Consider the following 72,089-nt stretch of genomic DNA (forward strand, 5'->3'; position numbering starts at 1 on the left):
GTTTGCAAAGGAAAACTGCTTTGAAAGTGTCGGCCTGCTGCAATCGGAAATTTCATAACCGGAAAGATCCTGGCTTGCTTCTGGAAACAGGAAGCATTTCTTTCTTCACTTTCAACAGGACATTCAGAGTCAGATGAAGTTGCATTTCCTCGCAGTGCGTGTTGTGGTGCGTACGGCCTATATTTCCTTCCAAGATATGTTCCAGCCGTGCGCATCCGTTGTGATGCAAGACGATAATGAAGCGTGACAATATGACGTAGTCAATAAATTTTACTTACAAAAATATTTCGCAGAGCGGTTTTAGGAGATCGTTTTACAATTCAAAATAAGGGGCGTCAAAAAAAAACAATTTCATTAGTCACAAACTCGAGCGTACGACGCCTAAAAGTCGCCTAATTTTTTTTTTCATTTTATTCTACAGCGCCTAATTCTTGTTACAGTCGTCCGATTCATTTATTTCGCTTCCATTCGCCACGAGAAAATGCTGGCACTCTCTCGAATGAAGCGGCGGTAACGCGACCACTCGCCGGCTCGCCGGCACGAAAATACCAAAATAAAAGCTCCGCCGCTCAGCTTTCACTGAAGTTTCGAGTTCTTTCGAGGGGGTGAGGGCAGCTTTGCCAGTGCTAAGGCGGGCCGATGATTCTAGAAGGGAGAAAGAGGGAAAGTTGTCCGCTCGTCGGTGGCGGGGAGCGTTGCGGGTGGTGCCCTCTCTCTCCGCGCCGGCGCAGTTATAGAAGGAGAATCCGCGCCACCGCACGTTGGCCACGTTTGGACTTCGTGATATGACAATGGCTTCTGCCAGTGTGTGCACCACACCATCGGCGACCCGCGCCCTGGATCACTCCAACGTACCTCGGGTGCTCGAATCACCGTGTTCGTCTCGGACGGCCGAGGCTACGACGAACCCACGCTTCACAGGTAGCCGAATCGCCTCCGACAGCGGTGCATCGTCCGGCCCGGTCGGTGAATATTGTGGGACTCTGTCTCTCTTATGCATCGAAATGTCTTTCTATTAATTAACTTCTCAACCTTGTAATATTCGTTGTTAAAGCTACTCACTGTCCACTTTGTATTTTAACTGTTTGTCCCATTGGTATTCATTCTAAGTTACATCTCGTTTACGTTACATGTCTTCGTGCTGGTGAAGTGTTTTGCCTGTGTAAATATAAGTCTTTGTGTTTCTTTCGTTCAAGGCTCTGACTCAATCTTACCGCTCTGGTCGGCGAAAGCCGCACATCAGACGTCCACCCCCTTCGTCACTTGTGCCCTGTAGGTTCGGTGGGGTTGTTGGGGCTCTTGAGTCGACTCCCCATATCTTCTCACACGCACCCAGTTAAGGAAACTTTGACAATTTCTGGCGTCCGCGAAAGAACATCTGATCTGAGCGGTAAGGAGGAGAAATCGCCTGGAACTTTTACGGCATAGGTTGCTACAGGCTTTATAAGTTGGCGCTCTCGTTTACTTTCTCTTAGTAGATATACCTAGCAGAGGCTAGAGTATTGTGACTAGATTGCGATACATTTACAATCATGGATTTGGAGAAAATTGTAGCGTTGGGCTCCCACCTGGGCCTGACAGGGGCCGAACTACGAAAGTGGGTCGCGCAGAAAGAAAAAGACGAAAATGAGAATGCTGAGAACGATCGTGAAGAAGCTGAGAAAGCAAGACAGGCAGCACGAGAAGAAGCTGAGAGGGTTGAAAGAGAAAGGGCGAAAGAAGTTCAGAGACAACTTCAGTTAGAGCGAGAGAAAGCGAAAGCCCGCCAGGCACAGGCCGAAAGGGAGCGAGAGAAAGCGGAGCGGGAAGATAATGCCCGTCAGGCGCAGGCCAAAAGCGACCGAGCGAAAGCGGAGTGAAAGGGGAACGAAAGGAGAAATCACTCAAAGCTGAACTCGAGATTCTGAAAAGGCGACTCGAGATATAATGGTTGAAGGTGGAATCATCATCAGATGAGGAAAATGCGAAAGAAGAGAATAAGGGCCAAAGTACTAACCGTGCGAATGCAAAAAAAGGCCGGTATAGGTCCGGAAACGAAGAGGCGTGTTTATCACGATCCGCAAGGAGGAAACGCCTTCAGATATGTGCGAAAGCGAACCAGTTCGGACCTGGAAGGACGATGATCAAACAAGTGATGCGGAGCTTGGGGACGCAATAACATTCCGGTTGTGGATGCCATCACGACGTCGGGGCCGGGCCCCCTAGACGAAGGGGTACCCGATATTGCGGGGAGAGTGCCCGAGGAAACCGTTGTCTATCCGAAATACAGGGATGGAAACACACGCATTGTGCAGCAAGACCCAGTTCAAGAAAGCGAACTCACTGGGAAGACTAGCCCCGTGTGCGTAGCTGACAGCTGGAGGAGAAAAACACCGACAGTGCGGTCCAGGTCGACGTCCCTGTTCAAAGCGGGGCCGCACTCCACATAGAGAGCTCGCCGTACGCCAGTGTCGGTCGTGATTCAGTGACTCCAGCGGTGGAAGAGAAACCACCGACCGTTTCGAAATAAGAGTCAGTTATCGAGGAACCCCGATTTGATGCCTCGCATAGGCGCCGCAGAGCGCCCAGAGGGCGACACGGAGCCCGCGACACCCAGCACCCCCATTCGGCAGATGTGCGCAACACTGGGTCGGTCCCCGCAAACCGGTACGCTGCTGGCTCGGGGGCGCTCTTCTTTTTGTCTTGCGGATGAAGCATATTAGTCGCCCCATTTGGGCTTAAAACGAAGTAAGAGATTGTAAAGTAATCCTGCCACATAGTGCATGTGAATGAAGAAGGATTTATTCGGTTGAACTCGCATATAGGAAGGCATATAAAAGTGGCATAGGGGTGATGCCCAGAAGAGAAAAGCTTGTACAGCCTACCTGTGGGGCAAACCTTTCTCGAGATCAGCATGTTTCGTTTCAAAAGGAAACGTAATTTATATTGTTCAGTCCACAAAAGAGGAAGTTTTTTCTGCAAATATATCAGACGTTGCACGATGTTTCCGCGCGATGTATTCCATCCATGTGAGTGCACTTGCATGCGACTGCAGAACTACTAACTAGATCACATGGAAGTTACATATAGGTCTTTGATCCGAATGTGGTGCTCCATGCACGTAACAGTATGAAATTCACGTTTGTTTGGGTATAGCGACAGTGTGGATGTAATAATTGCCCGCTTCGCCGATAAACTTCTGGGGTTCCAGATGTGGCCCAGTACGCTAGTTGCATACATGTAAACACGCCGTGAAAAAAGAAGGTCATCACGAGAAGGCTATCACAAGAAATTCCTTTGGGAAGGGATGGGGTTGGGGGGGGGGGGGGGGTGGTAAGCTGAACATCTAATAGGCGTATCAAAATAAATTACAGAATATTCATATTCGGGTATTTTTTTCTCTCCACGCCAACGGGTTCGGCAGGAGACATTCGTTAGGAAGGAATAGTAGCGCTTTTATTACCGTCAACACATTTCAAACAAAAGTCACAGGAGAAAAATTTTCTTTCCCTGAGTACAACACTCACTGCTCCACAGTGACGGCAATCACAACGGATGTGATAAATAAAGATTGTCCTCTTCGGTCTCCTTCGGCGTCAACGCAAATATTTTTTTCCCGTGTGCATATTGTTCCGACTTTTATTGCGGCACGTCTCAGCTCTATTTTTATTTGCTTTTCAGTGGCTTAGACAACAATTTCATTGTTTCTTTTGCAAGAGGATGCGCTGATTTCATGCTAGCCAAAGCTCGCGAAACATTTGGGGCCGTTAACGCTTATAAGTGTCCGCGCCCCATATGTGTGTTATATGCATTTAATACGGAAGTATAAGAACGTCGAATATTAGATGAAGCAGAGTAGAACCGATTTGTGATAAAACTACAATGCTATAGCTGTGCTTGGGGGCCCTCTTTGTTACCAAATTTAAAGCGCACTTATGTGTAATGTGCGCCTGCTAACCAGCCTACTAACAAGCTGATCGTACACCACGGCAGCATGTAATACGCTCGCTTAACGTGGGCCTTTCAAGATTCAGTAACCATTCGTGGTATCTGCGAAAAAAAAACAGAGAAGAAGAATCCGCAGTAGAATGCAAAGCCTTGAACACATGCTTCACAGTTGTGTTAGCCTACGGCTCGTCAGCGAGGCGACAGGATTTTGTCAGCGCCCCATTTTATTTGGAGGCTCCCCTCGACTATATAGCATTTTCCATTACTTTGTTTCACTATGTATTACATATACCCGCAAATCACGTTATAACACACGTTTTTTGCAAAGTTGCGTTCAAGCAACGCTAAAAGTGATCGGTGCGGCGGGACCGACCCAGAGTTGCGCGTGTCAGTCACGGCTGGCGCTGCGCTCGCGCGGCAAACTTCGCTGTTCGGAGACTATACACCATTTTCCATAAGCAGCCGGGAAAGGAGGAAAATACTCTCAAACCAGTTCTCTCGGCGGCCGACCAGTGTTGCCTGTGCGCGCTGGGCTGTTAACATCGCTCGGCGCGGTATGCTCCGCTGCGTATACAGGGGGTATTTCGCACCGCGTGCTTAGTTTTTGCGGAACTTTCAACTGTTTTAGCCAATGCTGCGATGCCGTTCAAGGCGCAAACGTCACTTGGTCAGCACTGCGCGGTGGTGGGTTATTGAACAACCAGAGAAAGCGAGAAACAGTCGCTGACAGCACGCATGTGCACGACACTGCCTGGAGAAAATGCAGTGCGGTTGCGGCGTGTTTTTGCTGCATCGCTTCCCAACACACACCGAGTTGAGATATTGGTGGATGCCGCTGATAAATCGCAACGACTTTGTACCAACGACCAACTCCAGGGTTTGTTGGGTGCACTTGGACGGCAAGCAGACGGAGCAAAATCCATTTATCACACGCAAAGCTGCGACAGGGAACGGAACCCCCTGAAATGTTAGAAGCAACTTTATCGTTTACCATACAGCATTGATTGATTGATTGATTGATTAATTGATTCATTATGGTGTTTAACGCCCCGACGCTTCTGGGTGATGAGGCGCGCCGTAGTGGAGGGCTCCGGGTTAATTTTGACCACCTGGGGATCTTTCACGAGCGCCGATACAATACAACATTACAATAACTTCTGGTTCCTTGTAGTCAATTTAAAATACCATATATTGTTTGGTCATTACAGCCGATTGGCATTAAACAATACCCTTTTCATCAGATTCATCTAATCTAACCTTTAAAATCACGGCGTTTTGTTTACTTTTTTTTTTTTTTTTTGCGGCCAACGCATTACACTGCCAAACGATATGAAAGGATAACTTTCTCCATCGCACACTGCTGGTCGATAGCAGGATAAGCAGGCAGCCAAATGTGGAAACGCAGCTCGAGATACGCGTGAACGCTGCATTTGGAAAATAGCTCAACCTGTTCACAACGCGGTCAAAGGAAAAGCTTCTAATCCTTTTGCGTTGCCACGGAATCTAAAGTATTACAATTACAAAACAGTTAATGCTGGTCGCGTAAAGCATTCGCGGTGCAAGCAGCGGTTTCACAAAGGTGGGCTCCGAGCGACAGGCCACATGCGCTGCGCAGAGTTAGGTCAATCATGATCACGATCATGATCAACCAATATTAACTCGCCCGAACGTCAACCCTTTTGCTCAACCTTCGAATACTAATTTGACTGGTTGTGCGGTCGTGTTATTTTTCCGCCCAGGTATAATTTCGTTTCGTCAGTAACTGTCATAAGTCTAGTTAAGAAAGATTATATTGCATTGCAATGTCAACAGCGTAACAATTGCCTCGTCGAAAGTCCATCGCGAGCACGGATCACCGTGACCCACATATGCTGTGCGCGCTCCGAATTCGACGTCCGCGCTTCCGTAAACATGACTAATCGGTGAACATAACAAGCACGGTGGCATTGAAAACACGTATTTACTCCCCGATATCGATTTCTATGTCAGTCGGTGCCATACCGGTACGTTTGCATCGCGGAACTGCGGAGCACCACCGGCACCACCACCACACTGCTACTGCTGCTCGCATCAGCCGGGGTCGGAATTCCCGCTCTGGCAGCAAATTAGGACCTAAAATCCGCCCGCATATGATGAAAACAAAACAGAACACACACACACAAGCACTGCAACCGCTAACTTAAAGCCAAACCACTACGGTTCACTTGGTAATGCACGGGTACCGAGCAGACGCACGGAAAGAACGGAGCACTTAACAGCCCAGCGCGGAAGTTTCGGCGGGCGCTTCATAGACGGCGCTGGCGTCCGGTCAGAAAAAGCAAATGGCGGCGCCCATCTCTAGCAAGGAAAATGGTGTATAGAGGCGAAGCCATGCCCGTCGCAACACGAGCACCAGAAAAAGCGAAGCCGGCACATGTCCGGCGATTAGAAACTGCTGCCCTTACGACGGAGCCGCCTAGGAGGGGAAGGAGGTTCGAAGGGCACGGAAAGAACAAGCATTTGAAAACCGGTCTTACAAAACTTTGCAAGCAAAGGAGCTACCAGAAGAAGGAGTGTAGGTTTGGGTTGAAGAGTAATAGAAAACATCTCTACTGCCATTTGTCCCTACCGGCAGGTGAGAAGAAGCGCCAAGTCGTTACTAGCCACTTCGTCGTTCGCCAGACGAAGGCCCATACAATGAAGCATTTTCGCGGGCCCGGTATCACAGTGGACACGACAGAGTTATCGCTTCGCGCAACCTGTGGAAAGGAACGACCTGTGGAAAGGAACCTGAGGAAAGGCGCAGTTACGCGAGCGCCCGATAGACACGGGCTAAACATGAAGAATGCGAAATCAAGTATACATGAGTTGTAGGAGTAGAATATAATGACCGAGTTGAATCTTGACGTCATGAACTGTATACTTGAATACTGTATTCATTGTTTCTCTGTCGTACTGTACACGAAGCTTGTACTAGTTGCTTTTGAGTGAACCTTGCTTTCAAGATTGTACAGTACATTTGCGGTGTATTATTGACATTAACTACTTGTGGCATTCGTGAACTTTGCGGTCGCATCTTATTGTACTCTTCATAATGTTTGTGAACTGCTTATTAGGTATGGTTCATTATGAGTTTTTTTGTACCAGTGCATTATATGTGTTTCTGGATATTAAATCACAATCTCGTATTTGAGCCTACTAGACTTCTGCACTGGAGCGCTCCCGGCTTTTTTATGAGTTTCGCACTTGTAATAACTACTGCCGAGACATTTATTAAGGACACTAGCGTATTTAGAGAAGAGAGCGTCGTCTTCAGCTAAGGAAACAAAGTGCTAGAACAAGTAAAGAATACAACTGCCTACGGCAGGTGGTTTTACGCTGACCCCTACCACGAAAGAGAAATCCGGCACAGTACAGGTATGGGTTGGGGAGCAGTCGACAAGCATTCCCAAATAAGAAAACGTAAGCTGTCTGTCATTCAAAAGAAAACTCTACAACCAATTCTTCCAATTCTTTTTTTTTGTCCCCTCCCTCCCAAAAATAAAAAGAATAACATGGGGAAGAACACCCGCTCCAGCAACGCTATGGCAGGTTTGCAGCCAATGAAAAATCAATGAACAGCGGTTATAATTCAAACATACTTTTTGTAGTAAAAGCCAATTTGTAGAATGCAAAATTAAATACACCAACATAGGGGTACACTTTCGGCTAGTTCAAAGCAGTTCGGCCAATTCGTACCCGCACGGCCACGCATGTCCAGTGGCCCGTCCACACGCGTACGAAACGTGAGCGTACACCACACTAAAACATCTTAAGACATGCCACTAGGATACGAGCGGGTCACAAATCCTGCCGTGCCCATCCGAATGCACGGGAACACCGCTGTCAAATCGCGAACGGCACGCACTGTTTTAACACACGGCAGCAGGAGCACAGCACGAAGGAGCAGCGTCCGGAAGAATTACCCAGCGGATGACTGTACAGACACAGTTGACTCCACGAAAGTCCCAGAAGCTGTAGAACTTGAGTTCCGTCTTCTTCACAGTCTTTGCCTCCAGGCTTCGCCAAAAAGGTCGTACGGGGAAGGCAGACGTCATGTGCAGAACAAACAGGTATCGGCTACTAGATGCCAGATTCACTGTCGCGAAATGTCCGGCATGCTGTTACCGACGAATTCCACTAGTCTTATTAAAATTTTCACATCTTCAGCGTTGTCCAGTGCCTGACGCAAATAAGGAGGTTCCAGTAAGAGGCGAACGAGGCGTCTTAATCTGGACACAAAGGGCAGTGTTTTTGCACAATCCAGGAGATAGTGGCTGACGGAAGGAGCACTGAGTCCGCAGAAGCACGTGTTGTTATGCAGCAGATCAACCCGGTGGAAGTAAGGGAAAAACCGTACTTGTCCGGTGAAAAGTTTGGCTAGTCTTCGGGGTGGAGGAAAGAATGGCGGTATGGCCTGAACACTTGGTACCCATCGAAACAACTTAGTGTCTGTGTTGCCAGAGCTCCACCTACGTTGCCACTCCAGCCAACCTACCTTCAAGAGCCGTGCTCTTACAATTCGCTTCGAAGTACGCCCCTCCACTTCTGCACCCATAGTTACCACACAACTAGGGGTGCAGAAGTGGAGGGAGTGCAGAAGTGGGACTGTGTGTCATTCAAAAGGAAACTCTACAACCAGTTCATACTGCTGGATATGACGTATGGAGCTGAAACTTGGCAGCTCACTAAACAATTACAAAGCAAACTTAGGTGGGCTCAACGGGCCATGGAACGAATAATGTTAGGAGCTACCAACAAAGGAGTTACCTGGATCAAAGAAGAAATTTGAGTAGGAGATATCATAGTTGAAATGAACAGGAAGAAATGGAATTTGGCTTTTAATGCAGTGAGGTGAACCGACAACCTGGGGAAGATTAGGATTACAGAGTGGATAGCAAGAAATGGGTCTAGAAGTAGGGCAATGGTAGCAATCCATTGCAGGGATGAAGCAAGAAAATTCGCCGGTAAACTGTGAACCCGAGTAGCGCAGTACAGGAGCAGTTGGAGGTCAACTGAGAGGCCTTGATTCGGCAGAGGACAAGACAAGGCTGCTGCTGATGATAATAAGAAGAATACAAATATTACAAAAACAATATTAATAATACTAACTTTAATATTCATAAAAAATATGAATAATAATGTTACCACGGAAGCAAACGGAATCAGTGACTACTCAGCAAATACTTTCCGGTTAATTACGAATAGTTGGATGGCACATGTTACAACGAAGGAAAGGTTTACATAAACGAGAGCTATCAATGTGGATTCTCTGCTCATAATTGAGCATAATACCTTGCTTAGTCCTGAAATTGGAAATAAAACCACACGGGTAAAAGAAGCGCAGACAGAATGCATTAGGCAAGCAGAATATTCCAAAATATCCGGCCCTAAAACTAAAGAGCCGATTGAACAAATAAGCGCGAAGAATTTTTTTTTTCACAAAGTGGCTAGGTACCTGGACAAAACTTGGTGTTTCTCTCGGAAGGTTCAACTTATTGGCCTCAGGCATACCCAAAGTAATTTTATCGAAACTGCTCTATTTGTAATGCTTTTGCCGATCCCGTGTTTTTATGTTTATATTAGCAGACGGTTTAGTAGGCCCAAAGACAACCGCAACCATGTACGTAAAGCACTGTCGCCTATGCTAGTTGGCTATTCATTCCGTTTCCTTGTGAACTAATAACCCAAATGAAGCTCCAGTGTTCTGACAAGTCCAGATAAGGCACTGGATTAGAGAATAGGGTCCCATATTACAACTAAAATAATATGCACTGGTCCAGCTTCCTTCTCTAAACAAACGACAACCGGAATATACTGCTATGTCATACACTCACTACGCTGGAGCGACGGCCTCGGTGACAGCGCCGTGTACGATGCAAGAAAATTTCGCTTGCCTGGAGGAGAAACGACATTTACTTTTTATTTCCATTTGCTTTACTTGGTGACCGTCTAGTTATGCGAACAGTTTTGACCAGAGTGAATCCATTGTTGAGGGAGCATTATGTGCCAAATATGTCGACGAAGTCGGCTGTTTGAGCCGAGGTGGCCGCTAATTCCTTTCTTCTTGATTCACCGTTTTTTTCGTTTGTCAGCGGCACCCCTCTTCCGTTCTGGGCTTCCCTTTCTTTTCCTGCCCGCTATCTACAACATACAAGGCACCGGATCAATTTGTTTCCCGGATATCGCATTCTCGGAAGCTTGCACGATAGAGCACTGAAAAACTGCCAGAACGACCGAAAACGTCGCTTTGACGCAGCTCACCGAGATGTCTCCTTCAAACCTGGAGAAGAATTGTTGCGTTCGACGCCTCTCCGTGCTCCAGGCCTGTGCGAAACGTTTATGCCCCGCTTAATTGGCCCTAAATAGCTACCACAACGGGTGCAACAGCGTTGAGATTGTGCACGTGTCACGTAGAAGCCGTTCGTCGACCGTACTCTGTCCCCTTGACTTTCGACCATGTTGGCCGTCTCGCTTACCAGGGGAAACAGTGTGTGCACAGTCTTTCAGTCCTACAGGATACAATGTCCTAAACTGGTCAATAGCACCATAACGTGCACCAGCCAGGAACACTCCCATTACTTGTTCCGTCTTTATTCACGCATCGCCCACCATCTACAACTCGCCCACGGGCGCGTTCCTTTTTAGTCTTTGTTTCGGCTGTGCTCACACCAAGGTCGGTCGCGCTGTTGATCTGCAATAAACGATTCACCACGGCTCCTGGTCTGTGTGCTCCTCGTCTGTGTCCACGGGTTTGTGTAGCCAATTTCAAAGTATAAATCAAGCAGAACTACAATTTTTCCAAGCTTTTAAAATATTTGGTTTGCATGCTGGCATTGGGTGTGACGGATGTGTCTGAGAGGATTGGTGTTACCAACAATGCTTTGCAGTGTAAATAAATGGGCAGAGTGTCATGTCACAAATCCGTTACACAAAATAACTTGTCCTTCCATTATCCATTATCCATTGTGCGTTATCCATTTGGGGTGATGTTTTGGGGTGACAGAGCCATTCCTCTCCACTGACTTATAAGTGTGTGGTCTGGACTCCAACACCATGGAGGGACGAAGAATTGGCGAACATGTTACCCCGTTCCTCAGAAAACTTTATGACCGGTAAAAAACGCTGAACCTACCTTCCATTTGTTATAACTACACCCATACCCCTTCAAGTATTTCAAAAAGCAGTACCAGTAAGGATTAAATTTTTCTCTTGACTCATTTACATAGAAGAGTTAGGTTGTATAACTTTGGAACTCCTCAGAAATATTTGTTGGGTCTAACTAAACGCCGCGAGGTAATATATCGGTCCACTAAGCATGGTGAAAGTGGTCACGGTGCTCGTGTTGCCACTGGATATGTGAATGGTTTATTTAAATACCCTTTGGAAAGAAAAAGATAGTTTTGGTTTTCAACCAGCATAGAAACGCGAACGCAAACAAACAACCGGTGTTTTCGGAGAATTTTTCACTGGTGTGGCTAATCTGAAAGAAGGGACGTGCTAAATCAATACCTGTACGTAAAATCGTACGCAGATTTTGACAGTAACTTTTTCTTGGGCTTTGAATATGCGGCGTGTAATATTTTGTACTTTCCAGAGTAAACAAAACAAGATGTAATCCGGCAGTTTAGTTTGTGTTTACAGCAGCCGTCATTTTCTTTCTATTCTTGTTGTTGCCAGCAAGTACGCTCACTTGTAAAGTTTGTTGAGACGTAAGACGCCTTCTCCTGACAAATATGAGGAATTTTTTGGGGAATCCGTAAAAATCTGTGTCCTTAAAAAATACTAAGAGAAACATACTTTTACGCCCCTCAAATGTAGGCGAAAATTGACTGCTCTGGTTGCCAGCAGTCCCCCAGGTTAGCCATCCACATCGTATTTTGGCAACACGTTAGATGCTTTAATTCCCCGCTATCATTGTGTGTTCGTTTGATTGAATAAATATTAGACTGACTGACTGATTGATTGATTGATTGATTGATTGATTGATTGATTGATTGATTGATTGATTGATTGATTGATTGATTGATTGCATTGGTATCCCCTTTCGAACGGGGTGATAACCTGTGTCATTGCAGCAAGTGTTCTAATACTACAAAATTCTACTTTTTGTAAATTATATCCCAGCAGCCAAGAGCAAGATCAAAAATTGACTTTGTTTAGTAGAGGTGGTATGTCTGCTTAGTTTTGTTATGATGCCTGCTCTTCCTCGCCTGCAATTCGAGATCCTTTACTTACTTCTGCCACTCTGAAGATTGCAATCTATGCTCTAACTTCGCATCATAGATCATCCGCGCAGTGAAGGTTTCTTCGCGTATATTTAGATCTGCGTAACTATTTTCCACACATTATACGGATTCGTTTCAGTATACTTTTCCTAGCCGTCTCTGCGAAACGCTGCCAAGCATGTAGCCCAATAACTGGTCGTTATATTGTGTACGCATGGCGGATGTATTTACAGTTTAATTTGATGATGATTTCAGTTTAATGGTGCAAAGCAGACAAGGCCGAGACCGCTAACGACGAAGTTATTTGATGAGCAGAGATGTGCAATTAAATGCTAAGTTTTCCGAGTAAAAACAAAAGTGAAGCGAATGCATGAAGATGGCTGGTGTATAGCGCCAGTGTGATTATGCATGATATGAAAGAAGCTGTAAAAACTTGGCGTCTGGTCAAAACTGAAAAACAGGCTTGCTAGAAAACATTGGGCTGTCGGCCAAGAACTGTGATGGGTTGCAGTGGGCTCGCGTCAACCATTCGCATTGCTGTTTTAGTCGCCAACCCATTCACCCCACTGCCATAGCACAAACGAGACCCAACCAAAGCAGTATAGAGGCGTAACAGGAGTTCTTTGTCGGAACCATATACGATTGCTGTGAAAGGACCTTAATGATACTCACCCAAAAATTGTGCTCCTTGTTCGCAGGAATGGACATACCATTAACACCAATGTTTGGTTCGGCATGGATCTCACGCTTCCTGGAGAGTACAACGCAAGTGGTTTTTCCAGGGTCAAGTCTAAAACCGTACTTGTTTGCCCAGCCGGCAAGTTTCTTAATGCCCATCTGGATTTGACATTCGCAGATATATATAATACATGATTTAGAGGAAATCTGGTCATGATCTACTTACATCGAATAAGATAATGTACGTGGCAGTGCCTCCGCAAGAGAGTTCATCCTAATTATGAAAAGATTGCAGCTCAACACGCCACCTTGCAGCACGCCATTTTCTTTCACGTGAACCTTCCCAGGCAGACCAGGACTGTTCGGCCGAACTCAAGCCGGTGTACTTTCGCCGGTGATTTTCTGTACGGCCTTTTTCCGGCAGCCATGTTCGGCCCGTGTCCAAGTGTGGGCCTTTTGGCTGTATACCGCCGAACTCCCATTGCTGTCCAACGGCCAGTGTCCGTCGACCAGTCGACCGGCTTGCGTTTATATGGCCAGATTTGAGCCGTAGGGCACCGGTCACTCTAGAGCCACTCGTAAGCGGCCGAAGTACGACCACAGGAGGACAGCCGAGATGCGGTCGTCGGACCCCAGCCGGAGTAAAGCTGCCGGAAGTTCGGCCATGTTACACGCATTGGAGTTCAGCCACAGTACGTTAATCGTACAGAGGCCGGTAGACGACCACTGCATGCAGCGGAAGCAGATGACTGAGTCGTGGTTGGCAGCATCACAAACCCACCATTTTGGGTCCACTGCATCCACATCAAAGTGAGCCCGCGCGCCAACACCAGCCGCCCAGCCTTCACCTCAGCCTTGCTTAATTATCAGCGTCAGTTGATAGCAAAATTCATTTATTAAACAGTGCTCAGAATGGCCGTTCCATTAATTACTGTGCCTTTTTTACTGTCGCATACAAAAATGTTCATTTCTTTGCAGAGCTTAAATACATTTATCGTCCGGGTCCTGATATCTTCCCTGGAGCCGCTTACCTGTAATAAACGGGCAAGGAGGAGGGGGGGCGGGTGGAAGGCGCATAATTTAGTGGGTTGAATTTCACGAATATGAAAGTGCCGATTTTAGCCCATTTCTCTTCAGAAAATCTTCCTGAACACTTTCATGCTCTGACTAAACCAACTATTTTTACAACAGTTGCTTGACCACTTTTGTTGTATATAAAACCAGCGCTAATGCATTGCGAAGCGTTTTGGTACACCACAAAACACTCGGGAGCATTCATTATAATTTATTTCCCACAAAAAGTAGGTACAGGTTTCGCTCATTTTTCTTGCAAAGAAATTTTCTACTCGATCAACATTTCTGATGATCTTTCACAGAGCTGATCCTAGGAGAGATCGAACAAGTACTTTCATTTTAAATGTATTTGTCATGTTGTTGTCATGGTTTATGTGCACACCGCTTAATAGTCCAAAAGAACTTAATTTTCGTATAATGTCGTACTACGTTAAAAAAGACTAGAGACGTAGCGAATGACCCCTGCTTCAGGTGGCTGCAGTTGTATCCCTCTGGCGTAAAGGCGTAAGACTAGAATTTAATAATTGGTTTCAAACTAATAACATAGCAATGGTACTATTAATACAGCAAACCTTGCATACTCCAACGAATAAAACAATAAATATTTCATTAGTGGAGTTTGAATGTGTAAGGTTCTCAACCTGTCGGAGGCGAACTTGTGGCTCCGCAAGTTTATTTAGTTATTTATATAGTTAGTTATTTTTATTTATTTATTTATTTGTGTATTTATTTATTTATTTTTGTAATATTTTTTACCTGCTTCGCCTTTGCATACATTACAGCTGCGAGATGATACTAGACACTAAGCATCAATTTTGAGACCAAAAACAAAATAAATCTACAAAGCGGGGTGAAAACTGTCATTTTAAACCGTTGATACAATCATACGTGGAAGATACTTACTCTCTTGTACGGCGCAAGAGTGTAAGTCTCCTTTAAAGAAACGTTAATAATTGGCTTTAAGCTAGCGGTCCCACTTTGGGATATGTAGAATTGCGCTTCGATAAACTTCTCATCATTTATTCCAGTTTTCGAATGATCGATATTACGAAAACATTTCAACCTCAGGTTTCGTCTGTGATCTTTCTCGTCTTAACATTAAAGTTCACTTTTATTTTTCCTCATGCTAAGTTGACAGTGCCAATTACCTTTTGCGAATCGCACTGCCCTATTCTGTATGTTTTCGAGCGTATAAACCAGCTCTTTGGTGTACAGATCCGAGAAAAAGCATGCGTAGTCCAATATTGAGCGCACATGAGTGAAATACAGTTTTTCTTTCAAGTTAGATGGAGGTTCGCTGAAATTTGTCCCAGAAAGCCAGATACACGTGCAACGGTAACTTTTATGTTGTCAACGTGCCTATTTAACTTCTAACCACTAGTTAAATAAACTTCTAGTTATATATGTTCCCAGGCCGTTCTTAAAGCAGCGTAATTTACGGCATACGTAATCAATTGGAATGAAGGCTTTCTTGTAAAGGTGACGTTAACACACTTTTTAACATTCAATGACTTTTCTGAATCAGCACACCAGGACGTTATAAAATTAGAATCATGCTACAGGTATTGGGAATCACATTCATTCGCTATAGTCCTGTAAACTACAGAGTCATTCGCTAACATTTTGAACAATGATTTGAGGCCAATAGTAATAACATTTATATATAACAGAAAAAAAACAGGACCCGCAACTGAGCCTTGGGCAATACCTGAGGTCACGGGAACATGTCCGAACGAACAACCATTGAGGGTGGCCGACTGCTGTTTAGATAGAGATACTGGGCTGCCCATGCAATAACCAATTTATTAAGTTTATAGCCGGCAATGTATTAACAAGAAAGTGGTAAGAAACACCATCAAATGCTTTTTTGCAGTCCAAGAAAGTACAGGCAACTACTTTAAGCTTATCTGTTGCTAGAGCCAAATCGTGCGTGAACTCAACAAGCTGCGTTGAACAAGAAAACCTCACGAAATCCGTGTTTGCCATAATACTGGCCATTATGTTTAAGCAACTGAGTCATATCCCAAGAGTAGGTAAGCTCACCTTCAAACACCGCAACTAAATTAGCATCCAGGCTTCATCATTGCCGAGACCCTCTTGTTATCGCAAATTAAAAATAACAATTGTTTCTAAATAGGCAGTCATAAAATCCCATTAAGTAACAGTGCATGCAGGGTATGAAGTTGAGCCTACCAATGCACGAGCTTAGCCTCTTCTACGTTTATCACCATCAGAAGGGTGCAACATTGTTTTTCGCAGCATTATTGTAAGAAAAATAGCCGCAAAGTTGCGCTTTTGCGTGCCCTTGCCTTTCTTTGGTGGCGAGTCCTTGACATGGCACCGGTTGAGCTCCTGCGTGGTGGCCGCTTTCTCGACGCCCTTTAAGGCTGGCTATTTTGGTGAACCACCGCCATCTAGGGTCGGACATCTCTGCCCGGTCAATGTCTCCAATACTCTCCATTTCTTGAGGGGGCGAATAGGCTCGAGCTGATGCGCCGACGAAGCCGGCGGGCGAGGCGTGGTAGCGGCTATGATCGGCTAGGCTTAGCTCATCCGTCGGTGTGGCGCAGTCTTCTTGTGGCAATAACTGGCATTCCGATGGCCTAAAATGTTTCCTGGTAATGTCCAGTGAGTCCTTGCACCTTGCCCGTTCACCTAGAACACTTATTACTGCTTGACAAACGAAGTGCGTAATTTAAAACGCAAAAACACCGAGCGTATTCAAAACGCGTCTGTGTCGTTCGGCTCCCTAACGGCTTCTTCTTCACCCAGGGAGAAACTGGGCCTGCACAGGCTGGTCTCCTTCCAAACACATCTGTGCATGAATTCTCGTCGCCCAGACGCGTGCCATTGTTCGGCTGTACAACGCATTCCGAAAGAATGACGTATAACCTGAGACCTTACGTAGGCTGGTCGCCTCTTGAACACTGGTTGTCAAATATCCTGCGGCCGTTCGCTTGCCGTAATTCGGCCGAGGACCGCTAACCAAATGAAAAATGTACATTCTGGGGCCGTACTTCGGCTGGTCTCTTGTATAACAACGGTTGCCCGAGAAAACGAATATTCGGTGCAGACGCGTGGCTCACCGTTGAAAGAGCGAATGCAAGGCAGCCGCGCTCCGGCCGGTCTCCTTTCGAACACCAACTGCCACAAGAATATGAATATTCTGTGGCCGGTCGCTTGCCGTGCTTCGGCTGAACACCGCTTCCCGAAGGAAAACAGGATGCCCTGAGGCCGTAAATCAACCGTTCGCTTTCACAACATCGCCTGCCGAAAGTGAACTGAATATCTGGCAGCCGGGTAGCTGCCGTTGTGCGTCTGAACACGGGCGGCCGGAAAAATACCGAAGCACTAGTTGCCGAATGTTGGCCGTTCAACGTACCATCAGGGGATGCCAGAACCTGGATGCTGGCTGGACAAGCCAGAAAGCGGCCAAAGACGGGCCGGTATTGGGAAACAATTTCCGTGCCGCCTGGGTTTCAGAGTGCACTACCGACTCTCATTTGGAACGGTCTCTTCGACAAGTAACTAATAAGCGTTTTAGTATGTTACCCGAAACACCGAATGACTTGAGGTCACTAAGTATGCCGTTACACGAAGCGGTGCCATAGGCCTGCTAGGATGTAGAAAAGCACTGTAACACAGAACTGTTTGTGAACGAAGGCATGGTTTATATATCAATCCAACGCAACCAATTGATCACTGGTGGATCTCCCCACCCTAAAGCCAGCCTGGCAGCTCTAGAGAAGAACAATGTACTCTAAGAAGTACACGAGTCTCCTGTTGATCATCTTCTCAAGAAGCTTGCACAGGCAGCTGATCAGGGCAATGGGTCTATAGCTACTGGGAGAGGAAGGGTCCTTTCCTTCCTTCAGGAAAGGCGCTACCATGACCTCCATTCAAACCCTTGGAAGCTGAACTCAAAGCCATATTTTCTTGTATAGGTGTAGGAGTGCCTCAAGAGTGTAGAGGTGTAAGTGGTAAATCATGGTATATGTAATCTTATCTGCGCCTGGAGCTGGAGGTTTTCACGTGCTCATGGCAGCCCTCAACTCATGAAGTGTCAATTCAGACTTGTAAGAAGTTTTTGATGTGTCTTATGTAAGGGCTTATTTTCTGCAGATAGTTTGTGTTGCATGAAAGTGTTAGTCTAGCGTGCTGAGCTAGAAACGGGTTGGAAGTGTTGTGCGAGTGTGTTAGCCTGGAATACGAGCGTATCCCCTATAGTACTAAAAAGGGGCAGGCTGTGTGTTTGTTGTGCTTTGAGTTTCCGTATTCGTGTCCAGAGTTTGTATGCGTCTGTGTATGAGTTGATGAAAGTGAGGAAGGCGCGCCAACACTCTTTTTTCGCCTCACCACTCAACCGCTTTCCAAACACCTTTGCCCGCTTAAAAGAAATGAGGTTAGCCGATGTGGGGTACCGACGTAGAATACCCCACGGCTTGTTCTAGGCCTCTCGCGCCCGCCTACAGTTCTCATTCCACCACGGCCTCCTGGGGTTGCGTGGGGCACCGGAGCCTTGGTGAATGAACTTTTCGGCAGCGTCGAAGATGTGCGCCGTGATGACTTGGGCTGCTTCCTCCACGTGTAGGTGTTTTATGGATGTGTGGTGTAGTTTAGATGTTTCTGTAAATATACTCTTTTGCTTTTGATTCATTAAACGTGTTGTGAGAGGATGGACTGCTTGGACCTCTACCTATATACATTAGTGAAGTGGGGAAGTCGTCACTACCATATGGGTCCGTGCCCACACCCTACTCAAAACATGGAAAGAGAATTGCAGAACCAGTAGCAAAATCAAGATGTGAGTATGTATTGTGTCCTACGTTGTGGTATGTAGGCTGTTTGTTGTTGAAAAGGCATGATCCCGAGTATGTTAGGAATCTCTCTATCAGGCAACCTTCGGCATCCATTCTGGAGGAGCCCCAACGATGGTTGTGCGCATTAACGTCGCCTGTGAGGATTTATGGTTCGGGAAGCTGGTTAACCAGTAGCTCGAAGTCAGAGCTCAAAAGGCCAAGGTCAGGAGGAATGTAAATGGAGCACACTGTTATCAACCTATTAAATAGTATTGTGCGAATTGCTACAGGCTCAAGGACAGTGTTCAAAGTGACAGGGTGGCATGCTAAGGATTTCCGGGCAACAATGGCCACACCACCCGAAGAGTGTCTGCAACCAATCCTGTCCTTTAGGGATACCATGTACCAATTTAGGTAATGTGTTTGTTTAGAATTGAGGTGATTTTCTTGGAGACACGTGACACCTGGCTGATTGGCATGCAGCATCTCATACACATCGTCAAAATGTTTGAAGGAGGCCTCTGCAGTTTAATTCAATGATGTTTTCTGTTCCCAATATTTACATTTAACAATGAATGGGGTGTGTCTGTGTGTTCATGTGTTGTCTTTCAGTGCTGCTACTCTGGAATTGGGCATTTGGGGCCTTTCTGTATGCTTGGAAGTCGGAGGCCGCTCCTCGCGCTGCGTTTCAGGAAGGAACGGCCGGACATCCTATATCCTCCTCAGATGTCAAAGAGGTGCCCGATTGGCCGGGCCCCCAGACTTGGCCCTCTTGCTGGGACCCTTCGTTTAACCCGCCACCGCAGAGGGCGTCGGGGGCGACAGAGGTGGTACGGGTGGTGCAGTGGCGGTGGGAGCCGATGCGGGCCTCCTGTGTCCATCCCCTCGGCACTCTCCAACGCACTGGAGGAGAGGGAGGTAGGCGCGGGAGCGGCATTGGTCCCAGGAGCGATGGTTGACACCACAACCGCGGCTCCCTCAGCAAGAGCAAGCGTTGTGGTGAGGGATTCGGCGGCCTGAAGCAACCCAGTGGGGGCGGGGAAGGGACCAGGTCAAATTCGCTGTAGTGGGTACCTGTGGAAACCAGACGCCGCTCCGCCACCGGCGAGCTGTGTCGGCGTACTTCCCCACAGGGAAAAAGGCGCGCCTCTGGGATGGAGATGTGCTCTGTTACCGTAATGTTGATGATGTTTTTCTCCAGATGAAATTTTTTTGCATTTGCGGGAGTACGCCGCATGTGGCCCACGGAAGTTAAAGCGGATAGTTGGGCGAGTTGTTGCTGCTGACTAATGAACTCATACTTCTAGCGAACTATAGCACAGGACGAAGAAAGAAAGAAAAGACGAAACACACGCTAGACTTCAACTTGGTTTATGCAAAAGGAACAGGGAAACACACATATATGTACATGATTCGAAAAAACAAAAACAAACAAGCACAAGATTCCGCAGAAATGAAACGGCGCAAAGTTTTCACTCGCTCTTATCACTTTTCCATTGATGCACAAACAAGTTCACAGGGAAGTTCACACGAAGTTCCACGGAAGTTCAACGGAAGTTCACACAAGTCATGGTGTCGGAAGGACAGTTGTCGGTAGGATGATCCTGTGCGGCGCATTTTCCACACGTTCTTCGGCCACGGCCTGACTTCGTACCATGCCCGAACCTCTGGCACTTAAATCAGAGCCGTGGGTTTGGGGTTTAGTGACGGATGGAGCAACGGATAAAGCCGGCATTTATATGTTGCGCAATGGCTGAGTGGTTAAAGGTCAAGACCATGTGCTTGGTGGAAATCTCCTTGTCTTCTCTGAGAATGGTGATTCGCCCCACGGCTGTCACGCCCTCATCCTTCAAGCTACAAGGAGCTGTGCATACGTTGAGTTCAACATGTCCAGCTCAGAGGTCACACCCTCGGAGCTGTCGAGGCTCTGGTGGTGTGTGACCCTGATGTCCAGATCAGTCAGTCTAGTTTGAGCTAGAAGTTTGTGGCCTGCTGCTTGTCGTGTAGCTCGACAAATACCTGACCATTCCTTTGTTTTTTGGCCTTGTAAGATGTTCCCATTATGACTTCAGGATATTTTGCAATCAAGCACACTGACTGCGATGCAAGAGGTTGGGCTGGATTGAGGAATTCAATCACAAGATATCGATAAAAATTATCCGTTTCAGGAAAGGTTAAGGATGGCAATGGGGGAAAAGATACTTGGTGTGACCCCTTTCTAGGAACCGATCACGTATGAATGGGGGGGGGAAGCGTTCCGCAATACCATATACTGTAGTATAAAAGCAGGGAGACGGGGTACTTTTTTTGTTAGCCTTACCCTGGTAGCTGAAGAGGTCCCGGAGCTCCCTGTTTGGTAAACAGATAGGGAACCCATCCGCCGGAGCTTGACCTGGGCTCCGACGGCCAGCACTTGTGGTTTCTTACTCTTCACCTCTAACACATCACGGTAGATCAGACCTGATGTTAGGGGGCTCGGGTTCCGTGGTGTCGCCAATGCCAGCACCAAAATTGGTCAAGGTGCCCCGTGCGGGGGTTACCCCTCAATTTAAGTTTGTCCACATGCAAAATGTGTCATCAACCTAAGCAATAAACGTGTCAAATAGGTGGGAACATTTATTTTCGGCAACCTCCGAAATGTTTTAAGTGCAGTAAACATCGGTACGGTCAGTTGTTTAACAGGCGTACTTATTCGAAAACGAAGCACCGAGTGCGTCCTTCGTTCAAACGTAGAGCCAACCGAGAAGTGGTTTGCACAGTGTGAGGACTTTGGGGTTAAGCAGACGGGTGTGTGACTCGCGGAGGAAGATCACAAGGAAATTGACGCCATTGTCTTGAACAGATAACTCAACACTGAACATATTGGGGACAGAACGCGCACACAAGCGACATAAAAAAACAAACAGGTCCGATCCACTAGAGTTCGGGAGAGAAGCGGGAAAAAAAACAACGCAACGCTCACGGCTCTGTCCCACAGTGCCATGAGCGTGGACGTCAACGCCGGCGCTCAGTCGCCACGGCGTTGACGTCCTCGCCGCAGGGTTTTGGAGGACGCCGGATCAGTCGCGGTTCAACTGAGTCACGAGCCGCTGGCTCCGCTCGCTAGGCGTTGCCTCGGAACTGCGGCTCCCAGGGACGTCGCGGGATCTAACAGATTCCCCAACGCCGACGCCGGTCTTCCGTGTCACAGGCCTGTGGACATCACCCCGCTGGAGCGACCACGATCCTCGAACCTCGAAAGCCACGAAAGCCTCGAACCGCCGCCCGGTCGTTTTGGTCCAGCTGCCATCCCGAACCTCCGCTGCTCCCTCCGCTTCCCAGGCCAGCCCTCCATCATGATGATACTCCACTCGCTAGTACACACCCTCTAAGGGAAATTGGCCCGGTCACCATCTTCTTCTTCTTCTTGAGGCACCTGCTCTGCGCCGTCGTCCGGGTTTTTCCCCACTCGTGGGACTCCAGTCATCACACACAGAAACATTTTAAAGACGTGCATTGATCATCATATCGCCCTAATAATTCAGGAACCATTATTTTTTCGTTTAACGCTATAACTGCAGTTTGCGTCTTTGCCCGTATTTCTTTATTTTGTTTTCGGTGTATAGAGATTATCTCCGATTTACAATGTCTCTCGTACTCTCAGTACTTTGCTTAAATACCTCGTACAACATAATACACGACGAAAGAAATGCGTCTATAAGTAGCTTTGCAAAACATTTTTGCAAAGCATTTGCAAAACATTTTTCAGCTTTTCAATTGTTGTTTTTTATATAGAAATGTTGGTTTTTCTGAACGTTTCTTTATATTACTTAAAATAATTTTGATTTGAGGCTTGATTAGTGTTGCATCATAGCGGCCATGGAAGCTGTCATAACTGTTTTTACCCAACCAGAACAACCGCCTACGATCCCTGACTAGTCGGGGTTGTATCGTACTTGGCTGTCGCGGCGCGCAAGCCGATAACGAGCCCCACTGTCACACCCTCTCCCTTCCCTGGCTGCGCATGCGGCTATATAAGCAAGCCCAATAAAGCTGCGGGCGGTCTGCTTTGGCTCAGTCACTTCATGTGTCGTCTTACTGCCACCCACACATGATACATGGTGTCAGAAGTGCAACCTCCGGCGCAACAAGCAGCAAGGAATGGACGCCATAAAACCAGCGGAACCAATGCAACTGTCTAGAAACGTCAGACGCAACTTGGAGCTCTTCAAGCAAAGGCCCGACCTATTCCTGACAGTGACTTCGGCGGAAAAACCCAGGACAGACGCGGTCAAGGCAGCGGTCCTTCTCAGCAGTTCTGGCGAAGACGCACTGGAAATCTTCAAAAACTTTACTTTCCGTGAAGATGACCGAAAGGACGACTATCCCACGCTGGTGTGCAAATTCGATGAGTACTGTCTCGAGCAAGGGAACGTGGTTTACTAGCTACATGTGTTCCGCGTGCGGGTCCAAGATGAGGCAGAGCCTTTCTAACGATTTTCAGAAGAGTTAAAGACGCAAGCCAAGCTTTGCAATTTTGGGTACCTTGAAGAGTCCACGATAAGGGACCAAATTGTTTTCGGGACCAATAATAAGAAACCCAGAGGCAAATGTTGCGGGACAAAACCTGACTCTACAGAAAGCACTGGATATGTGCAAAGCAGCAGAAGTTGCGGCGGAACAAAATTCTGCATGGGCCAGTGAGCGCGTACAGGTTGACTTTGCCCGGCGGAATGAAGGCGGAAAACCGCAAAAAAGTCGTTGCACGAAGTGCAGTAAGAGCCATGCGCCACGGCAGTGTCCAGCTTACGGGAAAGTATGCCACGCGTGCAAAAGGAAGAATCACTTTTGCGTCCTGCAGCAAGAACACGCAGGTTAACGATAGCCAGAACGACGCGGACGACCATTTCGACGTGCTTGACGTTAGCGTCTGCGGCAACAGCAACAACGCAGGGAAAGATTGGACAGTATGCGGTATGGTGTGCGGCTGCGAAATTGAACTGAAAGTAGATATGGGTTCTCAGGCAAACCTTATTCCGCTCAGCGTCTTCAAACGCATATCAAAAACAGCGGCATTGCAGAAGAGCGGAGCAGTGCTCACCGCCTAAAATGCGCCCGTAATCAAACAACTTGGCGTGGCGACAGTAGCACTGAAGATAAACGGCGCAGGGAAAGAAACCAACTTCTTCATCGCAAAAAAGGGCACCCAGCAGTTGTCGGCCTGAGCACTTGCCGTGAGTTCGGCATTATCCCGGCAACCATCGCTGCGACAGGACGAAGCGGTGCGGAGGCGCCTGAGACACAATTCGCGCACCTTTTTCGAGGCGCGGGGTTGCGGAAAAAGAAAATACACGATGGTTCTTCGGCCAGATGCTGTTCCAGTCATGCAACCAGCGAGGAGAGTGCCACTGGCTCTGAAGGAACAACTACGTGAGGAACTCGCCCGCGTGAAAAAAGTAGCCATCATCGTGATAGTAGAACCAACTGAATGGATGAGTCCGGTGGTTGCTCTACGGAAAAACAATGGGTCATTCAGAGTATGCATGGACCCATGAGAAGTGAACAAAAATATATTGCGTGAGCACTACCCCATGCCCATCCCCGAAGATATCGAAAGTGGGTTCTCAGTGGCCCAAGTTTATTCGCGTCTAGATGCAAACTTCGGATTTCATCAGATACCTCTCGATGAGGCTGCATCGCGGATCTGCACGTTTGCAACACCGTTTGGGCATTATTGCTTGTAAGGTTACCGTTCGGAATTTCATCGGCCAGCGAAGTATTTAAGAAAACGCTGTACGAAATTTTTGAATGTGTACCTGGGGCGCGCGTGTACGTCGATGACGTCCTGGTGGTGGGGGGCTGTCAAAGCTCAACACGACGAACGTTTGCGCGCTGCTCTAGAAAGGGCAGAGAAAGCACGGCTGACCTTTAACCCAGAAGTGTGTTTCTTCGGTGTGAGCGAAATAGCATTTTTGGGTGACGTGATCAACGCAGAAGGTGTGCTCCCCAGCCCCGACTTGATCAACAGCATCCCATCCCAGCTATGCCCGCTGCTTAAGACAAAAATGCAGTAGGGAGAATGATTGCGGTTGTAAATTACTTCCTCAAGTACATACCCCGACTAAGCAACAACACGGTGTTGTTGCGGAGCCTCTTCAAGGAAGATATCATTTTCTAGTGGACTGCAACTCACGCGCGCAAGTGTGAATCCGTATGAGAGGCGTTAACGTCTCCCCCGCTCCTGGCTTTCTTTGACAAGAAAAAAGAGACAAAGGTGGCAGCGGACGCCTCTGCAGTCGGCATTGGTGCATCTTTATTGCAAAAGCATGACAGTGACTGGCGCCCAGTCATGTATGCATCGGTGACGCTAATTGATAGCGAAACGCGATATTCCCAAATCAAAAAAGAAACGCTCGGCATCATGTTCTCGTACGAAAAATTACACCAGTTTACATACGGCCGCAAGATTCTTATCGAGACCGACCACCGGCCATTGCTTGCGATTGAAAAAAAAAATATTGGCGAGATGCCACAAAGGCTACAGCATTTATTTTTACGCTTACTCAAGTACAACTACGATTTCCAGTTCGTTCCTGGCAAGGACCTGCTCCGGGCTGACATGCTCTCCCGCGCGCCTGCCCGTGCGTCGGACCCGGCAACAACCGAAGACGTAGAAGTCCACGCAGTTCAGGTCGTCTCCTGAATATTAGGCACACCAACAAACCGACGTCTTCAAGTTGAAACTATGTCAGATCCTTATCTATGTTTGGTGATACAGCAGCTTGCCTAATGTCGACCCATTGAAGGGGACTTATGCCCGTTTGCTGCTGAGCTATCCGTCATCGAAGGAATATTACTTAAAGGATGCAAAGTTGTCATACCCCTGTCCATGAGAGCTGAAATGCTGAAGAAAATACACGCCAGGCATCTCGGAATGAACAACTGCAAAGAACGAGTGCGTGGATTAGTGTTCTGGCCTGTCCTTGACGGCAGCGTAGAATCGATGATTCATTCATACAGCGCTTGCCAGAAATATGCGTACCAGCAGCCGTCCGGGCCACTTGTTCTTCGGCAGACACCCAATAAGCCGTGGTAAAGAGTAGGCATCGATATCTTTTCGCTTGCTGGTGACGCATACTTGGTAGTCTACGACGCCCACTCAAACTTTCCTGAGGTGGAAAAGCTAGCTACAATGACAGCACGTGAGGTTGTACAGAAAACGTCCGCTATCTTCGCACGTTATGCCATCCCTGGACACGTATGCACAGACAATGGTCCTCAGTTTGTGTCGAAAGAATTTGCCGGCTTTGGAAAAGGATATGACTTTGAGCACGTCACTTCAAGCCCGCGAATCCTTCGGTCCAATGGATTAGCGCCAAAAAGGGGGTTCAGGTAGTCAAGCGCATCTTGAAAAAGACTACTGAGTCGCGTGATGATTTTTGGCTAGGTCTGTTGTATCGGGTATCTGGATTAAAAGATGACCAATCACCCGCACAACTATTACAGTTACTGCCCACCAACGTCCCGGAATGCAGAGCTGAGCTCGGAAGCGCAGTAGCAAAGCACAAGCAGCAGGACAAAGGCAAGCCACTACTGCAGCAAGGAGACACGGTGCGCATACGGGACCACGATTGCTCACGCAAGGCGAGAGTACTCCAGGAAGTTGCTCCTCGATCCCACATCGTTGAAAGTGAGGATGGACGGCTGCTGAGGCCGAACAGAGAGCACCTGCTTGGAACCCAGGAAGACTTCCCCGCCATGCCTGACAACGGGAAGAACCACGACGCCGAGTTTGACAAGCACAAGTCGTGAGCCAGTACACTCAAGTACAAGGTCTTAATCAGCACTATCTCGCCGCTCGGAGCCTGCAAGCCAAGGACCTTGGAGTGCCTGAGTTGCAAAATGAAACGCAGGAGATGGCTGGAACACCTGGAACCACAACGGAAGGGCAGCAGTCAACCGAGCCCCACAGGTCAACCCGTCACCGCAGTGAACCAAAGAGGTTGACCTATGACGAAAGCTTCCGTTTGATCTCTTGCCTTTACTTGTGATTTTTTTTGTTTTTTACTGCTTTGTTTTGGCAAAGAAAAAGATGTATCCTACTTGGCCGTCGCGGTGCGCAAGCCTATAACGAGCCCCACTGTCACACCCTCTCCCTTCCCTGGCTGCGCATGCGGCTATATAAGCATTGGATACTGACTCTGGTTAATCGATAAGAGGAAGCCATTGCGCTGGTGGTTAAAATCACGACAGGCTGATCACTTCCAGGAGCGTAACGACACCAGCAAGGATTTCCGTACTGGATAGGAACAGTGTGTCTTGACTTTTACCCAACCGGCCAAACCGCTTCCGCTCAGTGACTAGCAGGAGTCATATCATTAATTAATAGTTTCTCTAGGCGGTAATGGTTTAATGATGTCGCGTCATGGCGGCGATAGGGGCAGTCGGTTGATTTCACCCAACCGGAGCAACCTTCTCCCTCTCACTGACTAGCCAGAGCCATTGCTAAAAATTGGCCGCGTATCTGCTCCTTTCGTTGCAAATGTCGTCAAAAGACGATAGTCTTTATCGGCTATTGCGAAGTAAATGCCTCCCTTCTCTTTGCCGCTCACCTCTCATGTTCCTCTTGCGTCGCGCTCCTCCCAAGGTAAAGACGCCAAAGGTTTGCTTAAATCATTTTAAATTTCCCGCGTTCCACTGCTCCAAACCGGGTGTCTCGATGCGAACGCTGCTGTACGGCGGAGACGCACGTTAATCGAGGCGCCCTACTTAAACGTTTATAGAACCGCGTTTCGCTAGTCCACGTGCGTGGCAAGCAGAACGTGGAACCTATCTAGTGGAACCTTGCGTAACTGTCGCCGGTTGATTTCTTAAAATGGCGCAAGAAGCTATAGTGGCGCGGGCGACAGTAGGCGACGGCGAAGTGAATTCTTTTTCTGCAGTTGATGAAGTATTTAATTTCGCAAAAGCAAGCATGTTTGACTTTTTTATAAAGGAACACTGCAAATATCACTTCTTTATTGATTTGCTGTCTCATATTTGCGTAATGTCTTGTTCTTCTTCAACAATGTTGACAAGTATGAACCTTACACCGGACATAGATGGGTAGATTTAGCTGTGACTATATAAGACTAATGGGCAGGCATTGTTTTGCTTTGGCCGGGTGGCTGAATCGAGTCACAGACAGACAGACGGACAGACATACAGACATACAGACAGACCAAAATTTCTGGGTTTAAGGAGCCCAAGAAAGACTATCGTCTTTAATAATTAACAGTTACTCTGGCTAGTCACTAAGACGAAGCTTTTTGCCCATTTGGGTAAAATCAACCAAAAGTGCTCCCATCGCCGCCTCGAGGGGACACGATTTAGAACATTACCTTCTCTGGCTAGTCAATGAGCGGAAGCAGTACTTGCGGATGGTAAAAATCACATGTACTGCTCTCATGGCCGCCATGATTTAACTCTGCTTAGAACATTTGATTTCATTGATTGTGGCGTTTAACGCGCCGACGCAACGCAGGCGATGAGCCGCGCCCTAGTGGAGGGCTCCGGATTAATTTTGACCACCTGAGGATCTTTATCGTGCGCCGAAATCTCGAACACACGGGCGTTTTTGCTTTTCGCCTCCACCAGAAAAGCGGCCGCCGCGGCGGGGAATCGAACCCGCGACCTCGTGCTCAGCAGCGCAATGCCTTAGCCACTGAGCCACTGCGGCGGGTCACTGCTTAGACCATCACATATCTTTGGAAACTTACGGTACATTACCCGAAATAAAGCAAATTGACTTACGAAGCATCAAAGAGCATATAAAATAATACCTTTTTTCTATTTTAATACTTTGTAGTGTAGTATGTAGCAAGTAAAAAAGCATTCGCAATGATGGGCGCACCCTTTTTACTGGGATACGTCTAAATAGGAAAGTGAATGTGTACGATTTGTCTAGACATTTCAAAGTAAGGAAGTACTGAATGGCCAAACTGTAAATGTCATGTTTGGTGTTTACAGTTCTGCAAAGTCCAAAAACATGCAGAAGTAAAACACATCTGCAAAATACGCCAAACGAATTTATTTGTAAAAATGGCATGTCTAAAAACGATTACAAGCATTGGTTAGAAATAAATCTAGCAGACATCCGCTATAGCCTAGTAATACTGCCTGCAGTGGTGCGGAATCGGGTACGTTAAATTTGCGGTAGTTCAAACAAAGATGCAGGCTTGTAACAGGAACTATTTAGGGCATACCAGGACATGGCCGTACCCGTTTTATGCAAGATGTCAATCCAAACTAAAAAAAACCCGAGCGGAAATGGTCTTTTGTTCGACAATGTGATCGTAGATACGACCGCGAGGTATTATCAAAATTCAAGATCGTGTTCTCGTCATAAAACACAGCGGTGCTTTGACCGTATCGGGAAACGGAAATAAAAATATGACTCGATTTTTAACGCGAGCATCCAGGTTTGATTGCAACCACGGTAATCATCTTTTCGAGACAACTAATACGCCTTCACTTATCATCGAGGATTTGTCAAACCTTTGGCGTAAACTTTGGTTTCCTGCGGTGCCTTTTGGCGGCGGAGTTGCCATAGCAACTACCATATGCGGAAAGTTTTCGTTTTCCTAGAGGGAGGGGGGGAGCGCAGTCTCTTTCTTACCCTACGTCTTCTCCCACAAGGTTTGTCCTACACTGATGCTGTCGAGGTAAGTGTACTGCTGGTGTTGGCAGGTGCAGACCTACTGTTGGACGCTTTTTCACAGCAATAAATGCGGTTCCGTGGCAGAGCTCCTCTTTCTAACATCGAATCAAAAAATCATGACTCGAAAACAGGCTTGCACCACACCTGTGCATTGACATCGCCTCTTTGTATATTCGAAGCTCGAGCGAAGATTCTAGCAAGTAGCACTCAGAATAGCTGCCAAATTTTATGGTCGAACAACTAGCGCTGATATTGCGCCTCCAGCAAAAGACTATATGCCAAAATTTCTGTTGTGAGCCTCCCTTCAGCATTGGATTGCTCTGGCAAGTCATTTGTAAGATTGCATCGATTTCATCAAGAGTTCAAGATATGTAAAAATGCACGTAATTTTTTCGGTTTATAAAAAAGTTCAGATAATACGAATTAGAGCATGCTTGCATTACGGCTTGACCAATATTACTATTTGGCAGCCGCTGCCCCGCTGGGCCGGTAATACGCTTCCCCTCGTCTCGGCATTTTCCTCTCTTTGCTCTCCCTGGCCCCCAGCCCAACAACGGTCGCCGCCGCTGCCGGAGCGAAATCAGAAGAGAAGGCTACAAGCCTCGCACGCGGATCGTAGAGTTGCAGGAAAGTCTCGCCTAAGCCTTATACTGCATTGCCGAAAACAGTTTGCTTATACATGAGAACAAATCGAACCAACAGGTTTTTCGCTTCTTGTTATCAAAAGGTGAGATACGCATTTTCACATCGTCATGTCAAGCTTACCAACACAGGTTATTTCGAAACAGCGCGTCAAAACAAGAACGCGAAGAAAGAACCAGCCAAGGTTTCATGGTCCTGTTTTAACGGGCTGTTTCTAAATAACCATGTCGCATTACCCACTCGCCCAACTCTCTATCCTGCTACCAAGACAGCTTGACTCCTCCAAAGAGCTGAACCACTAGTTGTATTTTCGTTTGACCACCCAGCGCAAGGACGCGGACGACAGATCAGAAAAAAGACAGGACAAGAGCTGTCTGTTCTGTCCGTTCTGTAGTCGCCGTCCTTTCGCTCAAAATATGCAGTTCCTACGACCCTATGGTTTGTTTTATTATCACTTTTTTTTTCTCTACACGCTGAGCACAAGTCTGACATTTCGATCAACTCGTCGTTTTTTTTTTTCTTTTGTTCAGATGGGCGCAAAATTAGGGGATCAGAAATGTACACGTTCAGTGTATTAGAAGAATTATTTTCTTACTTTCCGAGTATTCTACTTAGTGCTTTTTGAAGCCAACAAGATAACCAGTATAGTTATGTTTTAGGAATGAATCAAACATCGTAAAAACCGCGTTGTGATTTTTGACATGTTTTGTCCCACAGGTTCATTCACCGTTTGTGTTTATGTCTTGCGTTGTAATGTGAAGCATTTTATATAAGCTTAGTTATTTTCTGTTCATAAACAGCACATAGGTGAATATACACGGTATATTGCATGGAAGAAATGGATTACGCGAGAGTAATTCCCTACACTGTTGCGAGTTGCCAGCAGGGATTCAGCTACCGAAGTCCCAGGTTATTATTTGCACATGTGCAAGTAAAAATGCCGTTGAAAAATATATATAGCATAACTTTTAATCCTGCGTTTCACAATGAAGCAAAATTGCCCTAACGGAACTGACAACCACCCCTTCTCAATAGCCGTGAAAACATGGCACATATATTGAATCAAACTGGCTCCGTCTGGGAGTTTAATGAGGATTGTGTGCTCTGCTGGGTACAGCTATTCAAATTAGTGGAAATGAGAAAAAAAAGTAACAACGAGTACCTGGTTTCTGCAACGAACACCGTGTTTGGTTGACGCTCTAAGCTGCAACAAATCCCTTTATTACGAAGCACTCTCTTTTTTTATGAGGCTTCCGTAAGGCACTTTAAAAAAGAAAGGGCCCATCTCCCCGCGAGGGGGACTCGAGTAAATGCGTCGCATAGGGGGTGGGTGTATTGCGTTAACGTTTAGTGTTTGGGGAGTTGGTGGTAGTGAATACGTTGTATCAGCAGCTTCTTGACGTAGTTTGAATGAGTCAAGGATATAAGGCGCGTTTGTAGCATTTCATTCTATGTCAGTTTTGTGGCGCAGTGGGAAGAGCACCATGTACCTCGCGTTCCGCCCACAGGTAGTGAATGCGTTGTATCAGCAGCTTCTTGACGTAGTTTGAATGAGTCAAGGATATAAGGCGCGTTCGTAGCCTTCCATTCTGTGTCGGCTTTGTGGCGCAGTGGGTAGAGCACCATGTACCTTGCGTTCCGCCCGCAGGGTAGTGGGATCGAAACCAGGCGCCGGTAAGTATTATTTTTTTATATAGTGTAGGGGGAGGGGTGCGGACCTGTTGTTGAGAGCGAGGAGGGCAGCGTGATGCGGTAGAGGAGGAGTGGGGGAGAGGGCGCACCTGGAACGGCTGTTGCAGATGCCGAGGCAAGCCGACAACGCCGGGTGACATCGTGAGTTAAAGAAATGCTCTGCATTTAAATCTACGCAGAAGGTTTTGTCTCATACTGCAGGTCCCACCGTCATTAATTTAATGAATCAACAAATATCTAGGAAATTCTCTCTTTGATTCCAGGCGGCCATGCCCGCTTTCATGGTGGATGAGAAAAGCAAAAACGCACCTGTGCACGATATTTCGGAGCCCGTTAAATATATCCCCAGGAGGTCAATATTAATCCGGAGCCATCCCTACATCACGCGTCTTCACCAGCGTTGCGTCCGCGCGTTAAACCTTATAATAAATCAATAAAATATTCAATCGATTTCGTTGCAATACACCTTATTGCTTTCGGATCCCTAAGCTGTCTTTCACTACGTACAACCGCTGCGCTATGCTCTTTATGCTTGTGTAGCTTATAGCGGAGAATAAGTCTTCTCCGTTAAAGCGTATCGTCTTATGAACACTCACTCGTCCTTGACTACGAGAGGCAATGCATTTCAATACAGTAGCCGAGCGAAGTTGTTGAGCATGAAGGGAACGAAAAATAGTCCGAATACAAGGCAGTCCGAAAAATCCGTCAGTCTTTACTCCTATGGGGCAAAAGGCGGTTCCCAGGGAAACTCCGAAATATCCAGTTCGGACTTCCTGGATATTTCCGGAGTCCGGAAATGCGGTCAGCTAATGTATGCCCTCCGGAGCGTTATTGTCTCCTTTGCTTCACAACATTCGGGGTATTTTGAGCCATGTTGAGTAGTCTTCTGAATAAATGGGTGGTGAAGAAGCTGCATCACGCTCATAAACACCCCTACTTAGCTTTTTAGATGAGAGGCGTTGAAACACGGCTTCGTTACTGTAGAACAAAAGTACTCGCTGGTGCATTTGCACTACGCGTTCCGAGAATATTCGGTCAGGGAAACATGCCATCTCAAATATGAAGCATACACCGAAGTGGTACTACGATTTGCCACAAAGGAGGAGGGGGACACCTCTAGGCACGCAATGCGTTCGGGAATTAGATCTTCCAAGTCATCTTGAGTGACTGAACAATATTACGTGAGACGCACGTTTGCACCAGCAGAGAAGATAATGTTACCCTGTGGAGGTTCCATGAAAATTACCACAAGGTAGCTGCGAACTCTAACTTAAGCTGGGTTTTAATCGTAGAGCTGAGCCTGTAATAACATGAAAAAAACTTTATCGCTCTCACTTTGAAATTTTGCGGAGATCTATGTGATAAGCGCACAGGACTGAATATAACTTGAATAAGCTGTAAGCACAAAATTTATATACTAGCTTCATTTTTAGACGGTCGGTTTGTATAGCTTTAGATGGATTGTTTGTAAAGAATTTGCGTGATCAGCATTGCAGCCGGACTGACTACGCGGCATCAAGTAAATAACCGTCGCTTAATGAAAGCACAATCTTACGCTGCCTTGCCCGAGATTTAAAAAAAAACTGCTGCAACAACACGTACGGTCATACGTGCTGCGTAGGGACGAATGCACAACGAGGCGTTTATATCTTGCAAAGGTAAGTGAAGAAAACCTTTTCACACGTGAATGCACACATATCATTGTATGTCAAGCAAAATATGAGTGGTAGCGAAATGTTCTCTGCGTTATCAACAACTGCTTCGAATGGCCAGCAGGTTTAGCGGAGCGCTCTGGGCGCGGGTGGCGGTGCCACGCAATGCCATCGAGCTGAGAGCGGCGACCCTAGCGGCAGCTTTGACCCCTGTATGAAACTGCGGCCAGAGTTTTGTGAAAAGCGAAGCCTTCAGGGACTCCGGTAGTATCTAACCCAAACTGATATTGTATACGGAAGACTTTACAATAAATATAGGGTAATAGGAGGAAGACAGCTGGATAAGTTGTGGGATTACCGACTAGGCAAAAATTTGGTGGTGCTATCTGGCGAGTGGTCAAAATATATATGGACGCAAAACAGGGCACCATAATCAAGAACTAGAAATTACAGTTTTTAAGCTCCGCAACTGGTGCGGAACGGTTGTTAAATTTCGTTCTAGTTCGGCATCAGTCCCAAAAAGGCGGAAAAAATACGGGGTCGGTTCGGCTCCGGTTCTGGGTGAAAATTATATTTCAGTTCCGGGTTTCGCGTAGCTTTCGGTTCAGGTTCGACAGCCTCACTGTGACTGATAGGAAATGGAAAGTGCGTGAGAAGTTGCGAAGTTGACGGCGCGTGAAATACAAAAGAATAGGGTGGCATTTACAGCGCTTTATCAAGTGCGGGTGGTCGAACCCTGTCATCGTGAACCGCTAACCTCCATTTCTTTCTTCAGTAAACTTTCGGTGCGTGTCCAGCGCGCTCAAAAAATAACGGTTCGGGTTCGGTTGGAGGTCCACCAAAAATACCCGTTCGGTTCAAGTTTTCAGTACGGCTCGGTTCCTATTTGATGCACGGCGAAAAACATGTGGTTGATCCTTCTTTCATACGAATCGGTAAAACACAAAAGTTAAACGTGCCTTCACAGGAGCATTTGAACGTTTTAGAGCATCTATACGTACTTGCACATAGCTATTTTTATTTCGTCGCATGGCACCATTACACGCATCAACTTTCGACACTGGATTAAACGTGCCGGAGCATTGAGTAAATTCGATTGAAAAAGCAGGCACTCGCAAACCGTGCGAAAGAAACCGAACTGGTTAGCAGCGAATCGTTTGGTGAAGTCACGGTCCGCTACAGCCAAAGGAGCATAATATGTGGGTCGGCAGCAGTATTGTGGGTGTGCTTGAGGATCGACATACTGTCGCCGGTTCACTTCGGCAAAGGTGCGACCCCATTGGTTCTGATCCGTGGAGTTTAGGCCAAACGCGTGCGTGGCGTCGAGCTCAGCGTGGGGAACGCGGCTGTGGCGTTGTATAAGCTGAGCGGCGTCCCACATAGGCGGAGGGCAGATAAACACAGCAGCTTCCGCTCCTATACGGTGCCGTATCGAGGCACCAACTATCGGAGCTTATTAGCGTCATGACGCAGTACTTCGCTTCCCCTCTCCCAAACGGCAGCACCATCTGAATGGAGAACTTAGAGGAAAGGATATCAGGCGCGTCCGTACAGCCATCCGTACGTGACGTCACGCTCAGTTGGCGGCGCTTTTCACACCACCCGTAGCAGCCTAACTGGTCGTGGACTCGACTGCTAGTACCGCCGCGCCAATGGAACTTTTTTGGTGATGTAATTTCCGTGACGAATATGATGTCGCTGAGGTTAGTGTACTCCGGCATAAAACACTTTAATGTTATTACATCTGGCCCCTCCTTACTTCCCACATATATTACTTCATAGAAGATGCCATAGCCCGCAGAGGCAGAAACGCCGTCGAAAGACCCAGTGGACTTCTGAAGCTTACCGCTGTACCAAGAACATTGAAAAAAATTTTGCAAGACCAATACCAAAACCATTCTTAAGGTCCTTTTCCAACGCCACGATCTAAGAATAAATATATTGCCCTCCGCAAGACTACACGGCGCGCAACGCAGAAACTGCCGCTCTTCCTTATAGTGATGCGCATTGCAGCAGTTTAAACTGGGGTCATCGTAAGCCATGCGTGACTTCCGACGTCACAGCAAGAATCTACTTCAAAGCGGTCATTATCATAGACGCCACGCGTTTTACGCCGGCACGTACGCGGTAAATTCAAAACCTCTCAAAGGTGGGCTTGCCCCTGTCTCCAATTATCATCATCTATGCTTAGCGGTGCCATGAATGAGCAAGCGAGAGAAGCTGCTCGTCAAGAGCGCCATCTTTGGGTGGAGCTTCCCTGTTGAATCGAGCGGTAGCCAGCACCACCTATCGAGTGGTCTTGAGCCAGGTGCAGTTTTCGAGTAGCATTCTCTTACCTCAGTTATTATTGACCCGTTCACGTGACCGATGACGCGGGGTGACTGGGCAGCTCAGCACGAGCTGAGGCTGTGATTGTAAGGATTGTAAGGAAATATTGCTTCCCCCTTCTACTGAACTGTGTTCTAGTGCGAGAGGATTTTATATTGGTAGGGAGGCGGTTTTATATTGAAATGCCCATGAAGTAAGCCGTAAATTGACCATAGTTTTTTTTTTTACTTTGGGTAGTAAAACACTGGTATTTTCACAAAACCGCGTGTTATTGTAATTAGGCAGAGCAGTGGCTGTTAGGCTGTCAATAAATATTTCCTCGGCACGAGCACGGTAAATCACTGTGGTTACCCTTTGCTGGAAAATACTGATCACAGGCAAAATATTTAAGCTGTGAAATATCGGTTTCGCGTGAGCCATGAAAGGACTAAACGTAATGAGCCGCAAGGCTTGGGTTTGTATATGTTGCACATTTCCAGTCCAATCTTTCCAGTCGCACTGATCTTCTGTGCGACAAACTTGTTTTCTGTCTTGACCACGTTAATGTGCGGCTGCATCGTAATGACTACAGGGCATTTATTGTCGAAGCAATGATGAAAGATCCTTTTTTTTTCTGGCTGTCATGTTTTTTTCTCTATACGTGGATCCTGTGGCTATGTGGAGAGACATTTTGCATTACAATCGATACTATTATCTAGTGCACATGTACATCAGTTGCCTTTGCACCTACTGTCAAATACTTAGGTTTATTATTTGATTTTAGAAGCGAAGGCATCGCATTCACCCGGCTTGTCCCTGCATGAGGCGTCGGCTTCGTCGTCGTTGTCGGCGTCCACCCCTACCCCATTCTCCTCGCCGCGCCAACTTCGCTCTCCGCCGCTCACCCCCTCTCCTCTCCGGTAGCGAGCATTCTCTCGCGAGGGGCATTGAATTAGATTCGAATAGCTTGGTTTGGCTTGGCTTGGCTTGGCTTGGCTTGGATTGGATTGGGTTAGGTTGGATTTAGATTGGATTGAATTAAAGTGGATTGTGTTGGATTGTGTTGCGTCATAGCCGCGGAAGACGCACTGGCGCCGGCGCGTCCCCTCGCTGTTATGCGCGCTATAAAACGCGGTGCCTGCACCGCTCCACTCCATCATTCCAGCGCCGTTCCTCCGCTGTCCAACGCTGCAACGTGAACCCCCTATGCGTCGCATCTACACAGGGGTTCCCGCGAGGGGAGGTGAGAGTTTTGTTAATAGATCGTAAGATAGCCGATCAGCACACGTATAAAACGAACTCCAAAAGGTTGTTTGTCTCATGTGTTCCATTAGAGTGTTATGCCCATTGCACATGCATAAATCTTTTGTGCTTGCTCACACTGTGTTGCGGTACGCTATTCGCTGTTCTTATTTTTGTGCCATCTTCGAGAAATACGCCAATTGAAATCTGCACTTATGCCTGTAATGCATGGTTTACCACAAGTCACATAAGATGCTATGCATGCCTGATTTTTCTGTGCTGTTCAGACCGACAGTGCTGCCGCTGAAAAAGATTTTTCATGCCGAGTTTGTACTAAATATGGGGGCTGTGCCGCGAGTTTGAACTAAGTATTGTGAGCTGTACGCTGTGCACCTTGTGTGCCTCTTCTGTTTTTAGCTGTTTTCCCTCTCAAATGTCTTCGCTCAGCAGCCGTGTACTGATATTAAGAGCTGCTGTTTTAGAGGTACGTGGCTGACGATATGCTCTTGAATGTGGTTTCTGGTACCTTTTCAAAACTGCCTCCTTGTTGTGTTCATTGTTTATATTTTCTTCATTTTTAGACTATATGGTTTTGAATATTGTTTCTAGTACATTTTTAAAACTCTCTTTTCGTGTTCACTGTTTTCATTTTCGCCATTTTTTCCCTTCATTAATGTCCCAACGTCAAGTGCGTATAAATGTTATTTCAAATGTTTTTTTGTCTTTGTGTGAAATTAGGTATGGCAAGCCCAGCATACCCAAAGAAAGGCCTGATATCATACCGTGCCAAGCTGATCCTGTAATTGAAGACTCTTGGTTAGTCTTCCAGGTGTTTAGCTAGGAAGGGGCGCATAAAGTTTCGCCGCAGCTGAAACGCCTCATCCCCAAAGAAGGCCCAACTTTGGTTGTGCCTGGGAGCTTCCCAAGTGAGGGGATGTCCAGCTTCCCCTTCGTGAGGGCCTTCCCAAACCCCGCATTCTTGAAAACGCCGCCGTCGCTCTGGCAGCCCTCAGTACCCACGTCAACCAACACGAACTTGCAGCTGCTGTCCACCACAGCCATGATCACTATTCAGAGAGTGCCCTGCAACAAAAGGCATTAGAGACAACATTACCACATGTGAACCTGTACGTATAGGTGGGATCTACAGTAATCAGTGATTACAGTCAAAGCTCACTAAATTGAACCACAAGGGGACGCCGTCTCAGTTGGAATTATTGGAAGTTCGAACTAGCGAATGTTAATAACAACACCACCTAACGATAGGGAAGGTGTAAGGCGTCAATAATTTATTTGTTGAAACAAACTCAGTAATTGCTGCCTGCCTGTTGCCCTGTAAGCCAACGGTGATCACTTTTTGCTCTAAGTAATTGATAGGGCGGCAGGCCTCCTCTTCACCTTTGAAAAATAGAGAAGAGGAGGGTAGTATTCAAACCAACAATTACAATCAAGCCGCGATGGTGCTGCGTCCTGCTCCTCTTTGTCGTCACTGGCGTCGACGGGTTCTGTGTTTCTCAACTAAGAAATGGTGTCATCTGTCAGCGTGCCACAAAGCACTTCTCTCGCGCCCTTGCCGTTGTAATCCATAAATAAGTCATCTTTTAAAGCATGCGCCATGGTGGGGTTTGAAAGGGTTTACCCAATTTTACCTTCTCTCCATTTTTCCAACATTCCAGAGCCGACCCACCATTGAGGCTCTTCGATTTAGCATCTCGGACTCACCGCGGACTCCCCGAGAAGCAGTCCGGCATTCGATTTTCCCACGTATCCCTATGGCTTTGGGGAATCCTCGGGCTACCCGCGGACAATCCGCGGTGAGCCCGAGATGGTAAATCGAAGAGCCCCATTGTGTGTAGGCAGCTGGTGCGTTAATGTGGCCGTACCGCAGTCCCCAAGCCGCAAGCTTGGAGGCACAAATTGATATTATCCGTGAGGGAACCGATCATGTTCGAATTAGGGGCTTTTTTAAACATAGGCTTCTATCGGAGCCCGGACAGGCTAAATCATACAGTTCAGATTATCCGTAAATTCGAGTGGTTGAAGTTTGAATCAACCAGCTTTCACTGTACAATGAAGTATGACAAAACTGACTTTGAAATCTTCTATACTGCCCATGCATTCATTTGACATGGTAATTTTAAAGGCATTGTGGGATGTACAGTGATAACATTTAATTTATCCATGAATGCCCTGAGGGACACCACTGTTGAAATGCTAATTTGAAATCAAGAAGTCACTTAAACTGTCGTAATATACCAATGTGCCTGGCAGGGCATTAGCAAAATATTGCACAATTAAGGTGCTCTGACAAAACAACACTCTAATGAAACTCACAGTATATACAACTCCAGCCTCATTTATTTTTTGTGGAGCCATGCCTTGCAAATCATGCCTAGAGCAGGGGCTATACCACTTCATTTTGGCAAAAGGATAGCTCACCCCCCTCCTCTCCCTCTGCTGTCGGAGCTCTGTGCTGTGCACCACTCAAAACTGGTGCGTTCTAAAAAAATTATGGCATCGCGTGGTTAAGCTTCAGACCGGTCCGAATACTTTCAATGAGAAGGTACTTAAAGAAACCGACAAAAATGTTAGGCAATTTCCTGCATTACTGAGTATGAAAGCCTACTGAAAAAAAATAACTCCGGATACACCCTTTTACCACTGCAATTTTTAGCGTCACTTTTTTCCATATTTGTCAAAGTATTGGTATTGGCACCACATTCCTACAACTGGGTGCTGCACATTCGCTTTCTACGCAGCTACCACACATCCTCTTAGAGACATAGGCACACCACTTGTCCCGTACCGCTGCTGCCTGTTTCGGTATACGGCCCATTTTAAGGTGAAAGAAAGGACAAAAATTGCACAAATGGCCAGACTGACTTACCTTGTAATTGAAGAAGGCACTTCCAGATTATGTGGGGCAAGTTATAGCGACGTGTTTTCCATCAACTGCCACCAAACAGTTTGGGAACTGCCAAGGCGTGGTGATGTCCCGAGCGATCTTGGCCCACTTAGCCTTGGTTGGTGCCTGGAATGAATTGTAAACCAACGAGCGACAAGCTTGTTGAGTGAACAGTACCTATTTTTACCCCAATATGTCTTCACGGTGCATTGAGAAAAAAAAAGACTTATTCAGCTCTTTTTGTGCATATATCCGTTGAATGCTGCAACAAATTCTATATAAGGGAAGACCTCCAAGTATGCTGAAGGCATGCTATCACTTGCTGCTGAGTTACAGTGTTTGCTGCACCATTTTTTAGTTGGACAACGCAAAGCTGTAATCACTGCATTTTGAAAGCCAGAGTAAGCAAATAAATTACATACTCTCATAAAAGGCAAACATACTGGTCCGCAGAGTTTTATTCGGACGCCGAAAAGTCGGATACGTTTTTTCGGACACCTTCACGGCACGGCCACTTGTCCCATTGAAGTACACGTATAACCACGACCGATAGTTCAGACGTCGCAAAGCACACCGTTCCAATTTTTCGGACTCCAGCTTCAGTGCTCTTTGAATTTTTGCCGCCAAATGCCACCAGTGGACCAAGAAGCCATCCAAAACTCGAAGCTGCACTATCAATTGTGCCTCCCGAAGTGTGCTCTGTTGTGTGTGCACAGTGACAATATCTACGTTGTGGATGTGCTGCCGGCTATCAGTATACCGCCGGATGCTTGAACGACAATAACACACGCCACAATCCGCAACTGCTTTTGGCGTGCGGCATTTGTGGTTGGCAGAGGGCGAGGGTAGTGACACAGTCCAGAACCCCACAGCTAAGATGCCACCAGCCGCAGCATCCGGAATTTTAATGACCTCCGTGCTAGCAGTGTGGGATGTTGGAGAGGCAACGTTTGAAGATTTAAATTAGATTGATAGTAAATCCTGCGGTGTGCTGAGTTGGGTGATGCCGAAATCGTGCGCCAGCTCGTCGAACGGCCGCAGGATGACAGCGACTCCGATGGTGACGTGCCAGCAACTCCAGAGGCATAAAATACTGATATAGTGCAAGCCCTTACAGTTCTATTGTCTGCCTACAGTTACGGACAAACAGTGGTGGAAATACAGACGGACTTTGTCACGCGTAGGCGTGTGTGTGTACCGACTCTCATAAATATGATTTGCCAGGCTTTGGCCCAAAGAGTTTTTTTTAGTGAAGCCTTTTTTTCACTCCCGATTATTTGGACATATCGGCGGTTGCCGTCGAGTTTAAAAAAAACGATCAGTGACCATATTATGGTTGCTCACCCCAATTGTCTCAAGCAATATTACTAATTTTTTTCCCGTTTAAACATCCAGCGTTTTAAGGAATTGCTTGCACTGCAGATATATATGAAGTGCAGCATCCAGTGAAAAGAAATTTGCTGCAGGGCTCTGACGTTCCTCAACTTCATAAAGTGGCCCTTGAGACGTGCCCTCAAGGATGCTAGTGCGGGCAGTTTCAACACCGACGCGGTAGGTCAATGCCACACTGCAAATGTCCAGCCCTGAAGCCAGGTAGCTGCAACATAGAGAAAAAGTAATTTCTCACACGATTTTCCATGTATGGCCAACACAACTGCAACAAAAGTGTTTTATAACATTCAACAATATATTAATTGCCTTGTTTCGCACACATAAATTAATATCTCTACAATGGACATGCTAGGAGCTGCAATGTCAGCGGAAATCGCAGCAAAATTAAGAGAGGAGTACAACCCCATGAATTCAACAAATGGTGTGGCTGTGGTGGCCACAAAGCAACTCTGAACGATTGATTGATGGTAGGGTTCAACGCGCCCACGCAACGCAGGCGATGAGGCGCGCCCTTGTGGAGGGGTGCAGATTTTTTTTTGACCACCTGGAGATCTTTAACTTGCGCCAAAATCTCGAACACACGGGCGTTTTTGCTTTTCGCCTCCATCATGAAAGCGGCCGCCGCGTCCGGAAATCGAACCCGCGACGTCGTACCCAGCAGCATAGGTCGGCGTTCTCACTCGTGAGTACACTCATTTTTACTCAAACTCACGAGTGAGTACGATGATAAGTCATCACACACCCAGAAAAAACAGTGAGTTTGATGACGAGTGAGTACAGGGGTAAGTCCACTACTTGTAAGTACAGTACTCATGAGTACACTGCTCATGAGTATGAGTACTCATGAGTACAGTATTCATGAGTATGAGTACTCATGACTTTGAGTACTAATGAGTATGAGTAATTGATTGATTGTAGGGTTTTACACGCCGACGCAACGCAGGCGATGAGGCGCGCCGTAGTGGAGGGCTCCGGATTAATTTTGACCACCTGGGGATCTTTAACGTGCGCCGAAATCTCGTACACACGGGCGTTTTTGCTTTTCGCCTCAATCAGAAATGCAGCCGCCGCGGCCGGGAATCGAACCCGTAACCTCGTGCTCAGCAGCGCAACGCCTTAGCCACTGAGCCACCGTGGCGGGTAATGAGTATGAGTACTCATGAGTACACAGTACTCATGAGTACACAGTACTCATGAATACACAGTACTTATGAGTACACAGCACTCATGAGTACACAGCACTTATGAGTACAATACTCATAAATACTGTGTAGTCATGAGTACTGTGTATTTATGAGTATATGCACTCCTGAGTACAGAAGTGCAAACAAGTTTTATCACGAGCTCGAGTCCGGATGCGCGTGTACGAGTCGCAAACATTTAGCGGTGCCGCTGTGCAGCTTAACTGTCAAGGATGGTAAAATTAGACAAAGAAAACTGCCCCTCCCTCCTTTCCTGGTCACTGTTTGGCGCTGTAAGCGTTTTTCGGCGGTCGCTCGCAAAGGGGTCACGGTGAAGAGGGAAAAAGGAGGGGGTGAGGGCCCGGCGGGAAACGCGGCCGCAGTTGCTCTTCTCTGATGGGACTTATTGACGGCCGCAGTTATTTTTGTTGACGCGGCCTGTGAACGCGTGGCGGCTTCATTGCGCTTGCTCCCTTCCAATCGTTTTAGGGGAGAGGCGGTGGAGGCTGCTAACAACGCACGAACTAGGCGTACTGAAGTCCCTCTTTTTCAGTCTTCAGAAGTTTCCGTAGATGCATGTCACGCTGTGTAGTCGTTTCGTGAGCCGAACCGCTCATTTCAACCGTCGCAGTTAATTTACGTAACTCGCGTCAAACCGACTGCGTGGTTTGTAACGTTCGCTGTGCGTATTCAAGCGACAGTTTGGCTGATGTACGTGCGCCCATATGGTTTTATAAGGTTCCCGTTTTGAAACATATTGCTCAGGTTCGCTAGTAATATGGTCTCGTGTAGTGCCATTTACAAGTGACCATATAGCCCCTCCGTGCACTACGGCGTGCAGGCGTGGCGGTAGAATTTGCCCCAGCAATGGAAATAAAATATCTGAGTACACCTAAGCACGTTTGTGTGTTGTGAATCGGACATCATAATATCCAGTTCAACGCGTGCGGCGCCTTGTTTAGCCTCGCATATTTTGTCGAAGAGCTCTGTCATCTTGCCGCTGGAAGACCGTTTTGCTTTCGAATGGCTTTACTTTCGAGTGGCAACCCGATTCGCCGCTTCTCGTTTTAATGAGGGCGCTGACGATGATGGTGAATTTCAGTGGTTGTTATTCCCATACCTTCACTACTGTTTACAGGTGGAACGACCACCCCTCGCTAGCAACTATACCGCCGAGTTTAAGCTCGCACTGCGAAAGGCCTCGTGATGGAATTGTTTTGAATTGATGAACGCCAACGCCAGACGCCGGGATTGTCGCTTAAGCTCGCATCTTGGAACGTCTCGTAAAACATGTGCATTGCACATAACGACGTCACCGCACTTTTTGATCGATCGCTGTCAGCTTCATCCGCGTTGCTCGAGATAAGAGCTGCAGATTTCCACTGTGTAACCAACCCACCAGCCCGGCAATACAGTGACGTCACTGCAAGCTATCACGCCTCCGAAAAACGCGTCTACAAACGTTGTTCTCGAGTACACAAAGCACGGCAGAGCAGTTCTACGCTGCTGTAACGGCTGCCAAGTACCGGCAGCAACTGGGTGCCCTGCGGCCCTCGACTGCGACCGATACCCTCTCCACGCCCTCCCCCCCCCGAACACACACACACACACTGTTGTGACTGGGCCATTCTAGCTCAGTCAGCACGGTTCGATTCACTTCACTTTATTTCCTTAAAGACCCCACAGGGGGGTGTTACATAAGGGGCGCGTTGTACAACATAGATACAAAAGCCACTGGTGCAGATGCATACATGCATAGATGCATAGGAAGCCGAGCTTACGACACAGGAAGCCAGCGACAACCTTACACACATTCCCACGGAGTGTGCAGTAGAAGTCGGGGGCACGATGGATAGACAGGATACTGGTAAACTTTCTCAGGAGACGAAAGATCTAATCAGGAAACGGCAAACCATGAGAATCTCCACCGCAGCTAACAGAATGGAACTAGCAGAGCTCTCGAAGTTAATCAATAAGCGTAAGACAGCTGACATACGGAAGTATAATATGGAGAGGATCAAATACGCTGTAAAGAACGGAGGTAGCCTGAAAGCAGTGAACAGACGTCTTGGCATGGGGAATAATCAGATGTATGCACTTAAGGACAAGCAAGGCAATGTCATCACAAATAGGGATAAAATAGTCAGAGTGGCCGAGGAGTTCTATAGGGATCTGTACCGTAGCCGGGACATACAGGATAATGCCGAACGAGACAGTAGTTTAGAGGAGATAGACATCCCACCAGTAACGACCGAAGAAGTAAGGAAGGCTTTGAAAGAATTGAAAGGGGGCAAAGCACCTGGTGAGGATCAGATAACAGCATACCTCTTAAAGTATGGCGGAGAAATTGTACTTGAAAAACTGGAAAACCTGTATACTCAATGCCTAATGACCGCAATGGTACCGGAATCTTGGAAGAACGCGAACATCATCCTAATCCATAAGAAAGGCGACATGAAGGACTTGAAGAATTACAGGCCGATCATCTTACTGTCAGTCGTCTACAAGGTATTTACCAAGGTAATCGCTAACCGAATCTCTGCAACCTTAGATTTCAGTCAACCTAAAGAACAAGCAGGGTTCCGTAAAGGTTATTCAACAATGGACCATATTCACACGATCAATCAGGTGATCGAGAAGTGCGCTGAGTATACTGAACTTCTATATATAGCCTTCGTAGATTATGAGAAAGCATTTGACTCGGTCGAAACCCTAGCAGTCATTCAGGCATTACGGAACCAGGGGGTAGATGAGCATTATGTAAGAATACTAGAGGATATCTATAATGGGTCTACAGCTACCTTCATCCTCCATAGGGAGAGCAGTAAAATACTTATAAGGAAGGGTGTCAGACAAGGAGACACAATCTCTCCAATACTATTCACAGCATGCTTACAAGAAGTATTCAGAACGTTGGATTGGGAACAGGTGGGAGTAAGGGTTAATGGCGAATACCTCAGTAACCTCAGATTTGCTGATGACGTTGCCTTGCTAAGTAACTCGGAGGACGAATTGCAAAGCATGCTTTCCGCACTGGGCGAAGAGAGTAGAACCGTGGGCCTGAAAATCAATATGCAGAAAACTAAAGTAATATTCAATAACCTCGGGACAGCACAGCAGTTTGAGATAGATGGCGAGGCAGTGGAAGTGGTAAGCGAATATATATACTTCGGCCAAGTTGTGACCCCAGATCCCAACCATGAGGCAGAGATAATTAGAAGGATCAGAATGGGGTGGGGTGCATATGGCAGACATTCTCAGATAATGAATAGCAGCCTACCATTGTCGCTGAAGAAGAAAGTGTATTACAGCTGCATCTCACCGGTACTCACCTACGGGGCAGAAACTTGGAGGCTCACTAAGAGGGTTCAACCTAAATTGAGAACGACTCAGCGGGAAATGGAGCGGAAAATGATAGGTGTAACATTAAGGGACAAGAAGAGAGCGGAGTGGGTCAGGGAGAAAACTGGTGTTAAAGACATATTAGTAGAAATTAAGAAGAAGAAATGGACGTGGGCAGGGCATGTAATGCGAAGGCAAGATAACCGCTGGTCATAAGGGTAACAGAGTGGATTCCTAGAGAAGGTAAGCGTTGCAGGGGGCGGCAGAAAGTGAGGTGGGCAGATGAGATCAAGAAGTTTGCGGGGATAAATTGGTGACAGTTGGCACAGGACCGAGGTAATTGGAGAATAATGGGAGAGGCCTTTGCCCTGCAGTGGGCGTGGATAGGCTGGTGATGATGATGATGATGATAGATACTTATGCATAGATGCATAGATACAGATTCATAGATGTTGCGACGTTGCCCTGCTCAGTCCGCCATCGACGCGGCGCAGAGGAGAGCGATGAAGTTGTCGAGCCGACGGTGATTTTAAGCTGCATTCATATACAATATATACAAAGGTAGCAAGAGCGTTACATGGCTCGCACAAAGGCACTTCTCAACTCAGTGCCTCCGATGAAATGCCGCCGCACAGCCGCTGCTTCAGGGTTGGTTTTATACCCCCGGGGTTCCGCCGCAGCCGCGTGCAGGTCGAATCTTTCTAATCAGGACTATCACTGGCCGCAGTTTGAATGCGGCGAATGCAGGCGAAGTGATTGCGCAGCCGAGCCACGAATGGGAAAGGGGTGGCGACTCAGCGGCGCCGTCTCCAGAGTCTACTCGTCGCTGCGCTTTTGCGGGCCGGTCGTCCCAAGCATGATTTGGTGCGGCCGTCTCGATGGAAAAAGGAGAGTAGACTCGGTGGCGCCGTGTGCCGCCAGTTGCGGCACGTCTGCCGCGGGCTGGCTGACCGAGGCGCGAATCGGGCCACCGTCGGCACGTCGCCAGCTGCAGCAAATTTGTGTCGGGTGCTCTGGTTAACCGCAAACACACGCATAGAAAAATTAGTAAGATCACACCCGTGTGGGTTTTGGCCTAGCTGTTAACGGAAATAGAAACAACGACGCGTAGCGCCCGTCCTGTCCCTTTTTCGTGGCGGGACCTCCCTCTTTGGTTTTTCCCGCGCTACCCGGTTTTCGTCTTTCTGTTTATCTCTTACTTTGCGGGCGGGCGGCGGTTGCGAGGGGTACGGTTGCGCAATGTTCGCAGAATTCGGAACAGAGGCGGCAGCGTCTCTTTCCAGATGGTTTTAAAGACGATAGTCTTTGTTTGGCCACTTGAGCGCGACAATGTTGGCCTGTCAGTCTGTCTGTCTGTGTCCGTCATAAAGATAATTCATTATTGCAACTTAATATCACACCCCGCTGTACACATGGGAGCTACTGGGGTCGCCGTTAAGTAGCTTCATGTACATAATGCGCCCTCTCTACAACTGGCCAACTGCCCCGCGATTCAGCCGCGATTCATCTCGCGATTCAAAAGACGAGTGCGTACGTCCCGTTTCGCTCTCTCCCGTGTACGTGCCTTCGCGCAGTGGGAAGCCCTACGACAATGCACCGTGTAAGACGTTTTCTTCTCGGGCTCCTCTGTCCTGATGTATATGTAATCTCAGTATTTCTAATTAGTTAAACATTTTATTTTTTTCTATTTAGCCTTTCATTCGAGCAACGACCTATCTAAGATGTTGCAGTCGACAGGATCATGATTTAAGGCCACGGGAGGACGAACGGACAAACAACCTGGACGGACCGCACCACGACTACGAGAATGCAGTACACAGACATGGGGCACCGGTGCACTCCACGCCATCGGTGGTCGACACAGTGCTGACTTCAACGGAACGCTACGTCCTATGCTCTACGAAGAAACAGCAGTTCGTGAGCGCACTACGATTACGAGGGCTACCCTGCTCTGGCCGTAAGGATGACATCATCTTGTGTCTTCTAGAGGACAACGAAGAAAGTCGCTATCTCTCCAAACGAATGAATGTGCCAACGCTATTTCAGGCTGCCTCCGACAACAAACGGGAGAGGACCCTGCAAGCGGCGCTGTTTGAGAGCAGAAGGCTGCGTGATGAACGAGAAAGTTTTCTGAGACAACTGGCGAGAGTCGGCCGCACGTTTTCCACGGTGCCTGGACTGCCCGAGATCCGAGCACAGGCAGAATGCACGACGGCACGCACATGAACGAGACGACGCATGCAAAATTGTGATTGCGTGCTCACCGGACCTTTCCCAGGTAATCGCCATGATTACGGAGACGCATCGAAGGTCAGTGCATTTCTGGCGAGATCACGAACACACGTTGCTCTGCTACATCGCCCACGAGCTACATCGCCCACGCGCAGGTCATTCCAGCAACGAGCAACGAGACGCGCAACGTACGCAGCGCGCACGAGCAAGAAGGCACCACGTTCCTGGCACCCGCTCTTCCGCTACAGACGTACACGAACGGAATGCCGAGAGCACGGAACGCAACGGAGCCGGTACGTACATTTTCCGCACGTGCTGTCCCGGCGCGGGTCCATGCAACCAACGACATCGCATCCGGATTGGTGGATATGGCCACGGCAAGCGAGCAAGACGCACGGCGCCCGAAATGCACCATACGTGGCGAACGACCGCACCACAATTATAGGGGAGTTTCCTAGATAAAACGAGACGCACAGCGCCCGAAACGAACCAGAAGTGACGAACGACATCCAACTTGAACCAGAGGAGCTGACCACGGAGAACGAAATCACAACGCACGGAACGCCACCAAGCCGCAGCACACACGGAGGAAACTGCTGTTCGCGACATCCTCCGCTCCCACTGCAGGTGCTATCCGGACTTGGCCAGAGAATGTTACAACCGCAGAAATCACCTGGCCACAAGCAACAAAAGACCCAACGCACGCGGTTCAACCCTACCGGAAAGTACGAGCTCTCCGACAGCCGCTGCTCCCGCCCGAGTCCAGCGGACGAACGACATGACACTCGCGCAAGTAGGTCCGTCAACGAGCAACGACACGGCCAGCGCATGCGGCATGTCCGAGCCAGAATTAACAAGATCACCGGTACCCGCGCTCCGATCGAGACTCACACGACAAACACCATTTCGTACAAGAGGACGCAACCGCGAGCAAGCGGACTCGCGATAAACGGATCCTGCTTGTATGGGAGAGATACCGATTATAGCATTCTCGAAACAACGGGCAAAAGACGAGGTCTTGAGCGTCGACACGGACACGGCAAGAACGGCAACGAATGAACCCGATCCAGACGAAACATCGAATGCCCTGACGATGAAGTCACGCTTGCGACGCCGAGGAATGTGGCACCGAACGGATGGCACGAACTACGCGCGCTTCCCCACCACAATGGTTTCACTTCCGAAACAACCACGGCGACTGCGAGCACGGAGCCGCAACGACTTTGACCGATCAGCCATGCCACCCTACGAAAACGCCCCGCTACCGCACACTAAACGAAAAGCCAAACGGCTCCCGCACCATACGCAACGCACGCGTCAAATCAAGCAACGTCCTCAACGCGCCGAACTATGCCATCCCTACACAGCGCAGCTCGCCACCGCACAAACCAGACGTCTACGCCCCCACATGCATCAAGCATGCGACGAGCTACACGAACACAATCGCCGACGGAAGTGGCGCACCCAACGCAACGCCGTAAACACTGTCAAGTTCAGGTCTGACGAAGTGAATCCCACGGCACACACACAATAAAATCAAGCAGATTTGAAATTCACCGAAACTCAACGAGACGAACACCCTCTTAACGAAGTTTCTAGTATCTGGAACAAAAAACAAACGCCAGCGTGAACAAGCGGACAGTGATCTGGATACGAACGGACGTCAATCTACGCGAACGCTTCATTGTGCCTGGGGGCAGGCGCATTTCGGATTCAGAGCACGATTAGGGTACGTATCAGCGCGCACGGAAACGAAAACGGACGAGAAAAGCTGCCACCCAAAGACACGCAGAAAAACACAGTTTACGACCACGGCCGCACCGACAAGCCCCGAGTTCCCCTGAGCCCGACCCGGCTTGAGAACAAGACGAGACTCCAGGCGCAACGCGAGTGCTTACGTTCCGTTTCGCTTTCTCACATGTACAGTGTACTTGCCTTCGCACGGTAAGTCGCCCAACGACAGTGCACCGCGTCAGACGTTTTCTTCCTCTGTCCTGATTTATATGTAACCGTGTTTTTCTAATTAATTAAACAATTGTTTTTATACTTCGTCTTTCATTCGAGCTACGACCTAGCTCAGAGTGCAGATAAGTTGATTATTCGTGAGTAATACAAATTGAGTACTCATGAGTACTGATTGAGTACTCATGAGTGCAGAATGGGTAGTACTCATGAGTGCAGAATGAGTAGTACTCCTGAGTAGTACTCATGAGCTGTAGTACTTATTGAGTACTCATGAGTACAGATTGAGTACTCATGATTATAGAGTGAGTACTCATGAGTACAGATTGAGTACGAATACTCGTGAGGACAAATGAGTTTGAGTACAAGTGAGTACGATTACAAATGAGTATTTGATGAGTGAGTACGAGTGAGTCTGTGAACAGACGAACTTTTTTAGTCTGAGTTTGATTGAGTACAGCGTAAATAAAAAAATGCGATTGAGTTTGAGTGAGTTCTTTCTGTTTTGCCGACCTATGCTCAGCAGCGCAACGCCTTAGCCACTGAGCCACCGCGGCGGGTAACTCTGAACGAGATCACCTGATTAGGGGTCAAAGAAATGGAGACATTGCTTTCTGACCCCAAGGGTCACCTATTAAAAAAATAGAACTTGCTCAGTGTCAGAAAGCATGAATGATTTGGTCATTAAAAGGGCAAAATCCATTTTTATAAGCTGAGGTATGCATCTATGACCTGTCCAATGAAATGTTTATGCTCTCGCATCAGCATCAGAATGCAGCTTGTACCAACCTAAACGTTATGGCAAGCCTTTTGCCTGGCTCCAGGGGCTCTCTGATGAAGTGCTGCCGCGTTAAACCCGCAGCAACAAAGCCCAGCAGCTTGTCGAACATCTCAGGCGTCATGCGGTAAAACTTATAAAAAAAATTGGTGGTCGCCCTTACGCTTTTAAAGCATCTCTAGAGAGAAAAAAGGCGTACTGTTGAAGTTGACCATAACCTTTCCATTTATTTATACACTATGTAATTTCGCAAGGGCCGTGAAAAGGGTGGATATTTGAAAACGTGAGTAGTGCCAGAACTACTCCCTTCCAACACAAGGAAACTTGCGAAACTAAGGAGGAAACTTGAAAAGCATACACTTCTCAAGAGAATTTATCATCCATTTAGAATATGCACAAGTAGTATCTCGATCTAGGCTAGGCCGTGCCGCAGCTAGTCTTGCGAATTAAAAGGGGCCATCTGGAGCGCAATAAACGTTTTCTTTACGCGGTCCGGTTTGCATGACCTATTCATTAAAATCCAATAAACACGGCGCTCAAAGGAATACCCTAGCAATGCCTTACAATGCCGGGGAATGCTTCGTTTACGCAACCAATGCGCCGACAACAAAGGAGAAGCGAGCGCGTATTATAACGTGCGCTCCCATGCACGACCTGTGGTTAAAAAACACAAATAACAATCTGCGTTGTGACTAGCCCACTTAGCTAATCGTGCCACAATAACAGGGCTCAGCATTAATGCACTGTGAAAGAGCAACAAGTTACTCATGGCTGTGTGGTACAGGCCTTCCTGTTTGCGCGCCAAGAAGACAGGCCGCACCCAGCAACGTCGCTCTCGTTGTCGTCGTTGTCGTCTTCGAAATACTGTCTCAGATACTCGCGTAGCCAGCAGCAACACCTGGCTGCGAGTTAGCGCAGCGACCATTTCTCCTAGACAAACCAGGATAAAGGGCAGCGGAGGATGGCAGAGCGGGATACGAAACTTGCGTGCGAAACCGACCGCGAACATACCGACCGCGAACATAGTGCGTGCCTTGCCTCTGGGAAAACGCCAAAACAATTTGCCCCAGAGTTAGCCAAAGCATTCTTCCCGGCGTTCGACCAGGCTCCACCACAATTCATCGGCCAACTTTACCTCCCTCCTGAAGCAGGTGCGTGCCCAACTCAGGTGGACATTGATGGCATACAAGGGCCCTTTACAATGGCGGAATATGTGGCCGCCATCGACCAGGCCAAGTTGCGCACAGCTCCGGGACCAGATGGTATCACCTATGAAGTGTTCAAGAACGCTGATGGCCCAGCTCTTCAGTGGATGCTTGACTCACTCAACGCCATCTGGGCCTCAGGGGAGCTCCCAGCTTCCTGGAAACATGCGGAAGTGGTTCCGATACCAAAACCAGGCAAGCCAGTGGACCGCATGAGTAACCTTAGGCCGATTGCATTGACATGCACTATCTGCAAGCTGCTGGAGCGTATGCTCGCTACTCGCCTGTCCTGGTGGCTTGAGCGCTACCTATGGTATCATCCAGCTCAGATAGGCTTCCGCCAACACCTCGGTACAGAAGATGGCCTGGAACATCTTTCGAACATGGTACTTTTGGGTGGCAGAGCTCGCAGCATACGAACGCTCCTAACCATGGACGTCCTAAAGGCTTATGACCATGTCAGTCACTCAGCGATCCTTACCATCTTACGTCAGCTGAAAGTTCCAGTCATGGTCTGCAACTTGGTGCGGTCTTTCCTCGACAGTCGTATCTTTTCTATACGAATCGGCAAGGAAAGTGTAGGGCATTTCACCTCAGAGCGGGGAGTACCCCAGGGCTCTGTGTTGGCACCAGTGTTGTTTTTAATGTGGCACTCCTTCCCCTCGCGTGGCAGTTAGCTACCATTCCGGACATTTTCTTTCTAATCTATGCCGACGACATTACAGTCTGGTCAGTACATGCAGATTTGAACAGACAGCAAGCAGGCCTCCAGGCGGCCCTAGACAAAACGGCGCATTGGTGTGCCAAGATTGGATTGACACTTTCGGCTGCAAAGACGACCTTCATGTCGATCACAAATAGGTGGGGCCGACGTCGTCTTTCCCAGACGCCCCTTTCCTTGGCCTTAAACGGCCGTGCCCTCAATCCCGCATCGTCAATGCGAGTGCTTGGCGTAGAAATAGACGCCTCTGGGTCCGCTGCTCCATGGATCCGCTGCGTGCGCGGCAAAGCCTCCAAGACGCTTCATCTCTTCCGACGGATCTCACAAAAGACCGGCGGTGCCTGTAGTCGCATGGCACGTATCCTAGTTCGATCTGTCTTGCAACCCCGGCTGATATACCAAGCTCAGTTTCAGCATCTCACACGAAGGGACTGGGACCTACTGGAAAGTGTAAACCGAGAGGCTATGCGAGTTATCACAGGCCTGCCTCGTATGACCCCAATTCCGACGCTACAAGCGGAGGCCCAGCTGAACACCCTCGACGAGCTTGTTGAACAGCGGAGGAGGGCACGTCACCTGAAACTTCAAACAATTCCCGTTGCTGCGGCATTGGCCCACTACTTCGATTCCAAGTCACCTGTTATATTACGAAAATCACCTGACCTTCCCCCTTGGAGCCGAAGCCAATCCACAGACAACCGGCCACTGACCCGGATACGCCGTATTCATAATCAGTCCCTGCAGCCCAACCCTTTTCCCTCGGAGTCGGATGGCGCAGCCGAGGCAATGCAAGTGTACGTCGACGCAGGCATGGGCCCAAATCTCCTACACACCAGCCTTGTGTGCCCCACTCATCCACAACTGCAGCAGACCTGCTCATACCTCACCGAGGCACCTCTTCCCTCAATCATGGCAGAACTTCTGGCCATCCGGGATGGGTTATCCTCATTAGAGCCTCGATTACGCATAAACCCGCCGTCGTGCCTTCACCTGTACACAGACTCCACACAGGCAGTCCGGGAACTCCGACGCGTCGCCAAGTCGCTCGACTTGACCTGCGATGTGCATCGCATTGTGAACTCTTTTCCGTGTCCCGTGCGAGTTCTGTGGAATAGACGTTCAACACCTGCCCACACTGACGCTGACGCGGCCTGCCATCCCCAGAGGGTAACTGGGCCGCTACCCCTGCTCCAGTTGTCGCAGAGTGACACCCTCATCATTCACAAGGAGTCTCTCCGGCGCTCCACGCGTGCCCTTCTTCCCCCGCGTGGGTCGGACCTTCCTGGCGGTTTAACCCGCCGCGAGGAGGTGGCGCTTCGGAGAATCCGCGTGGGCGCAGCTTTGACCCCGGCGATAAAGGCCTCATGGAGGACGCAAGTTCCCCCAGAAACATGCCCCTTCTGTAAAACCCCTGCCACTGAAGCGACCCTGGACCACCTCCTTGGTTCATGCTCGGGCCTCCAGGCAGCACGAGTTCGTCACATGAGGGCCCTTGGGTACCACCCAGGACGACCACCTGACCTTCGCCGCTGGACGCACGGTCCCCAATACCGGCCCCTCCTCGACTTCATTGTGGAGACGGGACTGCTGGACTACATCTAGTTTATGCCAAAGGGCGTACTGGCGTAAATAAAAAAAAAAAAAAAAAAAAAAAACATACGACCAGTTCGCCTAGTGTGCTCGGCTCGTGGCTAGGCTCGGCTGTTGTGTGTACTTCGTGTCCGTAGACCCTGCTGCGACGGCTGCGTGTATCGGCTGGGTCAAACAAACCGTAGCTTTTTCTACGTCTCGGAATAAAAATTAAAGCTTTTATGCGTTTAAATATCCATTTTTCGAGTGGTAAGTGGTGCACATTTGTGTACGTAGTCAGGCGATTCCGACCAGTGTGGTCTAGCGACATTGGGCTGCGCTAGCCGAGCACGGGGCGGTGGGCGTTCGCGCGCCCTTCGTGTAGTTGCTCGCCCTCCTCCTTCACATATGCCTCGGGACGAGTGAACGCGCCTGCGCGTATACCATAGCGCGCGTGCATGTGGTTACCGGTTAACGCTTTTTGATGTGTTCGGCGCCTCTGCCTGCTCGGAAGCGCTTTCACGGTTTCGTCGCTGGTGTCTCAAGGACGCAGGGGCAAAGCATTTATTAGGTCAGGTGCCTAATTTGTCAGTGGAAACATACAGAGAGCACCGGTTGGCGGCTAGCAATATGGCCACCAAGAACCGAGCACACCAGCCGCAAGATAACGCGCTCCTTCGTCGTCCTCTGCTGTGCCTCATCACACGGCCCGTACCCATGCCGAGGATTAGCATGTCCGTCCTACTTGATAATGCTCTCATCCCACAGACTGGCACGTGACAATATTGCGTTTGAAAAAGCATAAGATGAGATCAGAGATTGGAAATCCTTTTGTAGCGGGCAAGACGAAAGCATATTTATATTGACGTCACCACCTAATATCACATTGATGTTTTTATTAGAATATGATTAAAAAGCTTTTCAAGAAACTCGTGAAATTGGGTTGTGTCACGAGATGGTGGCCTATAAACGGCGGAAACCACGTTTCTCTGGCTCTTAATTGTACACGACTCGTGGTGGAAAGTTATAGTGGTGAATTAACCTACGGATTCAGCGGCGATATCATCCTTGAGCTATAGTGTGACACCACCCCCACGTTTATCTTGACGACTACGGAAAAACGATTCATAGCCAGCAGTCTTAAACGTGAGCGATGTGGGCGTCAACCAAGTTTCAGTTAACATAATTGCTGGAAATGCAACTCCGAAACGGTCGATTAGCAAGAACAAGCAGTTGATTTCGTTTGGGAGCGATCAAATATTGTGATAAAAAACGTCATTTCAGGCTTCTTAGCTGGCACTAATTGTTTTCTTTTCGAAGGCACGTAACCCATTACCAAGCAAAGCAAATCATGTTTTGACCCATTTAGCAAACTTTCGGCAGGTGCCGTGCGCTCTTAATGGCACATACCCGGCTGTCCTCTCTTTCCTTGGCCTTGATGCGGCAAGTATCGGTAGAAAGATACTTCAGTTTTTTTCTTTCTTTAGAACCAATGCCTGTGCAAAAAGGCGCTTGTTGTCTGGCGTCAAGTGTTCATTGATGAACACTGGAGCGTCTGGTGTCTGTGGGATGTCAAGGCCTGACGTAGTCAACCTAGCCTTTGTAGCTTTGCTGATGATATCAGCCTGCTTTGTTCTTAGCGAACGTCGGGCTATTATGCTTTTGTCTTTCCGGGCGGGCACACGGTGGATCACGCCAATGTCTGCAGGAGTCACTGGACACCCAATCTTGTCCACAATTTTTTGAAGATGACATTGCAGTCCTCATCTTGCGGGCATGGCATACCCTTAATCTCAATTATTGTGATTCAGGAGTACTGCTCAGAATCTGCAAGCCTTTTGGCCAAGTTCTTTTTCTTTCTTTAAAGTCTTTTTTGCAAGTGCTTCCTGATGTGGTTTCATTTTAAAGCAAAGCTTTATACCTCTACCCCCAAGGGTCTTTCACGGCCGTTAGTGTCCACTGAAAAGTCACGCGAACAAAGGAATTTACTGGCACCGCCAGGAATCGAACCTCGAACTAATAGCGTAACAATGCGAGCTCCCGCTGTCTTACCGACTTCGCTACAAGCTCACGCTGCGACAGGGAAGATAGGTGGTGCATTCCCCAAGCACATCTACGGGATTACCCCCGGCATTCTCGCTGAATGCCACGTGATAGCATCACGCGACCTCACGCTCCCCTTTGCGCTCCTTCCTCGGCAAGTCTAGCGGCCCTCTGCGCGCCTTGTGCGTGTCCTAGCAATTACAAAAATTAAAGGAAGCTCACACCAACGCTTGCAATATCACTGATAGTTCGCCAACGTACTAAAGCCTGTTGCCTCCAGTGTTCAAGTAAAAAATTACAGCTCCTTGTCGCCCGCCCTCACGCCAAACGACGTCTCAAGGAACACATTCAAATACTCCTTGATGGCCAGGCCGTCACTACAAGCCCAAGCATCAAGATCCTGGGCCAGCATCTCCTGGCCAACACCACGAGTGACGTATCGTTGCAGGGTCTCAAACACAGCCTCAATAAGATCATACAAATGATCAGGCGAGTTTCTACCAAGAAGCGAGCCCTCAAGAATCTGATACCTTTCGATTATTTCAAGCTTTTGTTCTCTAGAGAATCACTTACGTCGACCACCTGCCTTCTCGGCAATGAGGAAATAAAGATGTTTTATATAAGGATTACGAAGGCGGTTGAGCAGGCCATGGGTCTTCCCCTGATGCGTGCACAGAGACGCTGCTTAGTACGGGGCTCCACAACACGTTGGAAGACCTAATAGAGGGCCTTCTTTTAACCAGAAGCTTCGAATGAGCAGAACTGCGGTTGGTCGCCGTATCCTTGACCAGATTGGCTGGGCAGCATAAAATGTCACTCTTCTTGATCTCCTCCCTCCCCCCATCTCGGCGAAAAAAACTAAAGATGCTCCCTTTGCTTAGAATTATGAACCCCTCACACGGCGAGGGTGGCCGACAAGCTCGGTTTTAAGCGCTCAACACCACCCTCCATGGGGATCACGCCGTTATCTACACTGACGCCTTCTAACATCGAGGGCAGTAGTACGCCATAATCGTGGCTACCTCCATAACCAACCTCCTTGCATGTGCCTCACTCAAGACCCAAGACATGATAGCAGCAGAAGAGGCAGACATCGCCGTGGCTCTCACTCAACCAGGGGTTCGAAAGGTATCAACCGATTCCCAACAAGCCTACCGGAATTATCAGTCGGGTTGGGTGTCCCGACATGCACTGCTGTGCTAAAAACTCCCTGCACAAACGGTTGCATTCAGCTCATCTGTACACCCGCTCACGCTTCCATGGAGAGTTACGAGTACACCCACCAACAAACTTGTCCTTATACCCCCCGTCCTATTGAGCTGCATGGGGACAATCACCTGCTTGTCTCGTTCAGGGACATAACCCAGGATTATCTCGGTCAGAGACAGATCCTACTATTGCCTTACCCTGACCCTTCCAGAGAAAAGCAAACTACCCTACGGCAGATAAAATTCGGCTCTGTCTCACACCCGAGGCGTCTTCACTTAATGCACCGAGTCACTACGACGCTGAATGTAAATATTGCTCAGAAGTAGGAACACTCCGCCACATAATCGGGGTGTGCTACTTTAGCCCTCAGCATCCTCCTCTCCTTCCGTCAACAACCCAACAAGAGAAATGGCAGATGCCGCTGTCCGGCCCCTGTCTGCCTACCCAGCTTCAGTTGGTGGACAGAGCACAGGTGGTGCGGACTGCATATGGGCTCCAGTGAAGAAAAAAACACTCCCATGGGCCGCAGTCTGGGTCGTTCAGAAATCTGAATAGACGTATTTCCCGCACCTCCTCCTCTTCCTCCTCCCCTGCTCCTCCTCCTCCTGCTCCACCTCCTCGTTCTACTCCTCCTTCTTCTTCTTCTTCTTCTCCTCCTTCTTCTTCTTCTTCTCCTGCTTCTTCTTATTCTTATTCCACCGTCTCGGCCGCCGAAATCGTCGTGCCCAACCATGGCGGCAGACATAAAGAAACGTATGGGGAAACGTTTTTATAAAAAAAGCTTCCCCTGATGCCCTACAACAATACAACTCAACCAACCAGCTTTCATGCATAATCATTCATTTAACATTACCAATAATATCTCCTTGAGGTATTAAAGGGTGTGCTTAAGTGCATTTCACTTGTCTCTGGTTTCAGTATTTGTAGCGCGACGTGACTGAATGTAAGGGACATCGCATCGCTAATCGTTGCGGGTACCATTTAGAGCTTTGCTTTCCAACCACATTCACAGTGTGGATTGGCGCCATTTTTTTATGTAGAGGGAGTTGAACATCTCTAAGGTTTTGCGCCTTTCAATCATTACTTTACGAAGTGTTTCAACCTCGCGTGACAATTCCACATTCAGGACCATGGTTCAATAAATACACAAGGTTGGCAGCAGCAGGTGCGGCAATATGAGTTGGATGAAAAGTTTCAATTGAATGAAAACTAACCTGCGTAGTGAAGTGCGTTAGTTTAGAGGCACAGGCTTGTTGCCACAGCCGCTGCTGCCAACCGAACCGGAGAGCGATGAGGGTGATCCCGCTTAAGTAGCGTCGATGGCAGCGCCAACAGTACCGCGTCGGTGTCCGCTTGAATACGTCTCTGCGGGGTTGCTGCACGTGGCGATCAGTCGTCTTCAAGGGGTTGATACCGACGGCTTGAAGCGGTGAGCGGTGAATGCACTGCTCTGGACCCTGCGTGCTGAAATGCTTTCGTTTAGCGGCAGAAGCTTGTTGTCACAGCCGCTGCTGCCAAACGCTGCTGCCAGCGGCTGTTGCGACAGAGATCTCTAAGCGAAAGGGATATTTCGCCTCTCTCTTAATTACCGTCTGAACTCATTAGAAGCCAGCCCCGAAAAGGAATTAACAAAGACTTCTGAAAACACCCACGAAACAGTCCGAACAGTCACGCCAAAGCCGAACTTCTACTGAGGAAATGGATTTGACTAATTGTGATCAGTGCCACAGTAGGATCTGGCTCATTGTCGATACGAACTACGATGTGCGTACACGTTTGCAAAACGTTACATCACCTAATGTCTTCCAACCTTTTTTTCAGGGGGGAGAGAGAGAGAGATATATCACTTTATTTCACAAGCATATTGGCTAGGAACGCGTGGTGGCCGCCGGCCGTAGGCTGGCGGCGACGGTGGCGGTTCTGTCAACGAGGAGTAGTTGCACCGCCGGTTGCGAGCTGCCCAGCGCGTCCTCCCACTGCTCGACGCTGGAGAGGGAGGGGGGGGCAGTGGGTTAAGAGGACAGGCCCACATGGCGTGGGTTAGTGTGTCCAGAGAGTCACACATGGGACAGCTGTGTGAAGGGAACTCAGAGGGATTGATCTTGTGGAGGAGGGAACGACTGGCGAGGGAATTGGTCTGAAGGAGTCACCATAGGCGTTCCTGAGCGTTGGTGACGGATGTGTGGGCAGGGGGACAGCGGCGGCGGGAGAGGCGGTAATGCTCCGTGATTTCTTGGTACGAGAAAAGTCAATCGCAGGCCGATCGAGCACCGTGGTGGGGACCAGGAGCGAGCCCAGAACGACTGGTAAGTTCCCGTGCTGCTTTCTGGGCCGCCTCGTTGCCTCCCACCCCAGTGTGGGCCGGGGTCCAGACGATGTCTAGTGGTTAGGTATGGGGATTTTAGTGGACAATTTTGAGTGCGGTAGCCGCAATGCTTTCGCGAATGAAGTTTCGAACGGCCGTCTTCGAATCAGTGATTATAATGAGTGGTTGTGGCCAGGTGATCAGAGCTAGGGCTATCGCCGCCTCCTCCGCAGTTGCGTGGGAAGATGTCCGTACGGTGAGGAGGTGACTGGGGGAGAGTTGGGGTGGGTAACTACTGCCAGAGAGAAGCCGTTCGCGTGCCGGTACTCCGCGGCGTCCACATACACGGTGGTGGGGGAGATGGGGTATTTATCTGTAAGCGCACGGGCGCGCTGGCACCTGTGCTCTGCGTGGTGCACTTGGTGCATGTTGCGCGGCAGGGGACGTATGTGGAGGCATTCGCGGATGTCTCCAGGCAACAAAGCTTCGCTTTCTACCATTACCGGGATGCCGATTCGTAAGAGGTGAAGGATGTTCCGACCGGTGTAAGTGGTGGAGAGGCGGCTTAACTGAATAATACGATGGGCTTCTAGTAGGTGGTGGGAGGTGTTGTATACTGCCAACGAGGCAACTCTGGCAGTGGGGAAAAATGCCGACTTTTTCCTCGCACCGCAGATTTGTCTGACTTAATTTCGGTTTATTGACATTGGTCATTTCGTAAAAAAAAGACCCTGAAATGAATGTTATATTATTTTTAGGCAGCGAAATTGTTATACGTGGATTGGTTTCCGCGTAGAGTGCCTCTATAGGACTTAAGGATTTAGAATTTGTAGATTCAACATTTAAATTTAGGAATTTGAATGTTTTGAAATTATTGAAAATTTGCAGTTCCGATTTTACCTAGTGTGTCTCTTGCCATGTAGTTCGAGTTTTTGGGACTTCATGTAATTAGTATTTTGAATATGGAAAACTGAACCTTATTTTAAACTCGTCCACCTCGTGGAAGATGCCGCTAGGTACCACGGGCCAATGGTTTGCCATCAGAGGGGAAGAGCCCGGTGACTTTCTCCCTCGCACGCCCTGCCTTCTACAGTTCCGTCATGAAAAAAATTCTCTCTCTCTCTCTCTCTCTCTCTCTATCTCTCCTTCTCAGCCGCACTTCTTCTGTCCCTGTTAGGCGTAACAGGTTTTGCAGGAATTTGTTTATGGCGATCAGGAATATTGTTGGAATGTTTTTTCAATCTTTATTTTCTATTTATGATATCAAATTCGTATACCAACTTGATTTCATTATTGTAATTCCATACATATTGAAGGAATAGATTTGAACTCATCGTCCTTCTTTTTTGATGGAGACGGTAGAAGAAGAAGACGTCTGTGCCCTGATCCACGGAAAACACGGTGGAAAATAATGCTCTCATTTCGTTTTTCTTTCGGTCGACGACGTTGAACGTGAGTTATTTCTGCCGCCTTGAAATCAATTGTTGATTGATCGATTATGAGGGTTTTCGGGTCAATGCTACAGGAGTGATGAGGCGCGCCGTGGTGAAGGGCTACGGGTTACGTCTGACCACATAGGGATCTTTACCTTGCGACGATATCTCCAACCCACGAGTGTTTTCGCTTTTAGCCTATATGACAAAAGCAGCCGCGGCTGAAGGGAATCGAAACCGCGCGCTCGGGGTCAGCACCACAACGGCTTAGCTACTGAGCCACTGCAGTGCGTCGTGAAATCTATTAAGAGAGTATACTTTTTATTGCGCTTAATTTAAGTTTCCGGAGGACACATTTTCAGCGTAACGATGCGAGACGTTGCTGCGTACCAATAACCGAAATCATGCGAGATCCGTTGAGATATAAAATCAGATATAATTTGTAGGCCTTGAGTCATAGTGCCCTGTTTACGTGAAATTGCCGTCATTTCAACTTCGTGAAGTGATTCGGAGAGACAGTGACCTGACGCAACCTAAGTCTTAAGTTAAAGGAGAATTCGTAATATTAATAAGCGACCGTAACAACCGGTAGCCATGGGCATGACCACTCGTGAGTTACAAGCCTCACAATCGTGGAGCATTTTTGCAGAACAAGCGTTTAGGGAGGATACGAACAGGATAATGCCTTTGTGAGGTAATTACTGCAGGGCATGCCACAAAAAGTAGCGCATCAATCACGACTAGTGCCTCAGGCCTTCAACAGTGCGACTGGGAGATCTTAACACCTATTGGGTGTGTTGCTTACGTGTCAGTGTTGTTGAAGTTCAGTTGGAATGCATAGATGGATGCGGACTACAAAATGCTGCATTTCATTCACAATGGTCACAATGGCCCTAGAGCTTTACTTTCGATCAGTATATTGTCTTTATTTTGATCTATGTAGCTGTTATTACAATTTTGTTAATTTCTACATTTTATTTTGTTTATCTTAGTGAGAGCGCCTTCATCTGGTCGGCTTAATTTGTGAAGCAATTCAAATGATATTGCTTTGGAGCACCTGGGTTTAGGGATGCGGCGAGAGTCGTCAAGCGTGTTTTCTTGGTAGGAATTGTTTCGGCATTTTCTAATTACTGCAGACAACATCATACTGCCCGTACTTATAATGGCGGTACCCCTGCAACCGCTGAGACAGCTGCAACCGCTTCTGGCTTGTTCTTTCAAGCATGATGCGAAGTTCTGTGGCAGAGCCCCGTCGGAGCATCGGCTGAACCACCACTGAGTTTTATCAGTCATGTTGTGTGTGTGTGTAGGGGGGTGGAGTCAGGCGGTAGGGTTCTTTTTTTGTCCTCTTCCGGAGGATCCTTCGCTCCCGATTAGGTGATGGGATTTTGACAATCTTGGAGCGCTCACGTTTGCTTCAGCTGTTCAAGTGTGCAAGGCTTGCCTTTTGGCCACTTCTCCCGTGGCACCACACCCGAGCTCTTGACCGTGTGGTAGGTGCTTAGTGGACGTTGAAGGCTGTTTTATTTCGTATGCGCGGTCCGGCATGCAATGTTTGCTCTGATGCATTGGGGCACGTTTAGATCACGTTATTTACCGATATGAGGAGGTTTTGGCGTGAGTACGTATTAGGGTGATTATAAAATCAGATAATTCTTGTTTGGCGAAACAAACACGACCGCTGTGCCCCGCGTTAATCGCCGTGTCAGTAAATGTCTACTCTACGTATTACTCGTGGATCTCCTCGCGATTGAGTCCGTAGTGGTGGCACCACCATTATCAGCATTTAACGCCACTATAATCATCCGCATACATTCACAATTCTCATCAGCGGTGCCTGGCCGCGTCAGCAGTTCGCGCGGCAACAGTTCAAACCACAAAGGTGGGCCTGGACGGCAGCTTGTCCACGCAACTCTCCAAGTTTCGGCCGGGCCTTACGCACACTGAATAAATGTAGGAAGCCACCGCTGAGCGTTTACCAAGCCACTTTCCTACAAGTCATGTGAACAACCCTGTTGCCATACATTGCCGCTAAGCAAAGCAGGTGTATAGAACCACACGCCCATTTGCAGCACGATACTGACATTGAACAACACAGCGGACGCAAACGTTTCTACTGAACAGCCTCTTACTCAGGTGTGCACCAATGGCGTCTCTGTCTGGAGAGAAGTTAAGATGTGAGAGGGGAGGAGTGCCGGATAATGGTTTGGAAGGAGGGAGATGGTGAAGAGGTCTGGAGCTATATGTTAGACGGATCAAATCGGAAGTTGAGGGGAGTGTCAGATAAGAATATCATTAGAGGGATATGAAGTTCGATGGACAAATCCAGGGTTTCGATGGGGAGGGTTGAGGTACAAGAAGATTAGATAACGATATGAACTGAGTACCGGGGTAGAGGGGAGGAGGTAGAGTAGGTTAATCGAGCGGCAGTGGTAGGCTAGACAGAAATAAAAAAAACAGCAATGGGAAAGAAGTGATGGGAAAAAAGCTTTAGTAGGTAGGGATTAGCGAAATGCGGTAGCGCCCCCTTTCTAACGTTAGTAGTAATATAATTTGTATATTTTAATAAGGTTAAAATATCAATGAACGGACGAGGAGTTACCAGAGCAAATGCCATGAAGTTCTTTTTGCATAATGCATGACGAGCAAGGCTCAGTGAAGCGAAGAGTAGGATTGAACGGCTGTCACGTCTTGTGGCACGTCTCGACCAGCTCAGAAGAATGGACACGGGAGAATCGTTGGCAGGTTCATCACAGCACACATTTATTATACACAACTACAGCCCCTAAGCAAAATAACCAACAAAGCAAACAAAGCACTCAACCAAAGAAATTCCTAAATACTAATTCCTAACAAACAAACCCAACCAGAAGTCGCTAAAATGAAGTCCCTAATAAAGCAAACCGTCCTAGTTCCAGTGTATACAACGTCCATGTTAACGATCCTAAGAACCATGGTCATTATAATACCGAATCTTTAGTGGACAGGCCTACCGCTGCCTCCGGCGCTGACGTGTCGTACCCTTACCGTGACCGTGACACGCTGGTAGTCGTAGTTGTCTGATGCCGCGGTGCCGGTGGTGGGGGGAGGGGGGGGGGTACCGATGTAGTTGTGCGTGGTAGTCACCCGGTGGAGCGACTTCAGCTACCCCTCGTGGTAGCCCTCGTAGCAGGAAGCAACCCCTGGCCTCGTGGCCGTCGCCGTGGAAGCAGGTAGCACCGGGGAGGTCCGGGAGCGTCGCTGTATGGGGACCGCCAAGGCGTTAGTTGACGGAGCGTGCTCGCTGTACCCAGGCGGCCGACCGCCGCCCCTGGGGCCACCAAAGCGCAGGTTGGTGGTACGACGCGGAAGTGGGAGCCGATTCCACGGCGGTCCACTCCGGCCCAGGCTGAAGTGACTCTATTCGATGGCGTGGCCTCGTACCCCGGCTGGTTCCTCGGACTCGTGCCACCTGACCTTTCTGCTGTGGCGTTCTTCTGATCTGTTTCCCTCCTCCGGCCTGTGCCCCGCGAAGAAATAGCCTTTGCCCGCCCTTAGCGGAACTGTCGCATTCGCTGTGCCCGTGTCCGCCACACGGGTCATCACCACATTGGTTATTTCTCCACGTGCCTCCATCGCGTCACCTCGTCATTCGTACACCCTCTTCGCGGGAAATTTGCATTCTCTTCGTCTTCCTCTTCGTAGGCCTCTGGCTCTACTATGACACGTCATCTTTGACCCCTTAATCATGACAACGGCCACAACGTAGAAATGGAAGACCACAAGAGGGAATACGTGCGTTACAGCCTCGGTGTTTCTCGGTACAATTTAGCAATTACGTTGGCTTATTATCATCATCATTATTTTTGTGAAGGCCACTGGAAAAGGCAGACCTTTTCCATTTAAATGTGACCCCTTCTGTCCTCCGGTGCTCGAGAGTATTCTTTGTACCCGCATTTCCTTAATTCATCACTCAATCGAGTTATTGGTCTCCAGCTAACTGCAGTACCGTGCGTCGGAAGCCGTTGTTTAAACCTGGTGGAAGAGAATTTCTGGGAATATTTTTACTATGAGTGCTGGTTAAGTGTGAGGGTCAACATTGCCAAGCCCATTTGTGGAGTGTGTTTTCTACTGTTTTCTCAACATTACTTGAAACATGCGCCGTGACGTAACACATTTCCACCATTTTTCCTGTGTTTTGCACGCACGCGTCAACGTCCTCTCCGGAAAAAAATTCAGAAATTTGGTGTGGAGGGCCCTAATCTCAAACATTGGCTTCGTCTATTAGAAAAGAAGTAGGAACGACGCAATGAAAGGGGGTACTGTTGTAGGGGTTTCAGAATTAATTTAAGCGTTACTGCTTTAGTTAAAACACCAAGAGCTGCTACGCGAAAGCCAAATGACGCAGACCGAACCCTGACAGAAATCAGTTTTCCACCGAACATAGGTGTTAATGGATATATTAGAGCAAAAGGAAACTAAACAAGGTACTACAGTACACCATGCAAAAAACCCGTGTCGAAAGGTTGCCTCTGTAGATACCCCAAGGTTGTCTTAAAGGTTAATATCCCAGCATTACAACCACATTTGTAAGTAGAGAGAGAGAGGAATTTTATTGAAATTAAATAAAACATTTGTAAGTAGGTTCAGGATATGTCACTAGGATTCAAGCGCCTACGCCCTTCACGTCCCATGTAAGCCCTCTAATGATATACGCAATAGAGATTTGGTACAATACATATTTTTCCGAGTGCCACCACCGGTACGCCAACGGTTTGAGTCCTTAGTGTTAAAGGAAGCGAATCGTCGATGTCTCCAGTCATCAACGTTTTACTCGTGAGGTGCGGCGATATACCCAATTGACTGTTTCAACAACACTTAAAATTTTCCGCAACCTTCCTGCTGCACAGCGTTCATATTTGGGTAAAGAACAAAGGAAATATCAATTTAGGCGCACCCGTAAGTAATGCCAGAGGGAAAACACGTGATTATTTTCCCCACTTAGCTCACGTCTCTTCCGTAATTTGTAACTATTTTTTTCGGTTTTTTGGTACGTTTGTTGGTTCAAAGGCTGCCTAAGCAGTTTTCCCATACGGTTACTGCGCTGCCCAGAAAGCGCTGGGCAACCGGATTGCGGGTAGTACAAAGCTGCTGCGGACGTATAGGCTCCCGTGTCGACCGAATTAACATGATCTCGATACTTCCGATTTTTTTTGTGACATGGTCTCCAGCCCATCCCCGACGCGTCCGAATCTCTTCCGGCGATCACCTGGCGCTACGGAAAAAAAGCTTTGCAGCGTTAAATACGTTTAAAGGAACGACAAAAGCGCTGGGATGGTTACGGGGTTCTGCCACTCGCAAGTTGAGCGATCGATGGTCGTATGAATTTGACGTCAAAGCTTAAACTAGTACACTTGGTGACAAGCAATTTCGACAACAGCCGATAAAATAAAGGGGGGGGGGGGGGTGGCGGTTAACGCTATCGGCGATGATCCTGCGGTAAATCAGCGTGTCCGGTGGACTGCCGGTTCGTCTGCTGGGGTGCGCGGCGGTTTGGTTCACCTGCACGCTTATGCACGCACCTTCATTAAACAGTGTTTGTGTAGCAGTTACAAAAAAATCCACCAAAAATGTACCAAGTGCTATGCATGGCATTCCCGATTCTTCAAGCAAAAAATGAACACTTAAGCACTGCGGAAAAAAAACTCGCGATGCTTGCACTAAGTGACGCAAGGCTTGAAACATAGCGAAGCTGCAGGATTTTTTTCTACGTTAGCACTGAAGGACACACACCTTGTATTCGTAAAAGTTTTAAGTCGTTTATTTTTATGTTCCGTCGTAGCTTTGCATTGTGCTAGTTGTAGTCATTGTCATATGTATAGATATCGTCGTGTTAGCCATTCCAAGCGTCACATGCGCGGTAGTACTTGGCGACCGCTCGAGCGCAGCTACAATGCGTGCCTGCACCACGCATGCGTGCGTTCGTGGAGTGGCCTCCAGGTAACATTTATGGCGTATTCGGTTCGCCGCTCCGGTCCTCAGACTCGGAGCCGCCAGATGCCAAGGCGGCTCGCAATCAGAGAGCGAGAGGCTGGGTACCAACCGAATGCATCGGCGACCTCAGAGCAGCGCGCCTGTAGCGCCACCGTGCAGCCATCGCGGGAAGCCAGAGGGTAAACATTCCTGTGCTGCACCGACGAATGGCGCCGATCAGTTGAAGGGACACTGAAGTGATTTGTAAACATTGCGGGATTAGGAGCGCAAATTGTAGTGCGGAGTCCCTTGGCCCTGTTTCGACCACTCTGATCGCGTTTAGGCGAATTTATGTAGTACAAAAATCAATTCGAAAATGCGGTCTTCCTCTCTGCACCGTCGCCAATTTTCTGTGGCGTTTTGTGTAAGGTCAGGAGGAGAGGAGCTGGCAATTGGCTGCGCTACTGCACGGCTCGCCGACCTTGCGACAGAGTCAGTCGGCGCAGCGTTTCGTCCGCCGGCCATCGACGGGTCGGCGCAATTCGTTTGCTCAGTTTAAACGAAGCCAGGAGACGTTTGTGAATAATAGAATGTGCCTTTCTTTACTTTGTTAGTTTGTACACTGTTTCTGGCTCCAAGTCAAGGTCGCTTCACACAAGCGCTGCACAAGCGCACATGCGACGCTTCGCTGACTGGTACGCCAGTAGGAAAATCGGAGGACACTTGAAGGCGGGAGAAAAGTCAACGAAGTCAATATAGGTACTAAGGAAATAAAACCAACAGATACTTATACCGTATGGCGTAAAACTAGGGTGCAGGAAGCACTTTTTTGCGCTGGGTAAGTTCTGAGTTGGAGTCCCCGGGGGGTACATTCTTTTTTTTTTATAAGTTGTGTTGTTCGTTTGCGGGCGATGTTTTCTTTTCTGAGTTCACCTTTTTTTTTTAGCCGTAACGTTTACTGCTCCACGAAGTAGTTCACAGAACGCGCGCAGGCTGACACTGACGCGCTAGCGAGTTCTCGTAGCCGTACTGTTGCCAAAAACACCGTCGGCTAGCGCGCAGTGGGCGCAGCCCAGAATCAACAAAACCTTGGCCCGGTGCGAACACGCTTTTTACGATAAAGGCATGAGTGAGGCAAGCTCCAAATATGGCGGAAAAGCTCATGGCATTTGAGCGTCCGCGGGTACGCGGAGGGCGTTCATCCACTGCGTAGGCTTCGGCTAGTGATTGCTACAATTCGAAGCCATTCTGGGAGGCTTATCTTATGCATTTTACAGCCGACACCATGGCAGAAGGGCGGTACGACGATTACTGAGATATCGAGAATGCCCATCCAACGATGCCGTGGATTGTCAAGCTTGTTGTCTTACAGAACCGAAACCGAAACTTTTTTTTTTGTTTGTTTGAATTCTCAGGAAAGGGCAAAGAGACGAGGACGACACGTTGTGTCCCGCCTACGCCGCGTCCTCGTCCCTTTGCGCTGTTCCGAGAATGCTATACCAACACGCCGAAGCTTATACCTTAGTTGTTTAAATGCTAACCTTGGACATCGTCCAATCACGGTGTGTCTCCTCCCGTCATCACAACCTTTAGTTGGTGCGGCCCTCGCAAACCGCGCATGGTAGTTTTTCTTCTTTCGTGCTTTGTAAAATAATTACCGACTTGTCAACCGTATAAACGATGAAAAGTGTGATAATTTGAGTCAGTCTACGCAGTGCAAGCATAAACGGGAGCTTGACAAATTTACTTCAGTGTCCCTTTAAATAGCCAAGCCGCGGCGTATTGTTTCACGTGACCCTCCCTCCCGGCCAGATCGCGCCGCGCTCTCACTTCAAAGTCGCAGCCGTCGGGACCGCTCCCAGTCGCAGGCTGACGCTGTGAAAGAACCAGACCCGCCGTGGTGGCTCAGTGGCTAAGGCGTTGCGCTGGTGAGCCCGAGGTCGCGGGTTTGATTCCCGGCCGCGGCGGCCGCTTTTCTGATGGGGGCGAAAAGCAAAAACGCCCGTGTGTACGAGATTTCGGCGCACGATAAAGATCCCCAGGTGGTCAAAATTAATCCGGAGCCCTCCACTACGGCGCGCCTCATCGCCTGCGTTGCGTCGGCGCGTAAAACCCGCAATCAGAATCAGTGAAAGAACCAACCGAAGGTAGTTAGAGCACTCGAATTCTACCACCGAAGACGCGGCATCTTTTCAGAGCACTCCAGAGCACTCGTAAGCGCCCAGCCGAATACGCCATTAGTATGTGTTGCCCCAGCTGTGTCGTTGTTGGTTGCCAGGCAACGCTAGGCGCTTATCAGGGTTTCGCCAGTTTTTTTTTTTTTTTTTTTGCAAAGCTCCGCGAGACTGTGACGGTCGTCGGTGTTGCCGCGACACCCGCGCTCGCGAGCGCTCGGCATTTGCTTGGTATTTTGAACGCATTGCGCTTTGCGGGCCCCACTATACGACCATCTGCAACAGATCCGTTGTTAATACAACTGTGGCCATTTTTGTAGGGCTATTGCGTCTTCAAAAGCAAGGTATTTATACGACTTATAAAGGTACCAGTTGTGAAGTGGTTGTCATACCTTTAATGTATCACTACCACTTGAACACCGTACTTTGCTGCGTTTCGGATCATACATTATCAAAGTTATTTCTAATTTTTTTTCTGTAATTTCTTTGCAGGGAGGCGTTTCGGCGGGCGGTTCTACAGTCGTCAAGCACACAGATCAGTTTTCCGGCTGCCATGGGTTTTAGGAGCGTGGCGGCCGTGCTTTGGCGAACGCTGTACATGCAAACGTTGAGACGTCACTACCTCGCCGCCGGCACGGAATTGCTTGTAGTAGTTATTGTCTTCGGGTTCATTAAGTTTAATACCGGAGGTGATACGAATGCCGGGCGGCCAGGCCACCGGCCAAAAGTCGGAGCAATTGTGTATGGACCAAATACGACCTATACGAACCGCCTTACTGAGCTCATCGCTAACGTATTGTGTCAGCGATATGCAGGTGAGTGAGGTTTTTCTGACCTCGAACAATATAAACAAGATAAAACCAAATCCCGCTTTATTACATTCATTTAGGCGTGACTTCACAAGGAGAATGGCGTCTGTTTCGAGGAAAAAGTGCAATAATGGTGCTCGTGGTCCAACGCGTCATCCGGAATACAGACGACGTTGCTCGGGGCAAAGCTGCGGTGGCGGGGGTGCATTCGAGCATGTGTTTTCGCGTCTAATCCCGCTTTCACCACTGATGCATATCTGCAGATTTTTAAATGAAGTGTGAGGCTATTGGAGGGCTGAATACACGTCAGAAGAATACAGTATTATGTGCTTAACGGTGACGGTAGGGCGAAACTGTTGAACAACAATAAAGGGCGATGCTCGCGCGTTCCTAACTGACCAGTGATGGCTCTTCGATTTTATCTTTCTAGTGAGCGGGCCAGTAGGGGCTGTATCAAAACAGATTGTCTCGAGTCAGTGAGCAGAAGCACTTCATGACGACCGCAAAAGCGGGGACTTGCGCACGTGAGGATATTTTTAGAGACGCCTTGATCACACATGGACGCATACAACCCCATTTGAGAGCAATCAGTGTGCTGTGCCAACTTGGTCTGATTTTTTCGTAGCGCGAAAATGCAGTGCACCGGTTGTCAGCCTGTTCAGTTGTGCGCGCTAAATACTAACAATTTAACGTCTACCTCCAGGTAGCCACCTCCATCGTGCAACATCCATAGACTTCTACCTGTTTTTATGAAATTTGTACAAATAAGCTCGGGTATTTGCTAAACAGTTGCCATGGCGGGTATAAATGACAGGCGGTAAAATGCAATCCTAGTCTCTTTTTGCAGACTTGTCGGATGCCGGTCTTGAATTTAGCGCTGCTACTTCGGGTGCCCCGGTGTTTATTAACAAGACGGAAAGGCATGGTAATATATTCGTAATTCACAGTGCTCAATATTCTCGCTAAACACAGCGCAATAAACGCTATTTATCTACGAGTAATGGGAATGTTTTGTAATCTTCTGCTTTCAGACGCACGAGATGATTATGATGACCCCGCGACGAATCCTGACGATATTCACCTCCGGATTGTTGGCCGTACGTTGCTAGTGGCAGTAGAATCATCTGAGGAAGTCAGGTATAGTGATCAATACTTTGCATTTATTTTACAGGACGCAATATGAGTTGATACTCTATATGGTTTTCTCTGTGGGTTTCTGCTTTTATAATAAACGCGTCTTTCGACAATGGAAGTCTGTTTACCACTGATAACAGCTATGGTTATCCATAGCGCACCTGATATTTTTTTAGTTTTTGATGAGCTGTGCTTTTCCACAGATGTCGCCTTGGTTTGATCTCTCTCAAAATACATAAAATAAATAAATAAAAACACACTGGAGATATTTTTCCCTGCTCAGCCTCCGAGTATCCATCACTAGGAACAATATAAAAAAGAAATCAAACCATAGTGGAATATTAATCCCAAATATCACTTTACTGATGCGCTTTCATCGAGCTAAGGCATAAGCAGGCACCACGTAGCAATGCCTCATTTTTGCTGCAGAGTTATGTTGCAGGATGGGTCCCCGATCCTGCTACTACGTGATACACGATGTACTAATTCATACACTGGTTTCGCAAGTCTCTCTAGATTAGCGGCAGTGTTGAAAATTCCCGAAGATGAGCAGACTCAACTTGTCACATAAATTAAGGTTGCCTATTTCAGGGCACGACAGCTAATCGCAGGGTATACGAGGATACGCTCTTGCTATACGTAGTAACAGTGATTTTTCTGCGGTAAGGCGGGGTACAGGAAAGTCCCAAAAGCATGTCACAGTATGCGGCGCATACGTGCTAACAATGAGCAGTACGTAAAATTCTCAAATTGTCTCTTGTTGCAATGCGCCTTACGTCTGTCTTACTGTAAAACAATGTACTGCG

This window comes from Haemaphysalis longicornis, unplaced genomic scaffold (genome assembly GCF_048455015.1).
Source record: "Haemaphysalis longicornis isolate Haplotype H1 unplaced genomic scaffold, Haemaphysalis longicornis Haplotype H1 scaffold_15, whole genome shotgun sequence".
Taxonomy (NCBI): domain Eukaryota; kingdom Metazoa; phylum Arthropoda; class Arachnida; order Ixodida; family Ixodidae; genus Haemaphysalis; species Haemaphysalis longicornis.